The 71,793-nt window shown below is 46.5% G+C and overlaps 2 protein-coding genes across 13 annotated transcripts; one reads left to right on the plus strand and one right to left on the minus strand.

Moving 5' to 3' along the window:
• Positions 1-13,460: 13,460 nt before the first annotated feature.
• On the plus strand, positions 13,461-18,469 carry TAC4 (tachykinin precursor 4; the record flags this gene model as incomplete). The annotated part of the gene is made up of 4 exons (XM_079725602.1): positions 13,461-13,577; positions 15,130-15,223; positions 17,516-17,545; positions 18,402-18,469. 4 exons carry the CDS (start codon positions 13,461-13,463, stop codon positions 18,467-18,469), a joined length of 309 nt encoding a protein of 102 aa, XP_079581728.1.
• Positions 18,470-25,022: 6,553 nt separating this feature from the next.
• KAT7 (lysine acetyltransferase 7) lies at positions 25,023-54,939 on the minus strand (the record flags this gene model as incomplete). Of its 12 annotated transcripts, XM_079726115.1 has the most annotated exons (16): positions 25,023-25,066; positions 25,891-25,984; positions 26,620-26,726; positions 27,783-27,929; positions 30,420-30,513; positions 31,613-31,753; positions 32,049-32,138; positions 34,567-34,758; positions 36,380-36,490; positions 39,134-39,232; positions 40,654-40,743; positions 43,694-43,776; positions 48,443-48,682; positions 49,895-50,071; positions 52,315-52,462; positions 54,925-54,939. In XM_079726115.1, 16 exons carry the CDS (start codon positions 54,937-54,939, stop codon positions 25,023-25,025), a joined length of 1,872 nt encoding a protein of 623 aa, XP_079582241.1. The 12 variants fall into 12 exon arrangements, with proteins under 12 accessions (XP_079582241.1, XP_079582246.1, XP_079582245.1 ...); XM_079726120.1 differs by lacking the exon at positions 25,023-25,066 and having other exon boundaries at positions 25,883-25,984; positions 34,567-34,755; XM_079726119.1 differs by lacking the exon at positions 25,023-25,066 and having other exon boundaries at positions 25,883-25,984; positions 30,420-30,510.
• Positions 54,940-71,793: the final 16,854 nt, after the last annotated feature.

Raw genomic sequence — 71,793 nt, forward strand, 5'->3', positions numbered from 1 at the left:
GCCCCACCTGTTGAGAAAATCCACGGGAGTAAACGTGAGAGAACTTTGAAAATCACTTCTGGTTTTGCACAATACAAAGAAAAGGCTAGACTTAAAGCCCCAACGTCAGGACTTAAAGCCTCAACATCAGGAGGCACGACTAACAGACTAGTCACTCTCCCGATGGAGAAGCCACAGAAACACGAGACCCAATGTCATTCCCAAGTCTCCTGCATCAAGCTCCTTTGACCCCACACCGAAACAAACAGCTTCGCCTCGCTAGGGTGGGCCGAGCCCTCACCAGAGGGGCGCCTACTGCCTTCACGCTCTTGCTCTCAGCGCTCACTGGCCGGATCACGCCTTCCCCCAGGAATGCAAGGGGAAGGAATGGGAGGTCGGAGCAGCAGTCAACTGTGGGGGAGGGGTGCCAGGGCCAGGAATGAGAGGTTCAAAGACAGAGGGGTGCCGACACACATGTAGGCCTGCCCAGCACGTGCTGAGTGACAGAGAAGTAGAAACCCAGGGGAGACATGGCTCCGCCAGCAGTGTGTGTACCTCAGGACCCACTTCTCATGGGGGCACCAACGTGTGGGGGCAGGGGACACACACACACACACACACACACACACACACACACACCCTCCGGGGCTGGAGAGGCTGAGGTGAGGGCACCGCCCCTGGGCTCAGAGGTGTCGGTGCCAGCCGGGTGGGCTGGCATGAGGTGGGGAGAGGGCGGCGCGGGCAGCTAATCCCCCCAGCGTCTCCCAGACGCCCACAGAGACCAGGGTGAGCTCTTTGTCTGAATGCAGAGACGACAGAGGGGCGGCGGGCAGGCGGGCAGGCTCCTCTCTCTCCCCTGCCTCACGCCCGGGGGCAGGTAGGAGCCTGCCGTCTGTGGGGATGGTCGGAGGGAGTGGGGGTGAGAGGATTAGGGGAGAGACAGGCGCTTACGACTTGCAGGGTTCCCTCCCTCAGGCCCAGAGGGCCTGTGGCTTTGGGGTAGGGGTCCCCAGAAGGGCAGTGGGGCATGACCCTCAGTGGGAGCGGGACTCATCTGCAGTGGGAAGCTGGTGGGTGACTGACTGGTAGCCCTGCTGCACATTCACATACCCAGTCACACCCAGAATAACAGTACACACACACACACACACACACACACACACACACACACACAGAGCCTGAGTCCTAAACTCTGCATCCACACATGCGTTTACTCCCAGGCTCACACACGGAGACCAGCATCCATGGGGATAAGTACACAGCCCCACAGGGTCAGAGCTGGACAGTTTAAAACAGCCCCGGTCCCTCACCTACCTCCATGCTCCAGGCTGCCCCACAGAAACACCACGATGGGGTCACATGCTGTCCTAGCCACCTACAGCGGAGCACTGCCATAGCCACCGGTGGGCCATCTCACACCCGTGTGCCACCAGAGCCCAGCCATGCAGTCACCCACACCACACGGGTCCCAGCCCACCGGCCCCAGCACACAGTGAGTGCCCACCAGCCCGAAACCCGCGGCAATGAGGCAAACGCCTGTGTGCCTTCCGCACCCCCAGCACCCCCAGCACCCAGCACCCAGCACCACTCGGCACGAGGACGCTGCCTCTCTGTGTGCCTCTCCTTCCCTCTTGCACGGTATCCCTGCCCCCCCCCACCTTCTCCAAACACTGACGCCCAAACATGTCAGGCTCCTTAGAGAGGATGGAAAGGCCACCGCCTTCCTGCCTCTGGAACTCTGCCCCCTGCCCACCTCCCTCACTAAGAACAGGCCCCCAGACTCCCAGGCCCAGCTAAGCCCCGAGCCACAGACACGCTAGGCCTCGGCTGGGCCTGGGCTCACCGGGGCAGGCAGCAGGTCTTCCCCCAGGCCTGCCCTCCAGTGCCTGCAGGAGCCTTCAAACCTACAGACACATCCTGAGCGTGGCATTCAGAACTGAGTGGTCCTGACTGGCTTTGACACTCCCCCGACCCCAGCCCCAGAGATGGGCACGGCCACATTTGCCCCTTCTCCGCCCTGACCCCACTCCCTGCCCGAAGCCTGTCTGCCCTGCAGCCCAGGAGCCCAGCGTTGGCAAGCTGAGTCCGGCTGTGGCCAGTGCCTCCAACGATGAAAGACCTCTGGCTCCTCCAGAAACCAGGGCTAAATATACCCCTCGCCAGCTTTCTTGTGCCTAACTGGAACCAGCTGGGCAAGACCCACCCTTCCGCCTGCAGGACAGGCCATGGGCCATCAGACCAGGGACAGGCAGATTGACAGGCTGCTGCCCGGAGCCGTGCCGGATAGTGTTGGGATCCAAGGAGTGGAGCCTGGAAGTAGATGAAGAAGAAAGCCCTGTCTCTCGGCACCCCGCCCCCAAACCACCATCCAAAAAGATCAGGATGCTCCCTGAGCCTGGCACACGAAAAATGGGCTCCTTCCAAGCCTCAGCTTTTCTATTTGTCAAATAGGGATAAAATAGCACGGACCTCGTAGTGTCGCTGTTCACAGTAAATGAATTAATACAGGTAAAGTGCTGGGTCGGTACCTGGCACAGTAAGCACTTAATAAATGGTTATAAACACTCTGGGCACCCCTCTGGGACGACACTGTCCTGAAGGTGCTCTGGCCGCACCTTCTCGGACACACACGGATGCAGGCCCAGGGTTAACTGCCTCAAATCAGCAGCGCTACAGGGAGGGGTCAGATGAGCCAAGGACACGCCCCCACCGGGCCCTGCCCCAGGCCTGGCCACGTCCCGTTCCCCTCCCCCTGCCAGGACTCCGCCCCAGGCTGTGGTCTGTGCTGTGGCTGCAGCTCCCACGCTGAGGCCCAGTTTAGCGGCTCCAGCCCTCGGCCCCAGGACAGCCCACTCTCCGGCCCCGTCCAGAGGCCTGAAATAGGAAGGAAGAGGGGGCTAAAAATAGCCCTAATTACAGAGGGGCCCAAGGGGGTGGGGGGCGGCGGCTCCTCTCTGGCTCCTGGGCACTGCCACAGCCGGCCCAGGATCCTGCTCCGGCCCTGGGGAAGGGACCCCACCCTGGGCCTCCTGTCCCAGCCCACAGCAGGCCTCCCAGTGGGACAGGGGGTGAGGGGTGGGGCGGGGGGATGGGCCAGTCGGGGAGTTTAGCCCAAGTTAGGGCCAGCGTGCGCCCTTCCCCTGACTCCAGGGCTGTGGCAGACCACCCTCTGCTCCCCATACATGAGGATCACTCAGCAGCTGCCATGGAGGGCACTGCCCTCACTCAGCCTACCTTTCCCTAGTCCTGACCCCTGCCTCTTCCAGGAAGCCTCCCTTGAATACCTTCACCTGGCTCTGGCTCTATACCGGTAGGGGCTCCCAGAAAGCTACACCTCTGTGTCCCCCTTTCAATAGGCTTCTGGGGCAGGGTTGCGTTTCCCACTATCCTGGGGGCTCCCCAGAAGGCAGAGAGGGGCTGCCTCTTCTACATTTCAGCCTTATTAGAAAAGACAGAGCATGAATATACATAGAGAGACCAAAAGGAAAAGGAGAACCTGGTTAGTGTAAAGATGCCTCAATTCTGAGAAGACCCAGAGGCTAAGATAATAGCAGGCACTTCCCTGGGTAAGGATCATTCTGTGTCAGGTTTGAAAGAAACAAACCAAGAGACACCAAAGGGACAGTCACGGGCCTTAGCATGGGAGAAAGTGCTCAAGGGCCTCACCTGCTCTGGGGACCCTCGCACCATCCATTTCCACCCACTCCTGCCAGCCCAAGAGCCCCAAGTTTTGGGAACCTGCAAAGCTGGGGTTCAAGTTCCCACCCTGGGCGACTGACTTCATTCCTTTGGGTTTCACTCTCTTCATGTGCCCAGTGCACACTACCCAGGACCTCACGGGTTTGAGGTAGAAATGCTGTGATGTGTGCAAACACCCTTTGTGAGGTAGGTGTTACCCTGAGGGGCATTAGAGCCTCTCCAGCTCCGGGCCCCCACCCTGGCCCTGCCCATATTTTGTTGCATCTGTTTTCCTCCACGTTTAAAGTCCCAGGAAGGCGTTGGGCAGGGTGTGGATGTTGTGAAGGGTTAAGGGTGGTTAATCACCCTGGGCTGGGGGGAGGAGGGAGCGGTACGCTCATCTAGGATGGGACACATGGTGCACTGGTGCCATCTGGTGGCTACAAATAGCAATGCTAGTTACTGGGTTGAGAGAAGAGAGGGGGGAGGGACGGGAGGGCAGAAAAGTGGGTGTAAAAGGAAAGCGGGGAGACAGAGACAGGCATCAGGGAGACAGAGGGCAGGAGGGACTGAGATGAAACGAGGGAAGAGGCGGCCAGGGGCCCACAGCAAGAGGGGGGATGCCAAGGACTGTGCCTCTCAGATGCTGCCGCGGGCTCCGGCAGCCCAGAACAGCAGCCCAAGAAGATTTGCAGTCTCTCAGAGGCTCCCAGGGGCCATAGGGCCCCAGCTCCACCCCCAGCACCTGAGTCTGATCCATGAGACCTGAAAGTCAAGAGGCTGAGAACCAGCAGGTCAAACGAGGTGTTACTCCACAGGGACCCCCAGTTCTAAGGGCCAGCCTCATGAGCCTTCAGCTGTTGGCCCCAGACACCAGGGATGGGGTGAAAGGTCCCTTGCTCCGTGGCCAACTTGGTCCCTGGAAAAGGCTGGCCACAGCTCCCCCAAGGACGCATGTGAAAGCAAACACGCTTCTGTACATGTCGCCCACATGCAAGAGCCCAGCACACATCTTACAGGCCCCGTGGACACCCATGACACGCACCTGTGTTATGCAGATGGCCTGGGCCTGGGGGAGTGCTTGTGGGCCCCCACCTCACCCTCTTCCTTGCTTCCTCTCAGGGGTGGGAGGCAGAGGGCAAACTTGTTTACCACTTCTGCTCCGGGCAGTGGTGATGAGCTCAGACTGGCCCATTGCCCTCCAAGCGCAGGGCCAGGCCTGAGTCATGGGGGCCAGATGACTGCGGAGGCTAAACGGGTCCGATCCTGCAGCCCCCAGGAGCTGCTGGAAGCCCCACCCTACCCCCGGCGGTGGGCTGTCCTTCCAAAGCAATCAGGCACTCCCAGGCAAACAGGATCGGGGGGTGTGGTGGATCCTGAGGTTCAGGCCCCAACCGGCCCCTCCCCTGACCAGAGGACAACAGGGCAGATGGCCCTCTCCATCTCTGCCCAGCCAGGCCCAGTCCTCTGAGCACCCATCCAGGAGCAGTGCCTGCCCTCTGGGGCATCCTGGTTCAGGCCAACTCCCTCCCAGAAGGCCAAGCGCTCCCAAACACGTCTCAGAAATAAATGGAATGTTGCAAAATGGTGGCGCTGGAGGATATGGTACTTCGTCCTGGACCTCAGTCTGCTCCACTGTGGAAGGAGAGGGGGGAATCAGTGTCGCCCAGGGGCGCTTCCCAACGGACCTCAGCCTTGGCCTGCAGTGCGTGTTCCTGGGCCTCCAGCTAATGACAGAGCCCTCAGCTCTGTCCCCCAGCAGACCTGCAGGCCTTGGGATTATCTGCCAGTAGGAGGGACCCACAGCCTGACCCCCCTGGACAGCAGAGTAACCAAGGTCAGCTCCAGGTACTTAGCACTCACCTTCATGATGTATTTTTGTCTTGTAAAATCCTTTCTAGTACTGTGGGATATTTGAGTTCCATTGAAAATAAAGTCCTAATGGTTTTAAATACCTCCCTATTTTTTGGAGTTCCACCAAAACTACAATTTCCATGGAATTCCTCCCAAAGGTCCCAGCTCAAAGGAGGTGCGCTCCACTGTTGACCCAGAACATTTCCCCAGGGGCGCACATGGCCTTCCTCTGCTGCCTGGGTTTGGATGTGTTTGGCCTCATCTCCCCAAGGACCACCGGTCTCCTTGGTCAAGACTGGAGCCCTTCACTCTCGGCACCCCTCACCTTCCAGCTCCCCACCCTACACCACACAGGTGTGGCACAGACTTGGACACACAGGCAGGTTCTGTCCAGTTCATGTCTCTCGACTCACTGGGTAGTCCTAGAAAGGCCAGTGCCCCACTGTGGGCATCGCTGTCCCCATCTGTACAAAGAACGAATTGGAAAAGATGACCCCAGAGGCCCCTCTGAACCCTGAACTCTAGGGTTTATAACTCACCAGTAAAGGCCTCTGTTTTTATTGCAAGGGGAATGAGACCTGGGGAAAGAATAAGTTTGAGGGCTCCCTCCCCCTGCCCCCCAGCCCCAAGTTGGCACTGACTCTTTCCCATTGCTCCTTTGGCACTGCCCACTTCCTCCCAGTGACCCTCTGTCTTCACTGATCTCCACACTCCACCCACCACCACCCTGCCCCTGGCGGCCTCCTGCTTCAAGCCCTGACAGTGCCCCGGCCCTCCCCCATCCGCTCCTCTGATCTCCAACCCTGGCAGCCCCTAGCCCCAGCTTGGCATGGCATCTTTCAGCCTGCTGTCTGCCAAGCCTGGGCATCGCCCGCTCTCCATGCCTGGGCACCAGGATTTGGCTTTTGCCTCCCCAAACCTTCAGGCCTCAACACTATCCTCGCCCCCCCACCCCCTGGGCACCAGAGACATGCTGACTCCTGCCAAAGTCAGCATGGTCATCCCCCTGCCTCGGGGCCAACCTACACCTCCAGCAGCACTGCCTGGCCTGGCCACTGTCACCCCTTTGGGTCCTCAAACAAATCTCTCCCAGAGTGATGACTCCATTTACTCTTGGGTAAGAGACGAGGACAGCTTCACTGTATCGTCAGCAGCAACATCAAAGGCTCCTCGCGTGTCCCGGAGGCGGCAGGGCTGAGACCACAGTGGGAAGTCCCCAGGTGGACCACTGGCTGATGATGGGCTTCAGGGCCCTCTTGTCAGGACTCTTAACAGGAAAACCGAAAGCAGACCCTGAGCCTATGGGCCCAAAACACTGGTGGGAGCTCACCTACCTCAGGCCAGTCCAGGCTCTGCCCCCAACTCTTTCACTGCAGGACTTGCTCTGCATTTCATACTGTTGACCCTTCCCTCTTTCTTATAACCCCTCTCCCCATATTTTTATATTTCTCTTCTAATCTTCCTTTTTCAAAATGTGTTAATTATATCAGGAACATAAAAACGTATACATAATACTACAGCAAACCTGCGCTCATTACCTAGTTTTTTTGTTTGTTTGGCCGCGTGGCTTGTGGGATCTTAGTTCCCCGACCAGGGATTAAACCCGGCCCTCGGCAGTGAGAGCGCAGAGTCCTAACCACTGGACTACCAGGGAATTCCCTCACTACCTAGTTTAAGAGAGGAATCATTACAGAGAAAATTGAAGCCACCTGTGTTCTCTCCCGAACCTCCTCCCCATGTATATTTTCACTACATGTGTATATATCCATTTATAATATGGATATATGTTTTTCATGTTTTTCAATTCTACATAGATGGACTCATACTCTAGGAATCCTGCTGCAACTTGCTTTTATGAGCTCAACATTCCAGGAGTTTTATCCACGTTGATAGACACACTCTAATTCATTCGTTTTCACTGCTGTGTAGTATTCCACAGCCACAATGGGCTTACCCATTTTCCTGTTAATGGACATTTATATTATTTCTCATCTTGTTTTTGATTGTAAAGGTGTATTCTTATTGTAAAATATTCAAATCCTACAGGGTACTGAGTAGATGATGGACACCTCCCTTTACTTACTTGTCCATCTCAAAAGTTAGCACCACAACCACCTATGTGTATTCTGCCAGCCCTTTTTCTAGGTGTTAACATACACATGTTTGAGGGGAGGAGGATTTGGGAACCCTTGAAGGGAAAAAAACAGAACCCCACATAACATCTTTGTTCTAAAACCTTCAGTGACTCGCCAGTGTCTGCCAGATAAAAGCCACACTCCCTAGCCTGGCATTCAAGGCCTCATCTCTTTGTTCTCCAGTCCCCAGCCAGCCTGTACAGAATCTCACTGAACTCAGCAATCCTCTGAGAGCCCAGGTGTTCCAGACCACGGTCAGGGACAGCAGGACAGGAGTCAATGCTGAGTCTCGTGCCCCGCCCCCACCAGCCAAGTTACCCCACCCATGGGTACCATCTCCATCTCTGAGTGGCCGGCTCTGGCGTCCTCCCTGACTTGAGAAACAAACTATTCTTCAGACAGTGGAGTCTGGAGGCACCATTTGGTAGACAAAGGACAGTGCATTATAACTATATTTTCAATTAGTCGTTCACTTTTCTGCCACGCTCGCTAACCAAGATCCAGGAAGAAAAGGCTGATTGGAATCATGAGCTTCACCTCTCCCACTAATGGGGTCAGTCTCTGGCGGCCTTTATTGCACAGAGGCTCTGGGAGACACAGGCACACAGGCGAGACTTCACCACCGCACATGAGGCAAGGGCCGGGCAGAACCCACATCCCCTTAACAAGGGGGGCTCCACAGGCCTCCCTCAGCACCCAGGCCTGAAGGTTATGAACCCTAACTTTAAGCATGGGCTCATTGAACCTTGTCTGAGAGACCTGGCTGCAGGGAGCTCCTAGTCTGATGGGAGAGACTCAGTTCCTGTCCTTAGGAAACTCCACCTGATAACAAAATATCAGGGAACGCCAAAAATGGTTTTTCTTAATCTGGCTTTCCTATAAAATAGGGATGAGTGTTATTGTTTAATTATATTATTAATAGCAATAATAATTGCTACCATTTACTAAGACCTACAATGTGCCTGATGCCGCATGAAGTTCTTTTATGCATTATCTCATTTAAACGTCTCAACAACCTTTTTAAGAAAGTACATTATTGGGGCTTCCCTGGTGGCACAGTGGTTGAGAGTCTGCCTGCAGACGCAGGGGACACGGGTTCGTGCCCTGGTCCGGGAAGATCCCACATGCCGCGGAGCGGCTGGGCCCGTGAGCCATGGCCACTGAGCCTGAGTGTCCGGCCTGTGCTCCGCAACGGGAGAGGCCACAACAGTGAGAGGCCCGCGTACCGGGAAAAAAAAAAAAAAAAAAAAAAGAAAGTATATTATTATCCCTATCTTATGGTGAAAATCAGAAAGGTTAGGTGCCTGAGGTCACACACTGGTAAGTGGTGGGGTCAGAATTCAAACCCAGAGTCTTATCCTTAGACACTACACTTTGCTTCTACTCTTGACTTAAATCCTTCTTATGGACAAACAACCCCCCACCATGCACGTTTGTCTTTCCTTATAGAATCTAACTGCAAAAAGGAGGTAGGTAGGTGGGGGCCAGGGCCCTGGGAAAAAAGGTGATGGAGAAGGAAGGGAGATGGCGTGAGAACCTCCTAGGGCCATAGGCCTGGGCCAAGATGCACCTTTGGTGGGAGGAGAGGGGCCTGATGAAAAGGGCAAGGATAGGGACTGTTTGGAATCATCCTCAGGACTCTGAGAATTTCTGAAACTGGGCTACCTATATCTTCAGGCCCTCCCAGAGATACCTGGGATATTATTAAGAGGCTAGAAATGCTGAAAGCAAGGCAGCCTTGAGCCAAATTGTCTGCCATACCTACACGACCTGTGGGCACAGAGGATTATGGCTCCGTTTGCTCCATCTGCAATCTGTGTGTAGAGACCCACTTTTCCAACCCAAAGTCTTCTGTCTAGGACAAGTGTCTGAAGTGTACCCACACTGTAAATGTGGGTAAAGGGGGTCCAGGATTCTTCTTCTCTCCCCAGATACCCACGCCATGGCACTTTCCACACTGTTAAAAGTGTTATAATGCTTGTCTGTTTCTTTCACCTGTGTTCTGGGGCAACTCCCATGTTGTAAGGTCTCAGCAAATCCAGAATCAATGAATGAATGCATGAATGTAACCTCAAAGATTCGCAGTAGAATTAAGCCATTGCCACCGAAAGGGTCCTAGCACAGGGTGCAAAGACTATTGCCCCAGTTACACACTCCGAGCTACTTTTACCCACCACCCTGCCCCCTCCGTTGGAAGCACCGCGCTGCCCACCCGAAGGAGACTCATCTCCTCTGGGGGCCCAGCCTCCCCTTTACCTCCCGTCCTCTCTCCAAGGGGCAGCCCGTGAGACCGGACCCAGCTCTTCCCCTCCCGGGTCAGCCAACTCCGAGTTCTAGGAGGGGGCGCGCAGAGGAGAGGAGGGCGGGGTAGATCGGGCTTCAGAAGGAGCCTCCACACGGGGGCGCTGGAAGGGCGCGGGGAAGACGGACGCAGGGTCCCTGCGGCGTCACCTGGGGCGGGGAAACCCAGAAGGCCAGCGCCCCCGGCTCCCCTTCCCGCTCCGGCCCGCCCCGCCCTTCCCCCGCTCGCGTTTGCGTTCTCAGTCGTGGGGAAAGAGGCTGATCAGGCTCCCGACTCTGCTACTTCACAGCTGGACGCCTCGTCCGAGGCACCCAGCCTCCCCGAGCGGGCCGGTAAAGTGGGGCCAGTCATCCCACCTCCTTCGGACGCAGTCGGCGCTCAGGAAACGTCAGCTTCCCGCCCTCATCCCTCCCTCGGCTTGTGTATCCCTCTTCCCCGCTCTCCTCCCTCCTGCGCCCTTTCTCCTCTCGGCTCCGCAATCTTAGCCAAACCGCAGCCTTTAGCAATCGTGCGCGCCCACCCGGCGCCCGGGCAGCCTCGCCGCGGCCGCGACTCACCCTGCGGCCTGCCCGCCGCCCGCGCCCCAGCCCCGCGCGCCGTCCGCTCCCGCGGCCTTGTCACCGCTCGGCTGCGGTGTCCCGACCCCACGCCGGGCCTCGAGGACAGGGCGAGGCCGGACCCGCCGGCCAGGGCCGAGCCCGGGTGGCCGAGGGCACAGGGCGGGGCGGCGGGCTCGGCAGCCGGGCCCGCGAGCGCCGGCCCGACCTCAGCCCAAGGGCAAAGCTGCAAATAGCCGCGGTTTCCAGCCCGTGCCCGGCCTCCCTCCCGGCCTTCCGGGCCTTGGGGATTTTCTCTCCCTTCTTCCCGCCGCCCTCTCCTCTGCCCCGTGGCCCTGCCCCCTCCCCGCTGTGCGCCCCCAACACCTTGTCCCGCGCAGCTGGGGCCAGGAGACCAGCGCTGAGGTCCAGGGTTCCAGAGGTCGAATAATCACAAAACTTAAGTTCGGATTAATTGAGCACATACTATGTGCCAGGCACTCTGCTGAGCTCTTTAAGGGTGGGCATTTATGAAACCTTTACCACCACCAGATAAGGGGTGGCTCCAACTTCCAGATGGAGAAACTGAGGCTCAGAGAGGGTCCTTGGCTCCTAAGGTCACCTGGTTTGGATCTGCAGAATGGGAAGGCATCACCCCTATCCAGAGGGCCATGCTGTTACTCTGCCTCCACCCATGTGCTGCTTGCCCTTGTGGGAAGCAGCTGACTGGGGACCCGGGATGCTAGTCCGCCACAAATTCTCAGTGTAACCTAGAGCAAGCCCAGCCTGCTGGCTTGTGAAACCCAGTGCCAGTTTCCACATCTGTAAAGTGAAGGGGCCGTTCATCCCTGTAAGGAAGAACTTGTTAACAACAGTGGAAAAACAAAGTGGATTGTGAGCTATTAAGTGCCCTGCCCTTGGGAAAGTTCAGCCAGGGGCTGTGTAGATTCAGACCCACAGACTAGAGTTGGCTGTGTCAAAAAGGGCTGAGCTGGGGAACCTGCATTTTAGCAAATGCAGGGATTCTGAAACCATCGGTTCGGGATTCACCAAGAGATTCCTGGAAGCGGGTGGACGTGGTGTGTATGAAGCTGTCCTCCCCCAAACCTCCACACTTGTCCTTATTCATCTCTGCCTTCACTGGCCTGGACTCAAGAGTAATTGCACGTTTCTTAAGGACCCACTGTGTGCTAAGCACACATATATCACAGCCCCGCTCTCAGAGCATTCGTGACATAATACGGCAGCCTAGCAGGGCTGTCCTCAGCCCAGCTGGCCCCTCTGGGAGAAATGGAGCCAGGCACCTTCTTGCAGGGGGTGAAGCCTCTCGCCAGGCTGTGTGGCGCAGTGAGCAGAGCGAGGCCGGGTTTCCACCTTCACTCCCCCGTCGGCAGCCTCCTCTGTGCAGGACACAACCTGCACAGCCTCTGACCACAGCCTGTGCAGAGCTGCAGGAGATATGAGTAGGAGATATTGGGAAAGCCTAGGAAAGGAGCCAACTAATTCTTGCTGGAGTCGGAAAAGAGACAAACTCTACTGGGGGTGATCCTTAAGCAGACCTTTAAGGATGAGTGGGAGTTCACCAGGTAGAAAAGGAAGTCTAGGCAGAGGCAACAGCTGAGGACAAAGCATAGAAGCAGGGAAAGTTGTCCTGTCTGGGAGCAGGTGGTGAAGCTGTCTGGGGGCAGGAAATGGGCAGACTAGGAAGGGGGGTGGGGGCGCGGCCTTCTCCTGCCCCCACCTCTGTGCCAGCGCAGAGCAAACTGAACACAGTTTATCTGCCAACCAGAGGTGTCCTTTCCTAGCGACTGTGAGATGCTGTAGGACAGGGACAGGGACAGTGTCTTATTCATCTTCTGTGGCCCAGTGCCTCACCAAGTGTCAATAATAGTAACAGGAATGATAGTTAGTGGGTATTAAATATTTACCATCACGTACTGTGCTAAGTGCTCCACATGCGTTATCCCATTTCATCCTCAACTTTGGAAATAAGTGCTATTAATAATCTCATTTTACTGATGAGGATTCCAAGGTTTAGAAAGGTTAAGTAACATGCCCAAGGTCACAGAGCTATTCAGTGGGGGAGCTAGGAATGGAATTCAGGGCTCTGACCACAGAACACTTGTTCTACACTAACAGATGGACAGATGGATGGATGGGAGACAGGGAGGAACTAAGCGGAGAAGCGCCCTGAATGCCATGCCAAGGAGCTTGAACTTTACGCCACGGGCAGTGGGGAGACACTGGAAGGTTGTAAGCAGGGAGAGATAGGTCAGGTTAGGGCTTTGAAAAGATCCCAGCAGTGGGAAGATATTTTAGAGCTGATGACACTTGACCAGGAGGCCATTTTTCTGGCAAATCCCAATTCCTGCCTGAGAGGAGCCTTATTTCTTTACGTATTGCCTTACCTGTTAGGGCAAGACGTGTGCTACCGTGTTCACACGAGGACTGCTGATGGCGGGGAACGCCGAGGAAGGGGTGCAGTGACCGGAAGGGGAGACTAGTGGTGGAATACTGAGTTCTGGGGAGAGGCCTCTCTTACAGGGTGAGGGAGAAGCCAGGCAGTTCCCCCTTCCCATTTCCAAGATGACGCTGCCCGCTCGGGGCTTCCAGTCAGGAGGCCGGAAGCACCAGGCCCCACACACTGCTCCATTGTGCACCTGCCTCCCAAGGGGAATGCAGCCAACGGTGAGGCGGTGTTGCAACAGAGATCAACTGCTGGGGGGTGGCAGTGGAGGAGACCTGGTCCCTTCTCTGGGCAGCTCGTGGTATCATTGGCTTTTCCAGCTGTGGGGGGCATGGGGCAGTCACAGGAAATGGCTCCGGGGGTCAGATAAGCTGAAGGAAGAAGCCGAGTAGGAGTTTCCCCCACCTGCCGAGAGGAGCCAGAGAGAGAGGACCGAGCCTGCTAGTGGCGGTCTGTGGACTGAGCGGGGCTCCCCGAGGGTCCCAGGAGCACACAGAGCAGTGCTCACCATGCTGCGCTGCCTCCCCCTGCTTCTCCTGATGGGGCTGTCTGCTTGCACTGTGGCAGGTGACAAGGAACTGGCACTTGATGCTGAAGCTGGGTCCTGGGTGACCGTGACCCTGGAGGTGGTACCTTTGGGGAGAAGCAGGGGATGATACATGGTGGAGGAGGCAGAAGATGCCCTTTATGGCTGCCAGGAGAGCAGGTTGTACACTGCAAGGCAGGGTGTCTGCCTCCCCTCTCTGGGCAGGTTCAAGGTCATGGCCCCTGGCCTGGCAGACCTCCAAAGAGGCGCATGCATATGGAAGCAACTGTGTGTGTGTGTGTGTGCGTGTGCGCGTGTGTGCATGTGCGCATGCACTCACGCTTCATTTAACAAACACTTATTTAACATATAGTATGTTCCTGGCACTGTCCTAAATGCTTCATAAATATTAACCCATGTAATCCTCATATCAGCCGGTGGGGAAGGTACCATTACTATCCCCATTTCACAGATAAGGAAACTGAGGTACGGAAAGGTCAAGCAGTTTGTCCAAGGTTGTGCAGCTTCAAAAGCACAACTGTACAGGGACTTCCCTGGTGGCGCAGTGGTTAAGAATCTGCCTGCCAATGCAGGGGACACGGGTTCGAGCCCTGGTCCGGGAAGATCCCACATGCCGCGGAGCCACTAAGCCCATGCGCCGCAACATGCTGGGGATACAGAGATGTGAGGACGGTCTAATGAACGTCACCCACTGTCATTCTCTCCACTAGTGAGCATCTCTCCCTCTCAGCAGAGCTAAGCAGGGCCTTCATCAGAGGCTGCAGTTAAGGCCAGAGAAGGAGAGGACTTCGGCCAAGGTCACAAAGGTTAACGGAGGAATGAGAACCTAAGTCTATAGTCCTTGGTCCAGGACTTTCACCCCATCAGCTCAAGGATGAAAATGTCTTTGCCCAGGGGAGTGGCCTCCACCCCAGGCCACATGCCATTATCCTCACGGGAGGCCCAGGTTCTAGGGCAGGATAAATCCAGGACAATGGTGGTAGTGCCGGGGGAAGAGAGGAAAATAGGAGTCAGAGAGGGGGTTGGAGGGGAAGCAGTCTCACCTCGCCAACTGGGTGCCCACCCCAAGTTCATCAGCTGCCCCCTCCTTGTCTATATTGGAGACATTTCCCAAGATGGAGCAGGACCTGTGCTCTGGAGTCAGACTTCCTGAGTGGCTCTACTGGCTCGACCACCTCCTGTGTGACCTCGAACAAGTCACTTAACCTCCACACGTCTCAGTTTCCCTACCTGTAAAACAGGGATAAATCAGTCCCTACTTCATATGGTTTTGTGAAGAGTAAATGAGATTATGACCGAGTGTTTGAGCTTTAAGCCAGACGACGTGGGTTTGCATCCTGGCTTCATCTCACATCCTTGCTGGGAATTGCTCTGTGATTCAGGGTTTCCATCCGTAAAATGGTGACAGTAATAGTACTTCATGTGGTTTTGGTGAGGATTAAGTGAATTAATATATGCAAGTGCTTAGGAACAGGGTAAAATGTTAGCTATTAATTATTATTATTATTATTTACAGTATTGTGTAAAATGTGCCAAAGAGCTCAGTGCCAGCACAGAGCTCGTGTTATTGAGATTGTTATTGCTCAGGCTGTCTCCTTGCCCCAACTCTAAGGAACTCTCTGCTTCTTCAGGAAGATGTTGTGCCCAGCATTCAGCTCCAGCTCTGGGAAGTGAAGAGGGGCAAAGCGAGCCAGTTCTTTGGACTGATGGGGAAGCAGGTGGGAGGTGAGTGACAGAAGTGGGCGGGTGCCCAGCGAGGAGGGCTTCTGGGTGGGTTCTGTTACACCAAGCAGAGACCCTAGCTTACAGCAGCTCTTACTCCAGTCCAGTAGGGGTCGCTCATGTGATGGGATGGGATAGAGTGTCCATGTCAATTATCACCCAAACCAGGATACTTCAGAGAGTGGTAATTATGCCAGGCAACAGGTGCAAACCAGGGCTGTCTCCAGCATCCGGGGAGTGCAGTCACCCCAAGGGTGGGGACAAATGCATTGCATCCTGCTGGTGCCCTTCCTTCAATACAATGGATGACTGTGGAGAGAGGTGGTGGTTCTCAAGAGCCTCTAGATGTGAGGAAAGGCATGGGCTAAGCTTTCTAGTTGATTCTGTTTGGCTCAAATAGAATTATTAAAATGAACCTATGTTCCCTGAGGGCACGCTTGACACGTGATTCACGTCCTGGGGGGACAAGGAGAAAACAGTCCGAACAGAGAGCCGTTTCCTTTTTCTTATTGCCAATATTGTTTTTTTTTTTTTTTTTTTTTTTTTGTCCGGTACGCGGGCCTCTCACTGTTGCGACCTCTCCCGTTGCGGAGCACAGGCTCCGGACGCGCAGGCTCAGCGGCCATGGCTCACGGGCCCAGCCGCTCCGCGGCATGTGGGATCTTCCCAGACCGGGGCACGAACCCGTGTCCCCTGCATCTGCAGGCGGACTCTCAACCACTGCTCCACCAGGGAAGCCCTGTATATTTTTTAAAGTAGTGTTGGTGAGGATATGAAAGAACTGGCACTTTGGGCTTCCCTGGTGGCACAGTGGTAAAGAATCCACCTGCCAATGCAGGGGACATGGGTTCGAGCCCTGGCCCAGGAAGATCCCACATGCCACGGAGCAGCTAAGTCCGTGTGCCACAACTACTGAGCCTGTGCTCTAGAGCCCGAGTGCCACAACTACTGAAGCCCGCACGCCTAGAGCCCGTGCTCCGCAACAAGAGAAGCCACCGCAATGAGAAGCCCACACACTGCAACGAAGAGTAGCCCCTGCTCACAAGTACAGAAAGCCTGCGCACAGCAACAAAGACCCAACGCAGCCAAAAGTAAATAAATAAATTTATATTTAAAAAAATATGTATATATATTGGGCACATCCATACCCTTTATGGCCATTAAAATGGATGAGGCAGATTTGTGGAAAGATAGAGAAAGATCTCCAAGATACTGGTTAAGTGGGAAAAGCAAGTTATATAACAATACGTAAGATAGGAGTTTACCTGTTTAAAAGAAACACTACATACTTACACAGATATATATGTGAAAACATAGGGAGAGTTCCAGAAGGATAAATATCAAACTGTCTACAGTGTTTACGCCTAGGATAGGAGGTGGAGGTGAGGGAGAGAGTTAGGAGGGACTTTTCCTACACTCTCCTCTACGTTACCATTTTATAGTGGGCATTTATTCGGAGACTGCTTTTTTATTCTTTTCTTTTTTTGTGGGGGGGCGTGCCGCATGGCATGGGATCGGCCAGGGATCGAAACTGTGCCCACTGCAGTGGAAGCACAAGAGTCTTAACTACTGGACCGCCAGGGAAGTCCCCAGAGACTGCTTTTGTAATTTAAAAAATGCGTATAACAATAGAGAAAACCTTTCCAGTACCTCCACAAAAAAAAAAAAAAAAAAAAAAAAAGAGGAAATCAACTTGTGAGCAAATACTTTTGGCCTCAGTTTCCTCCTCTACAAAATAAGTTTTGGACTGGGCCATTTCAGAGCTCTCTTCCAAATCCAGCAACCCATGAGGAAGCAGGGGAAGGGATTATAAGAGAAATATTTACTGAGGAATTCCCTGGAAGTCCAGTAGTTAGGACCCCGTGCTTCCACTGCGGGGGGCAAAGATTTGATCCCTGGTCAGGGAACTAAGATCCCGCGTGCTGCGTGGCACAGCCAAAAAAAAAAAAAAAAAATTTATTGAACACTGTGCTCACACGTGATTAAATCTCACAATATCCCCTTTACCACCAGCAGGGAAACTAAAGCTCAGATAGGCTAAATACTTTCCCAAGGATGCCCAGCTGGTGCCAGGCGCAATGACTCCAAAGTATGCGCACTTCCTACTACCCCACACTGCCTCCTACCCAGAGTGTACCCTGTGCGGCCCAGCCACACCAGGACAACAGGGAGCGACTGGAGTTCCATTGAAGACCCACCAACGGTGCGGGATCGCAAAGAGCCATGAGCCCTTTCACCTCACTGGGCCCCCAGGGAAGCGGTGCAGCCCTCATTCCTTCTCTCTCTTTCCCCCAGGAATACCTCCCATCCATCCAGAGAGAAGAGGTAAGTGTTGTCCAGACCTTCCCCCAGCATGCTCCCTGGGGAGAACCGAGCTGTCCAGGGAGGCGGGAGAGGTGCTCTGGCCAGGGCGCACCAGGCTGGCCTTGTGGAGGACCGGGGCAGCATGGTTTGGCCGCATGCTAGGCTCCCTGGTTGTTTCCTTAGAGAGGCGGTCTGTGCATACCTGGGGAGTAGCTGCGGGGATATGGAAAAGACGGGATGAATCTAGTTCTGCCAAAGGTCCAAAATTACCTTGGGTCTAAAGCCTGGAGTTGGAGGAACTAATCAATCCAGAAGGACCTTAAAAGTGAAAAGCTGTCCTTTCGGTGAAAAGGGAAAAACAATATCAAAAGAAAACCAACCAAACTTTACCCACCACCCTTCAGCGCTCTCAGGAGCAAACCTAACGCCCTAAGACTCACCACATCCTCCCGGGCACCCTCACTGACGGGACTCCTAGCTCCTGCCTGCCTTACCCAGAGCTTGTCTCCATAGCCTGGGCATGGTGCCCTCCTTGGCACACTGCCTTGTACTCTTCTGCTGGGTCACATGGCTGGTGTCCCCAGAGCAGGAACTACCCCACAGGCAGGTAGAGGTCTGCCATCTCCTCTGTCCCCACAGTTTCTATTAGAGGTGCCCACGAGGTGTTAGTGGAAGGGCAGAAGGGAGGGAGAATGGAGGAGAAAGAGGAAGGAATCAGTGAATGCATCAGTGAATGAATGAACCTCAGCTCCTAGGTTGATTGAGAGATGACTCCATTCATGAGGCCCCAGCTCTGGCCCTGTCTTTCTTGGTTCCCAAGACAGCCTTCCTCTACTGCACTCTCTTTTTCTTCTCTATCTCCTCTCTTCACCACCAGGGTATCGGCGAGGACCACCAGTCCAGGGCCACCTGGGCAGGGGAGGACCATCTACAGAAGGTAGATGAGAGCTTCTACTGGATTGCAAGGGCATAATGGGAAAGCAACCAGACACTTTGCTGCCAGTCTCCGCGGTGGGGGCCAGGCAGCTGGCCAGACAGAACAGGCTCCCCACAAGCTATTAGGCAGAGGCCCCATGGAAGAGAGCAGTCGAGGTGCAGGGAGATCATGATCCCTTTGATGATCCAGGCCTGTAACAGCCGTAGCCCTGAAGCTGCACCCTCTCCACCCCCAACACACCCAGGCACACTCTGCTCCCCCCTCTCAGGGCCAGCTGAAGCTACAGAGTAGTGTGTGGTTTTTCAGACCCTGGAACATCCCCCTTATTCCCTTACTAATCGTTGTTAGAAAGTCTTAAGGTATTTTCTATCCTCAACAATTATAAATAAAGGCAAATGGCCCTGGGAGGGGTAACACCCTAAGTAGTTATCAGCTAACGCCTTCTGGCAGGGGCCACAACCCCAAAGGGGTTCAAGGGGACGCTCAATAAATGAACAGGCATGAAAGTAGATAAGTGAATCGAGCTGGGGAAGGATCCATAGCTCAAGCCAGTCAGCTCAAGAGGAAGGGCAGGGGGTGTCGCAGCTGATCAAAGACACCAAGCTCAAGCCTGCTTTCCTAATCCTGACCTCTCCCCCCCAGAGCCGCAGACCTGTGGACCCCTCTCTAGCTTCCCTGATACCTGCTCCTTCCAACATAGGCTCTTGCGAATAAAGACGGGAAAGTCCTCTATATTCCCCCAAGAGTTTCTCCTAAGTGTCTGAGCCATTCCACTTGAAGGGCCATGGAAGTCAACCCAGTGCCAATGTGGAAATGAATGTCCCTCCATGCAGACTGTCGGCAGGAGCCTTAGAAATCATTTTCAGGGATGGAAACCATTTGCCCAAAGTCACACACTGAACTGATAACAGAGCCAGGGCACTTCCCGTGGCCCCAGGAGGGCCTTTGGAATTTTGAGTGGTGGATTACCACTCCCTTTCTTTAGAGAGGATTAGTGAGGGTTGGCTCGTCCATGCTCTGGAGGTGTTTATGGTTGAACAACGGAAGCTGTGCCAGATGAACCTGTAATTTGCCTTAGATATCTGCAGCCAGAGAAACTCGAGTTAGGGACGCGGAGGGCCTTGGGTGGATGACTATGGAAGGGCTCCGAGGGTGGAGGAGGCAGACCAGTCTCCCCTAACCGCCGGCCACGTGCAGCACTCTTCCCAGGCCGAGAGGATGAGGACCACTGGTCAGAGTGAGAGCCCCCGCCACGTGCTTCCCAGAGGACGAAACCTCTTTCTCCCTACCTGGACGTGACAGCCAACCAGCCAGCCTCCGTGTCTCCTGTGCTCATCGCCAGCATGTCCCCACCACCAGGCCCTCACTGAACTCACTGGGGCTCCTCCCAGGACTCTCGGTCTCAAGCAGCAGTTGTGCAAAAGTGCGCTGTTGTCACCACTGTGAGCTAGTGACCCTGCCCGCACCCCCCCACACACTTGGACCTCACTGCACAGCACGATGAGTCTCCCCCGCTCCTCTAATCTCCTGTGCCCAGAACACAGCAGGGGCTCAATAAGCCAATGAACAGTGGATGGTTTCTTCTCCGGTGCAGGGCAGAGGCCCAGGGATGGCCTGGGCTCTGCGCCCTGCCCAGTGGCCTGGCATGTCAGCAGTTGGGAGACTTTGCAGAGTTGTAAAGGGAAATACTAAACAGTCGTGCTCCCCACCCGAGGTGGGAAAACAGGCTTGGGACACAGGTAAAGGTGACACCCCCTCCCTACCCACCATCATAACCTCAAGGAGCAGAAGTGGGTCCCAGGTCCTTCATCAATTCTTGTGTATGAGGCGGCCCATCAACTGACTGCTTTGCTTTGGGGACACAGGCAGCTAGTCATGCTCCCAGCACTGGGAAGAGCTCTAGAGGAAAGAAACAGGTCCCACTTCAGGGAGCCGCCACCGCCACCCCCGCCCCACCCCCCCGCCCTCTGACGGGGAGACCATTGTCCTGCCCCAGTGGCTCATAGGCAGGCGGGACACAAAGGACCCCAGGATGCTTAGAAAGAGCTAGAATGAAATCCTAGGGGCCAAACCTAGGTAATAAGCATAAGGGTGAACAAAGGACTGAGCTGGGAGTTGTGTGGGTTCGGCGGTAAAGGGAGATTAATTCTCTGGGCTGCGTAACATTCAGCTTCTCTGTGTCCCTCTTTCCAAAAAAGAAAATGGGTTAGGGGCTTGGGGGGGGCGCCTGACTCTTTGGGGGTGGGGTCGTTAGGCTGTTTAAAAGGTGGGGAAGAAGGCATTGGTGGAGAGGCCAGGCCCTTCATCTCGGTGCCAGGGAAGGTTTTAGTGACAGCAGAGGCCCTGAGAGGCCAGACGGTGTCTGCACAACCAGTTAAGATTCTTCTGTTTGACCTGTAGTGAAAGTCTCCATCTCAAGACTGACTGTTCATCATCATTCTTCCTCATTCTCACACCTTACCCGTGTCCAGGGAGAAATATGCGAGTAGGGGGCAGTGCAAGCCTCCTCCTGACTGCAGGCCTCCCAGGGTCCAGCACGCCCTCCAAAAAAGTCCAGCTCACACTCCAAAGGAAAATTGGCTCTTACTGGAAGGACTGGCACACACATGCAGAGATGGGAGAAGTTGTTGGTGGCCATCTCTGGAGGTGATCTACCGCACCTCTTTTGTGAGATAAGGGTATAGGTTCCTAAAAACTTTGGAACTGACTAAACATAAGGTGAGTGGTTTCCAGAAACAAATACCCAGTTGAGAAAGACTGAATGGACATGACTTATCAAGGATAAGGGTGTTTCCATCTCACACAGAACGTCTGGGAGGAGCAATGGAGCCAAAGTTGTGCAACAGCACAGGTTATTTTCTCCACTCTTGGGCACAAATAAACAAACTCCCAAACCCCAGAATGGCAGCAGCATGACCTGCATCTACACGTATTGCACAAGACAGAAGAGACAAACTGATATTGCAGCAAGGGGCATTTTTCACCACTGGGCAGCCTTTTTTTTTTTCTCCTTAGTGATATTCATTGGCATTTTGTTGAAGATACCACAAAGGAAGTGGGCAATTACACTGCCCCCGTCGGCAGGAGACCGTCTGGAACAGACAGTCATGCAAGTTTACAGCAGAAAGCGCTGGAGCCAACCCAGAGGAGGTCCACTTCTACAGTTCCATGATATCAACGAATAGCAAAAAGTAGCTTCTAGAATTCCTAGCATACATCATATATATTTAGCAAAAGAGTTTTCACCTTATTCTCTGAACACGCAAAACCCTGTATAGCGCCGTGTATATGTGCGCACCTGTGAGGATCCTAACGTCGAGCCGGTGAGCCAGGCCTTCTCCCTGTCATCACTGTACCTCACTTAGCGGGACCTGTCATCTTACACAAAGAACTAGCCGTGGGCTGTGAGTGAAGGCAGGTGGGTGGGGTTCCTGCCTTTCCACTGGAGCTTTCTCAAACCAGGGTTTCTTATTTATTAACCCCAGCTCAGAAATGGACTTCAAAGGCTCAATTTCCTAAACTGTAGACAAATGTGTGCATATTTGCATTTATGTACATTTAAAAAAAAAGACCTAATGCTTTGATTAGATTCTCAAAAGGTCAGAAGGAAAGTAAAAAGGGGAAGGACCACTGAGAGCTACACTGCTTGATCCCAGCACCTTTCATACAAACCACACTTCTTCAATGTTTGGCATATCAATTGCTCTTCAAAGGAGGAAAAGGCAGCCATGTTTATGACTACAGTTACTAATATACATTCAAAAAGCTGCTTTTCATTGGTTTCATATTCCAGAAGGAATGTGTGCTGTAAGCAAGCTGTGGTATTTTTCTATACTGGCTTCACATGAACTCCATTAGAGGCCATTCCTAACCCCAGCGAGGCAACCTGCCCAGAACTACAGGGACAAACGAAAGCTGAGGACGTGTCAAAAGCATCATCTTCCCTATGAAGGGCACACCATAGTCTTAAAAGTTACTTAATATGACTCACTGTTAACCCTGTGAGAAATGGGAAAGCAGGCACAGAGGCATCAGATGACTCACAATAGCGTTGTCAGAAGCATGGGATTTGGAATCAGAGGAGCAAGGCTCTCATTCTGTTTCTATAACCCAGCAGCAAGACCTCTGAGCCTCAAATTTTCTCACGTGGAAAAGGGCTACAATACTCACCTTACAGTGGTGGCGTTGTAAGGACTGAAGGAAACCATGTAAGTAAAGGGACAGACAGTGCTTGCTAAACAGTTTATTCCTAAGTCGGAAGCAGAGCCAGAATGAAGCACATCTTTGTTTCCTGGTTTAGGTCTCTGGCCTCCAAATGCTGCCTATAGGAACAACTAAAATCAATTCTTTCATCTTAAAGTTTTCACCAGTGTTGTCATCTTTCTGGCAGTGGAAGCCACTAGAAGCACGGGAGTCTACAGTTGAAGCAAGGAAATCTAACTAGAAGGGAGATGATAATTCATTAAGGAATCAAAAAAGCCAAGAAAGCAAATGATATAGGTTCTCAAGCTGGACAGACCAAAATATTTGTCTTTGACGCTTCCTGCGTCACCCTGTGATCTAGGTTTCCTTCTGCAAAACCGGTGTGAATTTCCACTGCACTGAGCTAACGTGAGGGTCAAACAAGGCAGTGTGAAGGTACCCAGCACAGTGCTGAGCAGATAGGAAGCAACCAGCTCGTGCTAGGGCTCTCTCCCTCCCTCCAGAAATAGAGTAGGTGCTTCCACTTAGAGAGTTTCAGGAGCTAGATCCAGGAATGACTCCAGACTTTTGCTCTTCTAATGAAGGAGCCCAAGCAGCTGAGCTTCTTTTGTGTAGGTAAAAAGGAGTCAGAGGGGACAGGCTGACTCAAAGTAGCCAAGGAAGTGAACGGTCTCTTCCCGTACCTGTAAGGATTTAAACCAGAGAAATCTTCCTTTGATTTCTAGGTGAGGAAAAGGGGGGTGCCATCAGTGGAGGCTGGGGATCCGCACTGTGCACAAAACTTCAAGTGCCTTGACCTCTCAGCATCCATTCTCATGGTCCACATCAACTACCTAAATGTTTTCAAAATGTGAGAGAGAGCAGAATTTCCCTTTGATGCAAATACCCAGAACAGGGAGATGTGGGCACACATCTTTCTAAGATGTGTAAGAAGGGTCTTTTTATAAGCTTGAGCTTCTCTCCATCCCATCTCCCACCCCCAGTCAAGTGACACACTGGACTCTAAGCTTACCAAGGAGGACCCTCAGTTTGTCTGCCAGGAGAAGCTCTCACCATGCTGGCCGCAGTGGGCAAAACCACCCTCCTCCTCTCCACCATATAGCGAAGTGCCCGGCCACCCTTTTCCTGCTCTAGGTAAATGCTACAGGAAAATGCAGCTACTTTCAGAAATCATCTCAACCCGAGAGAGACAATGATTAGAGGTGGCACTGCTCACTACTGGCAAATAAGCCTGGAGACAAGAAGGGACCCACCTTTTCCCACTTCCCACAGCTACCGACTGTACCCCATGTGTCCTAACTTCCTGCTGGGTTTTCTGTCCTTGAACTTAATGAACTTAATGAAAGAATGGATCATACAGACTACGTATTGCTATGCATACCTATTATCTGGAACCAGAGTGTGGCAGGGAGAGTTTATCCCATCAAGTAAACAAGCTCAGAGTAAGCACTGCCTCCACAGATACCCTGCATCACAGAGGAAGAAACAACCTTCCCCAGCCACAAACCACATCCCTCAACAGTCAGTTTACTGCTAGGAAAATAAATCCCAAGTGCATTACCTATTAGCAGCAGGTCAGGGGCACCATTTTGTACTCAAAATGAGAGCTCCTAGGTGAAACAAGACTTGAGCAGAGAACATGCTTTATTGAGGAGCAGATATAGAACAGCACATTCTACCACATGTGGGGAAGGATTAGCTTCTGTAAAAGGCCTTTACCCCTTAAGAAAACCCCCAGTGAAGTTGCTTTTGGATAAATTTTAACAGTGACACTGAAACTGGCAGGGAGCTGCCACTGAACATGCTTAAAATTAGCTCCCCCCAACCCACAGTGAATATAAGTAGTGTACAAAGATGACAAGAGAAAGGCACAAATGACCAGAGTTGGGATTGTGGTGAGGGTTCCACATGAAGACAGCGGTGTTGTAGAGACCAAGTTGGAAAGGGTGACATGTCATACATCAAAAGCTGCCCCAAGATAGCAGGTTATAATGGGCTAGAGAGAAATTAGAGGGAGCATCTCTTCCTTCACTTAAACAACACCAAAAATAGGAGACCAGAGAATGGGGGGATGGTGGTAAATCCCAAAAAGGAAATGGAGGAGGAGTTCTTGGAAGGGCATAAGCACTTCAGTCTTAGAGGGAGGGGGAGGCACTGTTGAAGAGGGAAGCGAACCTTGGCAGGGGCGGCCATTCTGCCTCGCTGAGTCATGGGCTGAGACACGGAAGTCATTTTCAATCACTTCTCCAAGGATGTTCGGACAAAAGCAGTGTAACTTCAGTGTAACTTATGTGGAAGCATAGGGATGCTATATCAGACTGGTACTGGTGAAAAGGTTTCTGCAGTATAATTAACCAGTTAACATGCAGCATGAGAGGGAGAACTGGAAATTACTTTGGCACCTGCAAACGTAAAGACGGGCAGGGAGTGAAGAGAAGAAAACATTTACTACTGGGCACTTTCTGGTGAGGCAAAAAGTAGTATTCCATTCCCTTCCACCAAGACGTTGCCCACTGCCCACAGGTGAACTCAAATCCAAATACAGAATCACCACTTCTCAATTCTTTTCTCCATCTCATTCAGATAATGTGCTGTAACCAAGACTAATCCCTGCGAGGCTTCAAAAGTATTTGGCTCTGGTCAGCCTGATACTGATCAAAAACAGGTCTTTCAGGAAAAATGGAGGAAAAAACTTAAAGTGAGATGAAATCCGAAGGGAAGGGACCCCTCCCAGCACACACACATACACTCAGAAGTGTTACCTCTTCCCCGCCCCTCCAAGAACACAGGTAAGGAGTAACTGGGAATGTCCTGGTGGCAGTAACCGTGGTTGGTGGTCTGGTGACTGGGGCGGCAAGAAGAAGCACTATTACAAAGTTTAGAGACACGACACAACCTCATGGGGCCAGAGGAGAGAACCAGTGACTGGACAGGTACAGTACCAAAACAGAACACCTTGGGTCAGTGCTACGAGGGACCCGCACTCGAGTCTAGTGCAGGATCCCATCCGGGCAACCTCACTGAGGCCGAGCAACAGTTCCTCAGAACCAGCGTCTGCAGTGTGCACGGAGGGCGGAGCCAGGACAGCCCTGAGGGGGGCGGGGCCTTCCCAGAGGATACTGCACTTGCCAATCACAAGAGCAACAGAAATGACAGACAGATCCCTAGGGTACGGATTCCTACTGCTGGGGTTCGCTGGCTCGGAGTAACCGGGCACTTTAAGTGCCCTTGGGAGGGGTCCATTTTAAACAGCTTGGATCCATGGTTTTATTGGAGTTGGATCTTTTGGCCTCTTTGGCTATCCACTCATCAATCAGGTCCTGAGGGAGAACAATGGGGAAAAAGTATTATATACATTCAACTAAAACATGTTTATAAGTGGATTTCAAAAGGATTATCAGCAAAGAAGAAATGGCCATTATATAGTTAATAATATACTAAGGTGTGAGGCAGGTATATCTAAAAAAATTCTCTTTTGATTTACCCAGTGCTCTCCTACCTAATCCATTTCTTCCTACTATGCCTTCAGTAAGACCTGAAAATCATTATTCATCTTCCATCATCAAACGTTATAAGTCAACTTAGAAAAATTTTAAATTGGCATGAGTTGAGACGGCATTTGTTAAAGGAATCTAAAACCACTTCCACAGGCCCTGGAGTTTATGAAGATTCTCCTCCACAGATGGGTACTCTTCATCCGATCTAAGAAAATCATCAAAGGATAGAAGCACGACTGTGCAACATAAAGCTGCTTAACTGGAGCTGCTTACACGTCTGTCATTCAAATCTGAGACAGGAGCTTAAGATAAGCCCAACAATGAGACCAAGTAAAGGATGCGTAGAGTCAGACTCCTTTAAGAAGGGAAGGTTACCTATAAGGTGTGAAGGCCCCACTTTGCTCTGCTAGGTCTCAAGGGACATTAAGCAAGGAGCAAGAGGCTGATAGTAACTTTACCTGTCTCTTCAAAACTAGGTGTTTTCCTTTCCAATATTTGAGCATCTGAAGGGCTTGCAGAGTGCTGACAATGTCCACAGGATTCACAGCTGTCTCCTGGCTAATTTCTGAAACAGAAGAGCTACTGAGAACTTGGCCAAAATGCAGACACCACCCCCGCCCCGCCAAGGCCCCCTTTCCTTTGGCGGAAATCCAGACGCAGACTCCAAATGTTTGGAATCTTCACTACTTGACCCAAGCTGTTCAGAAGAAACTTACAAAGCATTCATTTGACCAGTTAAAATAACTACAGAAGAGGGATATGACAGCAGGAAACCATTTGGCCCCTATAAAAATCAAGGTCAAAGACAGACCAAACTAAATTCTTCCATCCTCACATAAATATTCAGGGATGTTAAAATTTCCTGTGTGTGCCAAGACTTGAAGTTTTTCTTCTTTCTTGACTTTTGTTTAGAATTAAAGTGTCAGCAACCTGAGATTTGAGACGCAATAATGAATGCCTGAATAAAACCTATCTATAAAACACATTTTTAGACTTCCCTGGTGGCGCAGTGGTTAGGAATCAGCCTGCCAAGGCAGGGGACACGGGTTCGAGCCCTGGTCCGGGAAGATCCCACATGCCGCGGAGCAACTAAGCCCGTGCGCCACAACTACTGAGCCTGCACTCTGGGGCCCGCGAGCCACAACTACCGAAGCCTGCGCTGTGCTCCGCAACGGGAGAAGCCACTGCAATTAGAGGCCGCGCACCACAACGAAGAGTAGCCCCCGCTCACCTCAACTAGAGGGAGCCTGCGTGCAGCAACGAAGACCCAACGCAGCCAAAAATAAGTAAATAAATAAAGTTCAAAACTCAAAAAAAAAAAAAAAAAAATTTAAAAACAAAAAAACCCACATTTTCTCTGTAAGAAACCAAATCATATAACCAGTTCCAAGAAACCAAATCGTATAACCAGTCCCAAGGGCCAAACACTCTGGAATCCTTAGGCACCTTTAGTGAGTGGTCCACGTTAGTGGGCCTTCTGCTCTCATATTCAGATGAAACACAGAATGGGGCATTTTCTTTGCAGGTTACAAAGCATGAACAGGGCCAAAAAGAAAAGTCAGAACATTCAGTGGAACTAACATCTTGAGTAACAACCATTTTCTAAGAGTCAAAAACCAACCTTTGATAGAAATCTCTTTGCCTTGGAAATTATGCAGGTAACGAAGAAGCACTTCTTTCCAGTAACTGCGGTAGCTTATGAGCCCCAGATCTGAGAGTGGACGCTCTGGGGAGCCAACTTTTTCTTCCACTTTGGAAAGCAAATAACCTGCCAGGGAACAATACAGACACTGTGTCTCACCCTAGTAAGAACAATGTACCAACATGGAAAAAGATTTAAAGAGCAGAGTCTGCTTTGCAATATCAATTAGGGTTCAGTCATTTAATGCAATACTATGTTGGCTGCCTTTGTACAAACAAAAGGGGACGAATGTGTATTTACATTTACTTATAACAGACATTAAAAAAACTCTGAAAGGCTTCACTAGAAACTTATCAATGGTTATCTGTACGTATGTGTTAAGAACAGAGTAGATGAGGAATTCCCTGGCAGTCCAGTGGTTAGGACTCAGCATTTTCACTGCCTGGGGCCTGGGTTTGATCCCTGGTCGGGGACTAAGATCCCACAAGCCAAGTGGTGCAGCCAGAAAAAAAAAAAAAAGCCGAAAAGCAAAAACAAAAACAAAGAACAGGGTAGATGGGAACAGAGATTGGGAAGGCATTTCACTATATAGCTATGAATCTTTTTCAAATTTTTGAACTTTAAGAATGGGTTATCTCAGTACTGCCTATGAAATACTGGTGGGGGGCGGGGATGGATACTATCTGAATTTCACTAAGTCACTAGTTTTAACATCTAAATGTCTAACTTTCAACACCAAGGGGATGTAGTCAGCAAGATTCATACCCCAGGAAACTACTGGATAATTAACCTGCTTTCTTCAACACATAAATAGCGAAGAAAAAAAAGAAAGAGATGGAGTGGGAACTTTCATACTAAAAGTGATTTATAAGCTACATCTATCAATCCCAATATCAGTTCTATCTGGATTTGAGTAAAAATAAATTTTTTTTAAAAGAATAAAATCACAAAATAAGGAAAATTTGAATAGTATAATTTATGACATTAAGGAATTTTTTGGTTTTTCGGTATTTTTTAAGTATAACAGACCTTATTCTTTTAGAGATACCAAAATAGTTGAGGGTGGGACTATAGGTAAAACAAGATTGGCCATAAAATGGTAATCATTACAGGGGAGTTTATTATACTGTTATGCTACTTTTGTATATGTTTGAAAATTTCCACAAAGTTTATAAAATAGGTGTTACCTATTCAAAGATATACAATCCCCTCACACCCTTAGTGGACTGTGCCATTTCCTGATTCATCTCTTACCAGATGGCTTAAAAAAAAAAAGGATCACAAAACCGTTTCTAAGAATTCTAATTTGACTAAAATATGTCATGTTACAGTGAATATCGAATAAAACGCAGTTGAATCTCATTATTCACAGTAGTTATATTCTACAAAGTCACAGTGAACACTGAATTAGCGACTATTGAACCACTGCTCTTAGGGGAGATACAGGGTTAGGTTCCTGTGGGCTGCTGGTCATATTTTTGTCAACCAATCAATACATAACCTCGTTTTATGTGCTTCTGTTTAAAAACACCTATTTAATACATATCGATGATTCATTAACCGTAAACTAACAGCCAACAGCACAATAATGCATGCCTGAATAAAACCTATCTATAAAACACACTTTCTCTGTAAGGCACATCACAGCCTTCCGAGACAGTACTTCAGCACTATGCTTAGGGACCATTTAAAATCAGCCAACAGTGAATTCCCTGGTGGTCCAGTAGTTGGGACTCCACGCTTTCACTGCCAAGGGCCCAGGTTCAATCCCTTGTTGGGGAACTAACATCCCACAAGTTGTGCAGCATGGCCAAAAAAAAAAAAGAAAATCAATAACAAAAAGCACAAAAATACGGGGATTTCCCTGGTGGTCCAGTGGTTAAGACTCTGCACTCCCAATGCAGGGGGCCCAGGTTTGATTTCTGGTTAGGGAACTAGATCCCGCATGCATGCTGCAACTAAAGGTCCCGCACACCACAACGAAGATCCCAGGAAACTAGGACCTGGTGCAGCCACATAAATAAAGATTAAAAAAAGGCACAAAAATATGAATGACATGGCACTAATAGACCGTGAAAAGGACACTGGCTTAAACACAGAGAGCTGAAACGAGGCACCTTGTTTAACCTCATCTGGGAATGCATGGTGACTTTTTTGTTGTTGTTGCCATGGGCATGCTGATTGATTTTGGGCTTATGAATACATTTTAATGAGTAGGCAAATTCCCCAATACAGAATCCATGATTAATAAGACTGCCTCTAGACAAAAGCTTACAAAACTAAAATTCTTAACACCCAAGAACAAATTTGAAGTCTTATGCATGTATGTGCTGTTGGTAAGTCTCAAACTGGGGTAATCCTAAAGAGCTTACTTTACTATCCTCTATATCTCCCACCGTTAGGTACCAACTCAGGGTCCTGTATTCATTTGAGTGTTCAATGTGTATCAGGCCAACTGACAATGTTCAGGTTTCTTCCACTTACTCATTCACTTAATACCAGTGTAATTCCACTACGTGCCAGGAACTGTATAGATAGATCACAGAACAAAAAGACAAACAACAATATTCACATGGTCCCTGCTTGTGGAACTTATGACTTTCCTGTTTCACTTACTGAAATCAATGAGCATCTTGCCATAGCCCTGTCTCATGTACTGAGGCATGGTAAGGATACAGGATACATTGTAGTTGAGGAATGAATTCTTTTCCTAAAATCAAGAGCAAACAGATGAGCGGGTCATGAGAATTTGGAACCAAAGGTGTCAGCAGTCCCACAGATACAAAACAAGGTTGCTTGCAAAATATATGCTAACTAGTCCTGAGGAGTGGCCGTCAGGCTCATAGCTGGTACATCCACACCCTTTATGATGATCCCAGGGTTTCCCTAGCTCTAAGATTTCCAGTCTCATCTTAAGGGGGCTGACTCTGGGTTCCTTACAGGCACAGAGCAAGGCAAGAAGGTTTAGAACGTGAGTCAGTCTAGAGCAGCCCTCTTTAAAAGCAGTATTTCAAAAGAGTGTTGCCTACTGGAGAAGGGAGGGAATCCAAACAGTAAGTCCCCATTCTGGAAGGGGGTCAAAACACAATTAAATCACATACTGCATGATTCCATTTATGTGAAATGTCCAGAACAGGCAAACTTACAGAGACAGTCGGGCTGGGAGGGAATGAGTGGAAATGAGGAGTGACTACTTATGGGTACGGGGTTTCTTACTGGGGTAACAAAAACTGATTGTGGTGACTGCCAGGTGGTGGCACAACTCTGTGAATATGCTAAAAACCACTACACCATACACTTTAAATGAGTGGATTGTATGGTAGGGGAATTATATTTCAATAAAGTTGTTATATTAAAAAGTCATAAGCAAAATTTGGCCTTGAGTCTTTAAAGGCACAGTGGCATTATCAACTGAAGGAGCCCAGCTAGAAAACCAGGCAAAAGGAACATATTCCTGGTTTTAAGCTAATAACACGAAGGAGGGCAAAAGCCAGGAGAGTTGGTTGGCTTGACTACAAGATGTGGGCTTGTGGGTTAGTGGGCAGGGCCCTGGCCAGTAATTAATGGGCAGCTTCAATCCACAAGTCCAGAAATGAATAAATCAGAAGCTTTTAATAAAGAATTGCACATTTTCATTAGATAATCTTTGATCTGTGGATTTCCACCCCACCCCCTGCCAGCCTTTAAGAGCAGGGCTGTCCTCGCTGCCCAGGGAACTGCCCCTTTCCATCAGTGATCTGAGCCACCATATGCCAACATCAATCACCCTGCTCTGGTCATCAGCTTCTTAATCTCCAGATCCTGCTGACCTTGGAAAAATATCCAATCAGGTGACAACCAGTGTTGTCTGCTTCTGTCATAACATAGAACAGGAAGGGTTCCACATCATAATATAATGTCTTGTGGTCCAGAAAAAGCTTGGCCAACAGGCACAGGTTTTGGCAGTAGATCTGGAAGTAGAGAAACAACATTTATGTGTGGGCCAGTGATTCTTATACTTATCAGATAAAGGCCTAAAATTTAAAGGTCATACCATTATTGTTAATGAAGCAGAAATTGTGTATTTTGGCCAATAGAAGAGTTCTATCTTCTTTACAAGGTGAGATGGAGATAAAACAAATTTCTGAAACCTGTGAATGTACAACACTTTCACCCCCTTTTCTGATGTCAGCACATAAAACAAATTTCTGAAACCTGTGAATGTACAACACTTTCACCCCCTTTTCTGATGTCAGCACTTTTTACCTTGTTTTTCTTGCCATCCACTTCAAACACAGAGATTGAACCTTTGCGATATATCTCATCTCCGGGTGGGTGTTTCCACACACACTTAGCCTGCAAGAGAATGGAATTCACATCAGAGAAACAAACCTTCCCAGTAAGACTGCTGCCCAAAAGGGAAAAGGAATCACAGGTCAAATTTAGTTAGCTGAGATGGACAGCTGGACAAACCTGAGAACATATAGCAAAACAGATTTTCTTTTTAGTGAAACAAATAAAGGCTTCTAAAGTCACTGCAATATATTTATGGTATTTTTATAGCAGTTTGGAACAGGTTTTCTGGATTATATTCTGGCACTGTTCCAACCCAGGAGATTAAAATCATCTACCACGTAAAAGCAAAATAAATAAAAAAAAATACCCCTAGCTTATTATAAAATGCCTTGTGCCAACAGGAAATTCTTAAGCAGCTTATTTCCAGCAGCTGAGAGTTGCTAAGTAAAGGTACTCTCACCTTTACCAGAAACTTCTCATTACCACCTAAACCATTATGGTCTTTTTTTTTCAGATGAGAAAACAGACCCAGTGATAAAAACCATGCCCCCCCTCTCCAAGTGTTCCGTTTGTTATACTATAATGAAATAGGAGCATGTCCTTCTGTGGCTTAAAAAAAGGCAAGGAAGCCTGGTTGAGCAGCAGGAAGCAGGGGGAGTGGAGGAGGGAGGAAGACAGGACAACGGACACTGACTTGGCCACAAGGGGGCACAAGGTTCTCCTTTCCTCGCCCTCAATTGCTAACAGATTTAATGCAGCCAGGAAGCCACTGCTGTAAATGGGTGAATTTTTAAAAGGTTTTATGTAAAATACTTTCTAAAATATCATTTAGAAGGCATATGTATATGGAATATTTTTTATTAAATTTTATTGTGACTCTTTTGGTCAACTCAAGAACCATGCCTCGATTTGTCACATGTAAGGCCACATATGCAGTAACTCTGGTCTTGTTTCAAGAAAGCTCCACCTGTAGTTTGTTCCTATCTCCACCCCTTTACTCATGTTGGCTTTTCCCAACAATAAGCAAACGAACAACAATTATCTGTTCAGAAACAGAAGCCAAACTGTTGGCCAAATGGCCAAAGAAAGCCCATTTCTGTGATTATGCCTAAAGCAATAGGAGTCTTCAGAGGTGTGAATTAAAATAGGTTTTTAGTTCATGAAATTCAATTTTTGTAACTCATATAATACAGTAGAGAACCTCAAATATTCAGAATGTTTACTTGATCCTCAGATGTATCCAGGCCCTTTGTTCTCTCCCCCTACTACTATTTCTTGCCTTTTTGCTACCTCATTGGTTAGTGCCACTAAATAAACAGAAACAAAAAGAAAAAGGGCATAAATAGTAAGCAGTTCCTATCAATAACAATACCAGTCTCTCACATAGCAAACCCTAAATTAGGTTATCTCCATGGTCTTCAATCATGGAGTCCAGTCCTCCCTCACCCACCTGCCCTCCCTCCCCTCCCCCTCCCCTCCCCCCCTCCCCCAATCCTTCCCCACCCAGTCTAGTGGGAGCCTAGTGGGCTGGAGTCTAGAGGGCTTAATTAGCAGTGGCAGTTCTGGGCCACTACGTACTCCAGAGTTGGGAACACAAAAAAGCAGTTATCACCAAACTGGGGAGAAGAGTGTTATGACAGAAATCACAGGAAGTCTGGGTTATAGATTCTCAGCATGTGGAAATCCTGGGAAATAAAGACGGAAGGGGAAGGGAAAAGAGACACCCTAAAAGGCCTTAGAGCCCCAATTACGTTGTGACTATGGAAATAAGAAAACAATAGGTTTCCCCGCCTGACAGACTAATCTCCACCCCCGACCCTTCCCCATCCCTGCTCCATGGCAGAAATTCCCTTTAAGACAAAACTTTTCATTCCATAACTAGGGAAAGAAAAATGGCTTAAAACGGCAAAATACCTAGTGAGCACATCTGTCAACAATAAAATCAGATTCAAGTGTTTATTCCTATTTTCACAGGAATAAGACCGTTCAGAAACCAGAAGACACTAAGCAACTCAAGGGAGAGGCTGACCTAAGGACCCATTCTGTTAATTTCGTAATTTGTCTTTCTTAAGCAAGTGTTCATTTAACACACATTTATGGGGCATTAACTGCCCATGCTAGCTGCTAGGGACACAAAAGGTGAGTCAAGTCCCATTTCTGTCTAATGAAGGTCTATCTAATGAAGTCCATTTATTTTCATCTAGTTGAGACGCAGAAAAACTGTGGGCAGAGGTAATTCACATCCCAAGGGAGAAACAGATAAGAGCAGGCAGCAAGAAAAAAGACAGGGAGATGAGTATGACAGGATGTGGTTAAGGGCCACCCAGGCTTGCCACAGGCTGTATATCCCGACTCTGAAATGTGGCTTTCAATTTCCTGTGCCTTCGTCCCGTTTCTGTGGACCACTTAGAGGTGCTTAGATAGATGTCTAAATCTAGAGATCCCATAGCTTATCACCACCACGGTCATGGACCCCCAAACAACTTACCATGTGTCGGCGGAGTATTGTTTGGCTCTTCATGTATTTTAAACAGAATTCACACATGTAAAGACGTCCCAGTCGTGCATATTCCTCAGGATAGGGAGAATGGTACCACGTATCAAGCTCATAGCGACCAAAAGCAATTGTTTTAATCATGTTGCTCCCCTCTGTGATTTGGCCTTGCAGCCTTAACTTCTCCTATTGTCGACAAGAAATTAAGTCAAAGGAGGATTAGAATTGATCATTTCTGTTGTTGTTAAGCTGTGTGCATGCCACCATGCTAGGCTATGAGAAAAAAAAAAAAATCAGATTTGGCTTCTATCTCATGAGAAACTTGCACTGAAGAGAACTACAGGAGCATAGATAACCAGAACCAGGAAGCTTACAGAAAATGCACTTACTATCTGCACTGCCCAGAGCACAGATCTCAATAGTGGCTTTTCTCTGCTCCCTACCACACTTTGGGCCTCATCTCCTGAACATCAGAACAAGTCCTTGGTAAAATTTTATTTTTACCAGCCAGAACCAAACTGAATTATAAAAGGCAATCTATCACAAATACTCCCTACACCTTTACGAAACATTCTAAAACGGAACAAAAGATTCTTTAGAATGTGCTTTACATATCTGCAGCTTTTATAAAGCTGCGAGGATCTGCATGACATACACCCATGGCAGCCATCCTCTCAACTGAGGTCCTTTAAAAAATATTTTTGAAAGAGGGATGATGCTTTAATTCTGGAATCTAAAGCTAGAAAGTAGAAGGTATTTTTGGATGGCTGTCCCCACTCAGCGGCTATGAGTTGGCTACAGAAATAATTTTGAATAACCAGGTAAAGAGTTGTGAAAAGCTGGCCTAGGAAATCCTCTGTTCCAGGGTAGGATAGAGAAAACCAGCAGCAGCAACCCAGCCTAGCCAAGGGCAGTTATCAAACCCTGCCTCCCACAAAACTTTCAACAAGTCTATTCAAGAATTTTTAAATAAAGTATTCAATATAATTTTTTTAAAGAGGAAGATGAAATTCACTTTACAAGCTAAATTTCCTTGAAGACATTCAGTTCCTTAAATCCGAGGTAAACTCAATCACAATTCTTTTTTTTGGCCGCACCGTGCATCATGCGGGATCTTAGTTCCCAGACCAGGGATCAAATCCATGCCCCCTGCAGTGGAAGCACAGAGTCTTAACCACTGGACCACCAGGGAAGACCCCTCAATCACAATTTTCTTAAAGCGAAATTGTTGAAAATTCTGCCTAGGGATTCAAAACTAAATGGTAACTATAAATAAAAATCAGAAGAGGAAACCATCTTGATACATGAAACCAGGCTGTGTCAAAGAACAATTCTAAAATATCTGACAACAACTGTGTCCATTATTCCTCTTCACCGTTCTTTTTATTCTTTTATAGCTGTAATGAAGGGCTGAGGCAACCCTGCAAAGGGGAGTTCCTGTTTCGGTTAAGAGGACAACAGAGAGGGGTTATCTCCCAGTCTAGAGGTTCTCGGAATTGCAAATGACCCACCTGGCACAAAGGGATACCTGTTGTTTTACCCAGCTAACCACCTCCACAAAACAGGTCCTTCCAGGAGTTGAGGTGGGGAGGAAAAACTTTAAGGGACAAGGGAAGGGAGGAGGGGTGTTTAATTTTAAATATGAATGGGAAGGAAGAAAGTCTCAAATTAGGATGGCTGGGGGAAGGGGAAAGAGTCAACCAGCAAGGTATATCTAATCCCCATCAAACTGACTGCTAATCATTTTTCTTGGTAGTTCCAAGTGCCCCTCACAAGTGGTCCTCAGCTTGGACGTTTTACTACTCACCAGATCCTCTGAAGCCCGGGCTTGTGCTCTTCGGAAAAGATCCAAGTCATACTCGCTAGTCAGGTTTTCCAAAAGAGGTTCCCGAGTGTTCCCATAGGTCTGCCTGTGTTCCTAGGAAAATAACCAGAGCGTGATACTCTCTGCTTCTAAGAACTTAATCTATTGCATTTCAATGGATGCCAACCAGAGGGCCAAGAACAACCATAAGCTATTTATTTAGTGCCTGCTATTTGCTAGGCATTATACTAGGCACTAGGGATTGAGTACAAAATAAACTATTTATCAGACAGGTTAATTCCAGACAGGTTAAATCCACTACCCACCCTAGTGAACCTGGAAAGGAAATGCTCTTATAATCCTCCAAAAGCGAGTTTCATTCTTTGGAACTCTATGCTTCCATTCCTTTCTCTGAAAATGTGCGTGACAATACAAAGAAACAAAATATAACAAACCCAAAGGCACTACCAATTCCTAGAATCCTGAGATCTGGAAGGAACCTTGGTGGATACTCCCCATTTAAAAACAAAACCAAATAAAAACTAGAATCTCTAAGCCTTCGAGTCTAAGCTTTTAGACTGAATAAAATCTGCAGGTAGGAAGGGGCAGTTGGACTGAGCAGTCTTCTGTAAACTCTTTCACTTGAACTGCTGCAGCACCCACCACTACACGATCCACCGAAGGTACCGTCATGTTCCTACTTTAGAAGTCCAGCCCAAGTGCACTGGGAAAAAGGCTGGCCTCTGAGAAGTGTTGTATTCAATATTAAGCAAGAACAAGGGACACAACAGACATAGAAAATTAGAATCACAGAAATAATCCAGTTTTAAATAAGTAACAAATCTTACCATGGCAGTCACTACACAAGTATCCTTTCACAAGAAAGAAATTCCACAGGGGAAACTTCGCTTTTAACCCTTGATTCTAGCCCATCCCACTCCGTCCTAGACTCCACCTCCCACCCAGAGAACAGAAGATAATGGTTGTTAAGAGGAGGAGACGGCTCATCCCAGGAAGCACTCAGCAGACTTTGCTCATATATTATCATATGAAGAAACCACTCACCAGCATCTTCACCCCTATTAAAATTTCTTCTGCTTAATCTGGGCCCATCTGATGGGTATCTTTTTAAATTTGGGCTGTTATCTAATACTTGGGTTTTAAGTATAAGTTATTTCTTCTAGTTTCATGAATTTTTTTAAAAAGCTTTAAAAAATCCTACCCAGCATTTTTACCAGGAAGGTTCAGTCCAAATAACCTAGCCCAAACTAGTGGAAAGCAAATGTAAGGTAAATTTCGGGAGCTTTTACTTCAGACACTCTCTCTACCTGTATGATTCTGGGAAAATTACCCCTCTAAATCTCAGTTTCCCATCTATAAAACAGGTCAAATACCATCCATCTTTGTAACAAAGATTATGGGAGCAACATAACCACAGTGCCTACCTAGCACACAAGCACTCAATAAATGGTATTATCGTATTATTACACCTCTACCCAACGTGTAGATAAAAACACTGAACAAGACAGAGGGGAAGCATACAACTTCCCCCCCACAGCCCATTTCTAGAGCCTTCCCTCTCTACAAACCCAGCACAGTCTGGAGCAGGTGTTGAGCTACAAACTCACCCCACAGCCTCCACACATCTCAAACTGGACCATCTCCATTTACCCGTAAGGGTATCATTTTTAAGACAGTGATGACTACCACACTGTCTTAAAAATGATACCCTTACGGGTAAATGGAGATGGTAGGAAATGGTAGTAAATTTGCTACCACAAAAGCAAATACATAGTTGGGCATGTTTCCGTCTTAATGAAGCCATGCTAAGTATTCACAAACCATACTTTTAATAATCTATTCTAATGACTAAATAAACAAAGAGTCCAACTCCATGAAAAAATAAAGATACACATCAGAAGAAGATGCCAAAACGTTAACAGTGGTTTATAGCTGGGAGGGTGATTTTTTTTTTAATTTTTCTTTTCTATAGTTGGTATTTTCAAAGTAAATGCTATGAAGAGATTTATAATAAATCTTTACTTAAAAATTAACATTTTGTGCAAAAAATTTTTGGAAGAATTTTTAATCAAACGGGGAAATCAGCTTAAGATAGGTAAATGAAAACACAGAATTAAAAGCTGTACTTATAGTAATATCCAAACTATGTAAATAAGGCATTGTAAAAAGCTAGAAAGTTTTATCCCAAAATGCTAGCTGTGGTTATTTTTAGGTAGTAGGATTAGTGTTTATTTTGGAATACTTGCCTTAATTGTTCTATATGTTTTATTACAAACGTGCACTACTTTTAAAACTAGAAAAATAAATTAAAATACTACAAAAAGACCTATTATACAATGTATCACCCAATTAATACCTTTTATCATGTAGGTATTTTATTCTTCCATTAAAGGAAATGCACTACTGCTTAGCTTGAATACTCTTCCTTACACAGACATCTCCAACATCATGATATTTGTTCGAGCGGGTAAATTTAACCCTTTAAAAAGTGAGGTTTACAAACTAAAGGATTCCACTTTTTTTCATCTAAATTCTAACAGTATTTTGTTTTTCGAGGACTCCCAGTTCCACTCTTATTGGGGAATTATATATGGTGAACTCTAACTGCCAGAGAAGAGTCCTGTTACTTACAGAGCATACCAAATGGCAAATGTGAAAAGCAGAATCTTAGTAACCAAAAGGAATCAAATGTTATAGCAAGAGTTCATGGTAATTAAATATTTAACTTTTTCTCACCATATATTTCTCTTTCTGTTCTTTGCTCAGCCCAGAATTTCTTTTCTTCCTGAGTTCAGCAACCTTTTCCTTATATCGCAACTGCCTCTCTGTTGGTGCCTAAAAAAAAGGAGAAAGTTGAGAAGTTAGCTAGAAAACTCATTATGTAATTAAGTTTCTAAATGAAAGTAACATACACCAAAGAAGGGGGCGGGGGCGGGGGTGGGACGCCAGATGCATTACAGGCACCCTGTGGATACTGCGGTAATTTTAAAACTCCAAATGGGGTTCCCTCATCACCTAGAACACTATCCTGTCAGTTAATACGAGCTCAGGAAATGTATAATACTTTAAAATTAATCCAAACAGCATATAAACTAAGGATGGAAGCAACGGGAATAAAAGATTATTTCAATTCAATAGGCATTTACTGAATGCTTACGGTTTTCCAAGTACTGATACGAAAATGAATAAAAATTTAAAAACTGATTTAGAACCCAAGATAGACAATGAAGACAAGTGTAGAGTGCTTTTACCTGCCAAGCACTGGGAACAGGTACTTTACATGCATAATTTAGCTGACTACACTGCCAGGTAGGTATTATTCAAGGAAATAAAGTTTAGGGAGGTTAGCTGACCTGCCCAAGACCACACAGCTAAAGTAACAGAATCGCCGTATTCAAATCCAGATCTGTTTGTCTCCAAAGTCAAACTTCTCCCTCATCACCGTGCCTCCTCTGCTATCCACTTATAATCTAACCACAGAAACAGACATCCATATGATGAGCTATGTGTATATAATATGTGCCAAAGGCTAAACTAACAATCTGAGAACACTGCAAATAGGAATACATGAGGAAGAAATTCATTAATGGTAGAAGATTTGGGAAGAATTCCTACAACAGCTAAGAATTGCACAAGGCCTTGAAGGAGAAACACAATCTCTTCTTGGTATAAGTATAGAGTTCTAGAGAGAAAAATAGCAAGAGAAAGACCAAAGGCATTCATGGGGGAACAAGGAATTAAATGTAATCAATGGGCATGAATGTTCACAGAGGCAGAAAGATTAGAGCGAAGCACCACCTTGGAATCCAACAGAAAAGAGAAGTAGAAGAAAAGTGACATAAACAACAAGCGTCAAATGCTAAGGAAGTTACTGGTGACATTGGAAACATACCACCAGAGCAGAGGGGCCTGAAAGTAAATTATAATGGGTTAGAAAGTGGATGCAAATAAGGAAATAGAGCAGCAAGTATAATCTTTCAAATAATCAAGATTACCTATTAATACTAATATTATTATTACCATTATTATTATTATTCTAGGTAGCACGATTCCTTCTTTTATGAGGTAGAAGTTTTTTTTCTTGAAAATTCACTATTTGGAAAAAGTACGATTCTAAATTTATGACCGAAGACCAGTTATCCAGACACAGCATAGAAAACGAGGCATGGATACACCTAAAGACCATTACAGGGCAGAGGAGATCCAAGACTTGGCTCTCAAACTGTAAATGGCCAGAGCTTTAACAAGGCCCGTACCTGGTGCCTGGTTGCATGCCTGTTGTTGTCATCTTGCCTGTGGGACAGCATCCTTTCTTCTATCTGCTTATCCCGGCTCTGTGCTCTCACCTGCAACCATCAACAACGTCAATCAATCCACCTGCCTCTAAGACTATGTTTAAAGTGCAAGAATACAATAGTAATCCCTTGAATTTACACTGTACTTTTACTTTCAAAGGGTCTTCACATTTAGTATCACAATCTCTATAAGAAACAGATAAGGCAAGCTTCACATTCTGTTTTCTCAGCCATTATCCGAGAATCAGAGAAGTGAAATAATTAGAGCTAGGTGGTGGTAAAGCTAAGATTTTAAGTAAGTCTGATGACTCTGAGCCTCTGTACTCTCTCCATTGTGCAACAGTATGTGTGAGGAAGTACAAGAACAGAGTAAAGAAGTACAAAGAAAAGGTTAGACACTTGGGTTCAAGTCTATAGAGAAACTTAACTCTGTAGTTATGACCTTAGACAAATCACATTAGCTCTCCAAGTCTCAAATTCATCTTCTGGGCAGTGAGGACTCATATCCAACTCCCTATTCTGCATCAACACTAAACCTCAGCATGGTCAAAACAGAGGGACTGACACTCTCCCACAGATCTGCTCCACCCCAAATCGTCCCTGTAGCAATAAACAGCAACACTTTCTAAAGAACCGATCAGGTCAAAAACTTGAACGTCATGCTTGATTGTTCTCTGTCTCTCCCACCTCACAATGAATTCATCAGCAACTCTATCAGGCTGCCCCCCTCCAGAACATATCCTGAGTCCAACCAATTCTGACCATCTCCACTGACAATGACACTAGACCAGGCCACCATCTACTGCCTAAGCCGCAGACACAGCCTATCTACCCTGTGTCAACTCCTGCCCCCTCCAGTCCACTCTCCACATACCAGCAAGCTGTGATTTTTAAACAGTGTTTATGGTATTACACCACGCCTCTGTTAAAGCCCCCCGAACGCCTCCCACGGCCGTCAGAACAAGAGCATACTCCTTTTGCCAAGGTCTACAGGTCCTTCATGATATGGATCCTGCTTCTTCACTTCCCATCACGTTCCAGCCACACTGGCTGACTTTCCACCCTTCAAATGCAACCGTTTATCCCTGTCTCATGGCCTTTGTGTTTGCCCATCCTTCTACTCAGGACCTAGACACAACTAACTGCCTCTTTGCCATCACCCATGACTCAGATAAAATGTCTTTCTCCACAACCCAAGCAAAAGCAGTGCCATACCCTGCCACCCCCAGAACAGTCACTCTCTGTTTAACCTTTTCATTTCTCACAACATTACCACTACATGAAATTCTTAATTGCTTACTAATTTTATATGTTGATTTTGCCTTCCCCCGTGAAAATGTAAACTCACTGAATTCAGTCTTTTGACTGAATAAAAATGGTAATATCACTGATTGCAATCATTTACTGGAAAACTCAGAGTAATTCTGTACATGCAAGTACTTTAAAAACTCTGGGGTTTTTAGTAAATGTGAGGAATTAGCCCAATCTTTCCATTTGGGATTCTAAATGTAATAAAAATATGTATCTTTCAGAAATTCTCCTGATCCTCACAAGCACATGGTCCAGTAGTAAAGATGGATTATGCTGAGCCTGATTCCCCTTGTGAAAAAGAGCACAGAAGAGGAAAGTTCAGGAAATGCGTTCCTTTTTTCAGAATTTTCTTTCCCACACTGAAAATTTTCTTTTCTTTTTTAAAAAATAAATTGCTTAAGGCAACATGTTCATACTGCTATTAGCCAACAATTTAAAAAGTTATACCTTAAGAAGACTTTTATGTAAAACCATCCATAGTATCAGATCGTTATATTTTAAGACAAGTGGGAACGGACAACTCTCAAAAACCAGAGATCACAGTTATTTTCAGAGAAAGAAGCACCTAATGCCTTGTCAGCTTCTGATGCAGATGTTGGAAGAGCTGTTCCTGTTTTGATCTGGTCTCACACTAATGGGAAGATAATGGGAAGACCTACCACTTCTACAGAGAGCAGAAGAAACTGCCTTGCTTATATTAGAGATCTGGGATGAAGGAAGATAAGAGTAAGTATCCACAGCCTCAAAATCTATGTAAGCATTGAAAGTATACTACTTTGCTGAAAGACTAAACACCACACAGAATGAAACTTTCCCTCCTGTGGTCTACTTGTAAATAAGAGAACACATTCCTGAATCAGGGAGAATTAATGTTAGCTGGGGAATCTCAGGAGGAAACTGGCCCAAACAGGAATAAACCTGTTATCCTGGCCTTCATAGCAAAATAACAACCACAAAAACGACAATTAATACTTTGGTCTAACCAAATTGGGTAACCTGTCCAAGTACTACCTGAGCAATGCATTTAATTAGTAACATTTTCAACTCCTGCTTGCCCATAATTAGTTTCTTGGTTCCTCCTTGGTAGCAACAACCCAAACAGAAACATACAAAATAGGATCTGAGGCTTTACTCCTAAATCCATTATTCCAAATCCCAAAGGTTATTTAGAGCTATATTTTTCAAGAATGTAAGACAAGAATTAGCCAAGAGTACGTGTGATTGAGAGTAACAAAAAGAAAAGTATTTCACAGAAACAGACAAAGAAAGAGGAAAAAAATTTTGAAAAACTTTTAAAAAGCAGAATGTCCGCATAGATTTATAAGAAGGGAAACTAATGCATAAATATTGAGATCACGTATTTATGCAAATTATTCCTTAGTGGAAAAGGTCCCTAGCAATCTTTGAAGGTAATTTTCAACAGAAAATATCAAAGCACTTAGAGGATGACGTTCCAAATATTCCATAGATAATCTCATTGTTAATTTCTCTCAAAACACTCATTATGTAGAATAATTCATCTGTTTTTTTTTTTAAAACACAGTTGTTTTTTATAATGTTTCCTCCACTAGAATGTAAGAACATGGGCCTTGCCCATTTTATTCACACTGTATCCCCATTGTTTAGCAAAGTGCCTGGCAAATGGTAAGCACTCAATAAGTATATGTTGAATAAATGACAATATAGTTACCTTGCATTCATCAGCTGAGAGGTTATGATAGAGAGGGCATCCTGATATAGAGAAATGTCTCTCGTGTTTTCCTGTAAGGTGTCCTGTTAAAGGAGGAAAAAACTTAATCTCAAGATGAAAGATTTAAGCTTGTAAAGTCGTATTTTTCTCTAACCTTCCTCTACCTTTTTTTACAGTATCACTTTATCACGTACTTGTCTGATTACAGATTAAATCCATCAAAGGTAAGTGCTGTCAGGGTCATAACTTGCACCCACAATAAATTCTTTTCTTCCACAGGTTGGATCTAGCAATCTTTGAAGACACCTGCATATATTCAGTATAAATTATAGTTCCTTCTTTTCTTATAATTGTTTCTCAAATTCCAAAATGTCACTAAGCCCATAAACTTATTTAAAAGGCACAAAGTTGGGCTTCCCTGGTGGCGCAGTGGTTAAGAATCTGCCTGCCAATGCAGAGGACGTGGGTTCGAGCCCTGGTCCGGGAAGATTCCACATGCCGCAGAGCAACTGAGCCCGTGTGCCACAACTGAGTGTGTGCTCTAGAGCCGGCGAGCCACAACTACTGAAGCCCGCACGCCTAGAGCCTGTGCTCCGCAACAAGAGAAGCCACTGCAATGAGAAGCTCGCATACCACAACGAAGAGTAGCCCCTGCTCACCGCAACTAGAGAAAGCCCGTGCACAGCAACGAAGACCCAATGCAGCCAAAAATAAATAAATAATCGAATTTAAATAAATAAATAAAAATAAAAGGCACAAAGTTACAAGCAAGAATATTTTCTTTTGTTGGAATTTAACTTTCCTATGCTAAATTGATCAAGTCATATGTATAGTACTTTCCTTTCTGTTATGCAGTGTTATCCAATCTGAATTGAACTTTTTTTTTTTTGGCTGTGTTGGGTCTTCGTTGCTGTGCGTGGGCTTTCTCTACTTGTGGTGAGCAGGAGCTACTCTTCATTGCGGTGCACGGGCTTCTCATTGCGGTGGCTTCTCTTGCTGTGGAAAATGGGCTCTAGGCACGCAGGCTTCAGTAGTTGTGGCATGTGGGCTCAGTAGCTGTGGCTCTCAGGCTCTAGAGCGCAGGCTCAGCAGTTGTGGCACCCGGGCTTAGATGCTCCGTGGCATGTGGGATACTCCTGGACCAGGGCTCGAACCTGTGTCCCTTGCATTGGCAGGTGGATTCTTAACCACTGTGCCATCAGGGAAGTCCTTTTCTTAAAAATAAATTTATTTATTTATTTATTTTTGGCTGCGTTGGGTCTTCATTGCTGCGCACGGGCTTTCTATAGTTGTGGCAAGTGGGGGCTATTCTACGTTGCAGTGCATGGGCTTCTCATCGCGGGTGGCTTCTCGTTGCGGGGCACAGGCTCTAGGTGCACGGGCTTCAACAGTTGTGGCACACAGGCTCAGTAGTTGTGACTCGCGGGCTCTAGAGCGCAGGCTCAGTAGATGTGGCGCACGGGCTTAGTTGCTCCGCGGCATGTGGGATCTTCCTGGACCAGGGCTCGAACCTGTGTCCCCTGCACTGGCAGGCGGATTCTTAACCACTGCGCCACCAGGGAAGCCCCTGAACTTCTTTCAAAAATCAAAAGAAACTTATGAAAAATGGAGAAGGAAGTGGCCTTTTCTATCATATAAGGAAACATACCTTGATAATTTTGGACCAGATTAAATATATTCATTCTTTTGGAGGGGTGGCTGGTTTTGTTTAAAGATTTAGCCTTCTTCTATAATCAAACTTTTATATTATTCATTCATTCATTTATTTATAAAATACATAATCAAACGTTTAAACAGGCAGTTTGCACAAGGCCCTCTTAAGAAGGGAAGATGAAGATATTAGGAAAAACAATACAGAAAGCTCATTTTATCTAAAGGGTTATCTCTTCATTTTTCTATTTCTCGTGTGGTTTGTGAAAACACACAGAGAATTGATTATTTCATTTTCATATGTCCCTTCAATCAAAAGGTTTATCAAACACCTAAGATTGAGAGGGATGGTGAGCCAAGGCTAATGAGGTAAAAAGATGAATTAGCTAAATTGTAAATCTACAAAAAACTTCATCTTTCTTGGGGTAAAGGAGACATTTAAAAGGGACTTAAAAATTATACAAGATTTACAGAGTAAGCTTTAAAGGGTGGCCCAGTGGTCAGGGCTCCGTGCTCTCACTGCCAAGGGCCTGGGTTTGATCCCTGGTCGGGGAACTAAGATCCCACAAGCCTTGCAGCGCAGCCAAAAATAAATAAATGAAGGGTAAAAACAGTCCAAGTACTGGGGGAGGGGAGTTAATACATGACATGCAGGCTGCCGTTTCTCCAGGACTGTATTATTTAAAACGTAATCTTAGAGATCCACACATTTATCTTAGACACAAAAAACTACCCTCACTGATCAAACACTATGTACAAAACGTAAAGTATCACTGCTATAGCAAGCTTTTTAGATACTATGCATCTGTAACTTCTGAATAAATTATTCAAGTTTGTTTTATTTTATAATATATTAACTACAACCAATATGTCTATATTAAAAGTTTAAAAATGATAACTGTTCTATTGACCTAGCAATTCCACTGCTATGAATTTATCCAACAGATTTTCTAGAAAGACACCAAAATACATACATACGAGGCTGTCCATTACAGTACTGTTCAAAACAGCTTTAAGAAAAAAATAGTTTAAAAATGAGAAACAATATAAATGTCAATCAATACAGGGCAATTTAAATAATTTCTGAACTTTCAATATAATGGAATTCTCTATATGCTTTAAACAGATGGACCTCTGAGTGCCAGTAAATATCTAAGATGTCAAACCATTGTATATTTTCCTTTTTCTAAATAACAAAAAAAGAAATACATGTACATATACACGTGTGCTATATATGTATAGAAACTTATCAGCATTCATAAAAAACTACCAATAGTAGTTTTATATCTAGGGCATGGTTCTGGGGATATGAGTGAAGGAGAACTTTTACTTAGCACTCAATACCTCCTGTAGGGTTTTAACTTTTCAAAAGGACATCCTACTTTCATACCAAAATTACCAAAAAAAAAAAAATTAACGACATTGTTTTGCCTAAGATGAAGAGTGGAACAGGATCCAGAATAATTTTGGAAGCTCCGGTTCATACTTTTCAAACTTCGCCAATACATTAAAACCAAAAGTCAAGTAAACTTTCCTGTGATGCAACAGATTTGTATTTACCCTCTGGTCTACCACATTAAGGGTGCTGAGTCCAGGACTTAAATAACACAGAATCAGTCCCCCACTCTAACCTCATTCTGGAGACCGTCTCCTCCTCCCCATTCTGTTCTATCTGCTCCAAGCATATTGGCCCCTAAAGTATTCCTCAAAGGGACTTCCTTGGAGGTCCAGTGGTTAAGACTCCGTGCTCCCAGTGCAGAGGGCACGGGTTGATCCCTGGTCAGGGAACTAAGACCCTGCATGCCGCATGGCGCAGCACCCCCCACCCTCCCAGAAAAATACTCCTCAAAGTGGTTAAGCATTCTCCTGCCCCAGACCCTGTGCACTTGCTGTTCCCTCTACCCATAATGCTTATCCCCCAGATACTCAAATGGTTCACTCTCTCACTTATCTCAGGTTTCTGCTCAAATATCAGCGTATCAGAGTGGCTTTCCCAACTCACACATGCTTGTGTGTATGTGCGGTATCCTACCCTTCACAGCATACATCTCCAGTTGATGTATATTACACATCTGTTTTGCCTTCCCCAGTTAGACTATAAGCTACATGAAGGTAGGGAATTTGACATGTTCACAACCCCACTCCCAGAATTTAAAACAGTCAATAAGTATTGAATGACTGATTACACATAGTACATAAAATAAAAGTAACAATCTAAGGATGCATGGATAGCAGCGAGCAGAGATGAGGAAAATTCCTTCTCCTGCTGTGTGGCAACGAGATCCTCTTACCGTCTGAAAGCACATTAGCTATCTCTTGTACTAGTGTTTATATACTGTCTATTCTTAGCTTTTCATTATTTATCTCAAGGAAATTGATTTAGGCCTGAAACAACTACCTTGAGTAACAACTGGTATAGTGCTCAGGGGAACTTTTGCTTTATTTATGCACTTTGATGGCTTGAAATTACCTAAGAAACTGCTGCTAAGACCAGGAAAGGATCCAAATAAATAAAATACTAGGGAAAATGTACTGGTGGTCTGGCAAGCAGCAACTTACTCTATTCTACTTTTTTTCTGAACCTGGTGGCCACATTCAAAGGCTAAATCTTTTTTTTTAATTTATTTATTTTTGGCTGCGATGGGTCTTCATTGCTTCGCGTGGGCTTTCTCTAGATGCAGGGAGCGGGGGCTACTCTTCCTTGTGGTGTGCGGGCTTCTCATTGCGATGGCTTCTCTTGCTGCGGAGCACGGGCTCTATGCATGCAGGCTTCGGCAGTTGCGGCTCGCGGGCTCTAGAGCGCAGGCTCAGTGGCCACGGCTCACGGGCCCAGCCGCTCCGCAGCACGTGGGATCTTCCCAGACCAGGGCTGCAACCCATGTCCCCTGCAATGGCGGGCGGATTCTTAACCACTGCGCCACTAGGGAGTCCCAGAGATGCTTTTATTCAAGCAGGCAATTCAGTTATTCTGAGGAGTGATCACTGAAGAGCCTAAGAAGCTAAGTCGCAATGGAACCCTAAACATTTCTGGGTGATCGTAATTCCAGAGGGAGAGAGAACCACATATCACAGGGTGTCATGAGGCTTGGGCACACTTACCTAGGGAGTTACAGCCTGGTGTAGGACACTTCATATTGAAATTGTAGCTTTCATGGAAGCGGCGGCGCTTGGGGCGATGAGAGAGATCACTGCCTGAGTCCTTCAAGGACATGTCCTTGGCAATGCTCTCATCGTGAGAAACGTTGGGGCTGGAGATGTCTATGTCAGACTCAGAAGAAGGGGCATTTCCAGTTGGCGTTCGAGGTGGAGACTCATCGTGATCAGCTGTATTTTTAGTTTCTAAAGTAAAAGCAATTGGTAGAACTCATGAATGGGGTTTATTTTATTTAGAGGGTTATTATATTCAGAAGAGCTTATGGGCTTTCCAAGATCCTCTTTCTATGATTTAACCAGTAACTTTTAGCCACTTATCTGCCATAAAACTAAATAGAAAATGAAGAGAAACTAATAACATCATTCCTCTTTTGCAACTTTAAATCCTGACTAAAATTCCATTTGGAGTTTACCATTTTACTTATCTGTGTTTCTCCCAAGCCCCAAATCATGGGTAATCAAAACTGGATGGGAATAAATCTTTAAGAAACATTACCACCCCACTCTCCTTCCAGGAGATATACAGGATGGAAGATAAATGAAAATGATTCTTTCTGGATGACACTGAACAGACTTGATGTGAGACTGTGAATGGACCTGACTAACTCTGAATCAGGGGTTGCAAACCAAATGCCTACCAGGCTGAGCAAGGCCAAATCAAGAGCTGATGGTCCCTCTCAAGGGACAACTTCTACTCAGCTCCAGCCAATTATTACTGTGGTGAATGGCCACCTAATGTTCCCAGAGCTTTCCATTTTTTAAAAGAAACTAGTAACTCAGGTTTTTACATGAAATCTTTGTTTTTTCAAATACTGGCAACAAAACTTTTTTTGAAAAGTAAATACAGTTCCAACAAACCAGCTGACCAGACTTCCCTGGTGGTCTAGTGGTTAAGACTCTGCGCTTCCACTGCAGGGGCCGCCAGTTCCATCCCTGGTTGGGGAAGTTACACATGCCGTGGGGTGTTGGCAGGCTAAAAGCCTAAAGCCTTTCATCTAAGGCCTCTGATTTGGGCTGCTGAATCACAACCTCAATACCTTACCATTGCCCATTACTGATGGGTCACTCCTCTTCAGAAACTCAGAGATAAATGGACTGACAAGCATGGCTGTAAGAAAATGTGCTTTAAGCCTTCTTCATCTGTGGGTAAGAGGTACCCAGTCCCTTCTGCCTACTGCAGGTCCAATCAAATACACTCCAGCTACTCTGGACCTCAAGAGTACTAGAGTACCAAACTTGACCTCAGCAAGACACAAAAAAGGAATCAGACACACAGCATTCACCTAGCTGAATTTTGTATTGGGCATCTATCGATCTGCAGTGGCTCCAAGCCTCCCTTAAGAGGAAACCGACTAGAACCTCTCTGTAATGGGTCCAAATCATACCATACTCACTCACCTCTATCTGAAAAGTCAACCACTTGCTCAGTTTCTGAGCCAGATGAACGAGTCTGCCGAAGAGGGTATTTTTTCGGAGTCACTGGGGTAGGCTGCTGCTGACTACGGGTCACTCTTCTGGTAGAATAAGCAGGCTCCTCAGTGCCAAAAGACTGCAAATTTCGAACAGGACTGGAATCTGATCCCGATTTTTAAAAACAATAAAACAATTAAAGAAAAAAGAAGGAAATCTGTTTTATTTCCCAGCGGTATGACTTATTAGCACGTAGGCCCTCCTCTTCATATTTCAAAAACTCCAACAAATCCTCAAAATATCCATTTTATCGAACTAAATATAAGCAAAATAGATCAGGTATAGAGATGCAATACAGCAAGGAATTAATAGTTTAGGTTCTGGAATCAAGACTGAACGTGATTCAATTCCACTTCATCATACTAACTAGCTGTGGCATCTTGGGCAAGTTAATCTCTCCAAGCCTGATCTATAAAAAATGGGGAAAAACTAGGAGCATATTCCTCATACATTTTGTGTGAGAATAAGTGGAATAATTCATGTAAGGCACCTAACATGATCCCTAGGTAGCTAAATCTAGTGCTTTATAAATATTAGCTACGTCCTCTCTTTCTTCCCTTACTCTAACCCACCAGAAAACAGATGCTCTACTACTAAAGGTATATCAATATACGAATATCTCCTTTCCTTAAGGATCTCTTTTTTTTCTTCCCGATTACCCTATCTGATACCCTAAAGCAAAATAATATTAGATTCGTAAAGGGCAAGGCAAGACTACAACTTTTAAAATTCTTTTGGATAGAGGAATCTATTCTGAAGCACCCAGTAGCCTTTTCTCATCTCCGCTCTGATGACACTCAAAAAAGGGATAAAAGAAATTCAGAGCTAAAATTAAAGCATATTTTAATCAACAAAAAATCCTAACATGTATATCTTACAGATTCTTCAAAGAAGAAAACTGAAATTCTCCAGCTCTTGTGTAAAAGTTAGCACACAGCTAGGTTTTCAGTTTGCATACCTCCAGGGGGCTCCATTCACAATGTATTGATAGTCTACATTTTGCTTTAGAGAGGGTCATCTTACATGGACCACACTGCGAACGGTGCCCCATGGAGTTGTGCGACTCAGTGGTTATAAAGTATAACTAGAAAGAGACCCAGAGCTCATGTAATTCCTAGCTATTTTGAATATTTACAACTTTCAGGTGTCCAGGGCATGACCAATTACACTTTCTAAGAAGACTTATGCCCATTCCTTTGCATATACTGTACTCTCTGCCTATAATAACACTTTCCCATCTTTCAACTTGTAAATTCCTACTAGATCCCGTAAGATTTCCATATCTGGGCTTCCACGGTACTCTATGCAAACCTCTCTCAGAGCCCGTTCCACAATGCATTACCATACCAGTTTACATCCCGAACTAAACTGTGAGCTCCTTGAGGGCAGGAAGTATGATTTTTCTATCACGGTATTCCAGTACCTAGCATAGTACCTGAATTATAGTAGCCATTTATCAATATTCCCATTATGGCAAAAGATAAAAACTTAAAAGTTGAGAAATCAAGAGACAACATCTATACTTCAGCTCAAATATTAGATTCAAAAATAAAGTAAGGAACAGTTGCTGAGAATGTTCCCACTTTCTTGCTTGAAAAAAGAGATGTTTTTCTCTCATTTTGCAACATGCTTATACAAAGCACTAACCAAATCAACACTGTTTAAGCGCTCTAAGTATATTATATTTTCCCTCTTAATTTATTATCGCCTGTTGATCATCAGCTTTCTGTATTCATTACAACTTTCTTTCTTACCCAGGGAATCCCAGAGCAGAGCCAGGAGGGTTTAGGGGTACCCTCCAAATCTAAGCCCAGATAGCTAACTGCACTAGAGAACCTTCCGACACCAAGATTCTCTGTTCTTTACTACCAAAGCAAAATTCTGGGTATTTACAATTGACAGTTAGGTCAACTATTTATATTTATTACCTGTACCTGACTATATTACAGAATTAAACGTGGTTTTAAAAGTATTGGGCCTCCTATAATAACAAGTTCAAGAGACTATTTTAAGCCCCTAGGCCTAAACCATTCTAACGAAAGTGAAAAGATAGCATTCTCATTTTACTGATAGGGAAGCTGTAATGTATAAAAAATTAAATGACTCAGGACATACATGTGTCACACACCTATTAAACCAGACATAGTTCCTTTGGGTCTACAAATTGGACAGTACCCCCAACAGAACCATTTTTTAAAACCTGATACTTTGCATTCATTTACTCTGCATTTTACCAGATTCTGTCATCAACATCAAGACATGGGACCAGTTTCCACAGTAACTAGCACCATAATGTGATGTCCCGTCAGCTGTGAGGTGTGGTCAGGAAGAAGGAAGCCGCCCGTTACCTTGGGAACTCTGGCTCAGTCGGGCTGAGGAGCGGGTGACGCGGGCAGATGGCCGGGACGTGCCGTCACTCTCTGAACTGTCTGTGTGCTCGAGATCTGTAGAAAAATCGGAATCTTCGGTTCCATCTGAACTACTGCCTGCATTCCTCTGTAACACCACAGATCCAAACATTAGCACAGAAACATTTACTCTGTGGGTTTGACTTAACACTGGAAAAAAAATGAACTGTGATACTGAAAACACCAAGTTCAGACCTAAGAAAGGATTCCACAGCCAACTTTCCTTTATTTAGAGCATTTAAATGAAACAACCTACAAATAATGCACCCTTATTAAATAAACACAGAAAGAGAATTCTTACTGTATTGTCGTTAATTCTGAAACAAGTCCACCTGGAGGTCACTACCACAAACTGGAAAGTAGTCTACTCAAAACAGCCTGGTTGACATAACCATGTACTTACAGAAAGTCCAGGGTAATGAAAAAATGTTAGTACTAGACCCCATTGAAATTCAGAGTAGCTTTTGTACAGAGTCTCCATGAATAGCTATTACATTTTTTAAAACTACACACTAATTCAAAATGTCATGGTCCACAACTCTGATCCCAAAAGAACTTAAGGAGAAAAAGAGTAACATTCTTCTTTCTTATCTACTTTTGAAGTTTCTCCACATGAATGGCAAAAGGCTTTAAGAAAGGGGGGAGGGAGCGGCTTGCACATGAAGACTCATAGGTATGCAAAAACAAAAGGTTTTTAAAAATCATCTTTTATATTAGTAATTATTTGTCAATTGTTAGCCTCCTGAGGCATGATTAACCATAAAGATAACTTTTATCAACTGAGCATTAACACTAGACCTTTTACTAAACCAGAAAGAGAAATGTATTTGCTAAAAAAATAAAAAACAAAAAAACACCAAAGTTTCAAATTACAAGTCCCCAATTCTTTATTCAAAACCCTTAGGAGCAGCTGTGTTCAGAATTCATAACTTTTTAGATTTTTGGAAAGGGAATAATTTGCGTATATGCTGCAAATAACACCCTTTCTGCAGCAAAATATGTAAACAATCACACTAAATGAGATACACGAAAACTCAGGACAGTTTAGGACAGGTTTTGTCACCAAATAAGTTACTAAAAAATTTACATTTTCAAGAGCTTTTTGTGTTTGGGAATTGAAGAAAGGGGACTGTGGGTCTATTCCAAGGCACCAGTACTATTCCGGCATTTGGTAAGCCTTAACATAAATACTACCTATCAATCAATGTACGTCATTTTAGGAGACATTAAAAAGTGTAAATATTTGAAAGCCTCTGTGAAGAGAAACATTTCTGCAGAAGTGAACAATACCACCCAACCTTCCAAATATTTCAAGTCTAATCTGCCCAGATAATGAGTGGAGTCCCCAGAGAGGGTCACAGAAAATTGATAGGATAAAAGGGGACTCTTAAAGGTCATCTAGTCCAATTACCCAGATATTTGAATTCCTGATCATCTCTGACCATCCCTTCCTGGCTTGACCATAGAACTCAGTTCTTCTCTCTGGCTTTCACCAATCTACTTCCCATCTTATTCCAGAACAGACTTAATTGCTCTCCCACTTCCCTGACATTAAGCTTTGTATATTACTGCCAAGGAGAGAATTTACTAGATCCTTCTACAGTTATTTATATGTCTGTTTTCCCCATCAGACTCTGATTTCCTTAAGCCAGGGATCACGTCTAATTAATTTCTGAATCCCCAGCAACCAGCACGTAGCAAGTAGTCAATAAACATTTGTTGAACTGAATCGGATTTGTTCTGTAGTCCTGGCTCTGCCACTGCCTAATTGAGTAGCTTGGGGCACTCCAATAAGCCTCTGTTTAGATGAGAAAAGAAGGGATGGGAGTGTCCTTAGGTGATCTCATAAGTCCCATCTAATTCTACAAAGTTTCTGATTTTACGAACTGCATTTTCTAGGCGCTGTCCAACTAAGGAAACAGTAATAATTACAGCTTAGGAGCAACAGGCCAGAGTGAGATCCCTTGGGAGTGGGCGCTGGTTCTCCACCACCCAGTCCTCTGCTTTGTTGTGTCCCCCGCGGGGAAAGGAAGGATGCTCCAAAACCCCGCCTCTCCTCCTATGAGCATCTCCAGACGGAAGGGAGGGGGATTCGTGCCACCCAATCGCGGCCCCGCTAAACCGCGCCCCCATAGGACAGATTGCCAAGCCCAGCCAATCAAGAGAAAAGGGATCGTCCTCTACCGCCAGTCGGAGAGCGGTGGGGCCGGGCCCAGACACCGCCCCCACACGCGGGGAGGTGACCGTTGAGCCCAAATGGGCGGTGTCACCAGCCAATCAATATGCTTCTAGACGTTTCAGCGACCAATTAACGAGAAGAACGCCTCCGAGCCAGGCAAGCAGAGGGCGGGAATAGTTGCAAGCATAGGCCGAGGCCAGGGTCGGGCCCACATTTTTCTGTTGGGTATGGACAGAGGAGAGGGTTGCTGAGCTAGGTTCGGGGGAGCGGGAAGTTGGAACCCAACCACTGTGAGGCGTGGCCAACTGCGTCACGTTGCTCAAAAGACTGTCCTTAGAAACCCGCCATCCCTCCTGTCCCGTTCCTCTCACCTTCCTTCGCGGCATTGCCGGCGGCTGCGGCCCGACGGTTCCGATTCGGGCAGCGGCGGCAGCAGCAGTAGGAACGGTGGCTCCGGCGGGCTCCGTGGCGGCCTCTGTAGCAGTCCCAATCCTGCGTACGATCCCAAGTGCCTCCTGCTTCACAGCGTCTACAGCCTTGTGCGCAGGCGCCGCGGGCTGAGGCGCTTTTTCCTCTACTTCCGGCTGGGGTTCGCGTCACGTGACGTTATGGGTCAGAGAGGATGCTGGGAGGTTCGTTCCTCCGCTGAGGCTACTGAGCGCCATTTTGGACTTGGTCAGGAAGTGACACCGATGGTGGAAACCGGGGTGAGCCGGGTTTAGTTAGGGGAATGGCACCCTTTGTAGGCGTGGGTAGCCATTCCTGTTTGGGGCAGAAGCCTGACAGTTGAAGTTAACAGTTCTCATCTTTACCTTGGGCAACATTTCCCTTCCCGGTCGTTTTAATTTCCGAAGTCGGGGAAGGAAAGCCCCAGAATCCATCAGGTTGCTGAGGTTTAACCCCTTCGTCGCCGAATCGGCTAAAGGACGTTTCCGTTTATGACATAAACTCAAAGTTGGGAAGGGATATTTTGCAGAAGAAACTATTTTTTAACAGCCATCCTGTGTGTCAAAGTGGTGAGAATGGGAGCTTGTGAAAGGAACGAAGGGGTAGCGTCTATTATCGGGAAGTTTCTTGTCTGGTAGAGGAGACATTGTCCTTGCCCTTAGCGAACAGCAAGTAAGTTAATCCGTTCACTCGGGAAAGGAGACAGAACCATTCTCCAGAAGCTGTAGCTCCAAAGAATTACCAATTTAGTTCTGTGGTGAGCACATTCTGTATGGGTTTGAGAGCCTTGGGTGGCCCGCAGGGTGAGAGTGTGTGTGTGTGTGTGTGCGCGCGCCGTATCAGAGCCGGAGAAGCATTGAACCCGTTAGCCCAAGTGACCTCTCGAAATACAGATGCTTGAGCCAGGAGTTGGGGGAAGAGGAAGGAATATTTTTGGTAAAGCTGGAGCTCAGAAAGGCGTTGATTTTTAAATAATAGTGAGAGCGCCTTGAAAGGAGAAGTTGTGGAAGATGTAAGGCTGGGAGAGTCATAAGAAAAGGCTGGGAAGTGGACAGCAGGCATTGAGGATTTAGCCTCGCTGGAGGAAAAGCCTTGAGAAGACCAAGGCTTGGCCCAGAGCGCATGGGTGGAATCCAGCCCAGCTCAGTCATTTAGTTAGGATCCTGGACCCCAGTTTCACCTGAGGCTAGCTAAGATGGAGATTTCCCCCTGGAGCTGAGCTAAGGAACAAAGCAGCAGAAGGTAAACATCTGATTAATGTGCTGAACAGAGGACTCTGAAGAATTGAAGTTCCAGACCCTTGGTTAGTACTCTCCTTGGAGATATCCTGGGCTGGTGTTAACACAGGCAGCTTTTAGTATTTAGTGTTTAGCTTTTAGTGTTTACTATAAATACCTCTGAATAATTTACTTAGGTTGAATTGCACATTAGAGCTTATTTGGAAAGAACTCCTGTTTCTTCTTCTTTTGTACCCCCTCAGGGCTTAAGCATTTAATTTCACACTATTACTGTTATTTTGCACTTAACTGGAGTGTTCCTGAGGTTACTCTTGGATGTTGTGGCTCCCCGACTGTTGGTAAGGAACTCTAATGTTAAGAGCATATATCATTTCTTTTATACCATCCTTAATATTACCCAGAGCTGGGCTTCCCTGGTGGCACAGTGGTTAAGAATCCACCTGCCAATGCAGGGGACACAGGTTCGAGCCCTGTTCCAGGAAGATCCCACATGCCGCGGAGCAACTAAGCCCGTGCGCCACAACTACTGAGCCTGTGCTCTAGAGCCCGCAAGCCACAAGTACTGAGCCCACGCACCATAACTACTGAAACCCGGGTGCCTAGAGCCTGTGCTCCACAACAAGGGAAGACACCGCAATGAGAGGCCTGTGCACCGCAGCGAAGAGTAGCCGCAGCTTCCTGCAACTAGAGAAAAGCCCGCACGCAGCAAGGAAGACCCAACGCATCCAAAAATAATAAATAAATAAGTAGTACCCAGACCATGCTCTACATACAGTAAATTCTTGCTAGTCAATCAGAATATGTTTACTGTTTCACAGTCTCTGAGTGTATAGCACTCAAAGATGGTGAAGTATCCCTCCCTAGAAATTAGTGTTTTAGAATAAAATCCTGACTTAGCCATTCAAAATACAAACACCAGCATTACAGATGTTCAACATTAGTTAATCCCTTACACCAAATTTTCAAACACTGCAGGTAGCATTAAAAGAGTTTACAGTTTCCTTTAGACATGGTTCTTGTCCTGGGAAGGTGTACCCTCTGGCAGAAAGATGAAAAAACTAACACCAAGAAGGTAGAAATGTGATCGTAAGAAAGGTGTGTACTAAAGATGAAAGTCAAACAGCTAGGTGTGTATATATATATATATATATATATATACACATATATATATATTTTGGCTGCATTGGGTCTTCGTTGCGGTGCGTGGGCTTCTCATTGTGGTGGCTTCTCTTGTTGCAGAGCACAGCCTCTAGGTGCATGGGCTTCAGTAGTTGCAGCACGTGGGCTCAGTAGCTCCTTGGCATGTGGGATCTTCCTGGACCAGGGATCGAACCTGTGTCCCCTGCATTGGCAGGCGGATTCTTAACCACTGCGCCACCAGGGAAGTCCCTTTTTTTTTTTTAGCTAGGTATATTTAGAATGGGGAAGGGGAAATCCTGAAAGCTTTTTGCTCTCTTCCTTTCTTTTTTTGAACCAAACATAATCTTTACTTTGAGTTTTATTTTCGTCATGATACAGTTATTGCTCAAAGCAGGAACTGATGTTCGTTTCAAAGCCTTTTACCAGTTGCCCCCTGCCCATACTCGTACGCCAGACTTCACATGGGTAGCTCCACTGCTTGCTCTTCCTGCTTTTATGCTTTCACACGGGCTTTTCTTCCTGCCTTGATGCATCTCGCAACCTTCTTTAATATTTACTTTCTTCAGAAGGTCTTTCCTGATTTATTCTTCCTAAGGTATTAGGGCATAGTGATTTATGTTATTTTGCACTTACTGCTTTATGTGTACTTTTCCTTATACAGTTTGGTAGATGTTCCGTTTCCCTCTCTCCTTCCCTAAAAAGTAAGAGGAACATAACTCCTATTTGTTTTACTCATCAGCTCTTCTAGCGTCCAGTACAGGGTTTGATGTCAGATCTGGATTTGAATTTTAGCTCTGTTGCTTTCTGTCTGCATTGCTCTTGGACAAGTTATAAAATTTACCCGTGCCTGAGTTTTCTCATCTGTGAAGTGGAGATGCGAACAGCCACTTCACAGGGTTGTTATCAGGATTAAAGGAAATGATTGCTATAGAGAGCTAAGCACAGTTCCTGACAGAGTAAGTGCTCTTACTCTGGCAATAAATGGCTGTTGTTACTGATATTTATTATTCCAGTTACCCTAGCTATGGCAGTAACATCTTAATGTTTGTGAATATAGCTTTATATGGTCTCGATGTTTGTTTGCTTTTGTCTATTGAGCAAGATTACCCAGGCATTATATGTCAGGCATTGAGTCAAAGCAAGATGGATAAAACATCGTGTATCCCCAGGCCAGTAAGCTTGTTGTTCCAAAACACTATAAGAGTATTAATGGAAAAATAGAAAGATGAGCAAGGTTCAGAAGTGCTACAGAGGAGGAAGTGGACAGTTTTATCAGGAGGGTTTAGGAAAGGATGCATAGAGGAGGTGAAACGACTAGAACTCCATAGGACGAATAAGTTTGCCAGCGGACAAGGAGAGTAAGGGCTTTCTATGCAGCGGGAACAGCATGTGCAGAAGCACAGAGGTGTGGAGCAGCACGGTGTGTGGGTGACCAAGGGCATGACTGGATTTGGAGTGGTTGACATAAGAAGAGGCATGAATGGTTTTGGGAACCAGCTCGTGCAGAGCCTTGAACGCCCTGCTGAGGAGCCTGGGCTGGAGGTGAGGGGGAATCTCTGAAGGACTTTAATCAGAAGAGTCCCACGATTAGACTTGAACTTTAGAGATCTCTTTCTGAAAGCTGTGAGGGGGACTGATCAGAGTGGCAGGGAGACCAGTCAGAACGCTTCCATAATAATACCCTTACCCAGAGCTGAGGAGGAACCAAACAGGGCAGTGGTAGCAGGGGTAATCTTTTGTGTATGTTCTTGTGACGTTTCTTTCTCATAACTGTATCTTGTCTCCTCAGTTACATTTGAAGCTCCCTAAAAGATCCCTCAATTTCCTTTCAAATGCTCCCCTTGCCAGTAAATGGTGGGTACCATATTTCAAATACAAAGTGTAGTTGTCCATTGTTTGCTTCAAAGGCCTGGGAGTTCCTGGAGGTTGGGAGCCTTGCCTGGCTGGCCACATCGTCTCCAGCTTCTCCCTTGCTGGCATCTAAAAGGGCTCAGTAAACGGGGTGGCCACTGCCAGGTGTTGGCTCAGTTAGGAAAGACTTGCACAAAACCAGCCACCCTCTCACCTCTAAGCCTCTTTTTGACCAGGAGGGGTTAGGGATAGCAGTTTCCTCTGTGTGCAGATAACTGTCCTGTAAGGTGGGGAAGCGTGCCTTGACCTTTCAAAGACAATGGTAGTGTAGCCAGGCCAATCTCGCAACTTCTGAGTAAAAGTATTGGCCTAGTCTGTGTCCCTCTGCAAGCATCTCAGAATTTGCTGATGTGACCATAATTCATATTAAAATCTTTTCACTCACAGCTGCCTTAAAAATAGTCAGCAGAAATAAATAAATAAATAAACAAACAAATAAGTAAATTTTTTTTAATTGAAAAAAAATAGAGTCCCGTGAGGTCATTAGTGGTCCCTCTTTCTTACTCTTGCTGGAGATGGCCTGGAACTTCTCTTACCTTCTTGGTCACTTGTTAATTTGGTTCTTGGGTCACCTTATCCACCACCCACCCCAGCCCCGCCCTGGGGGAAGGTATTGGACAGATGCCAGCAGGCTCAGGCACTGTTGCCCACCTCTGTAGCTGGGGCTGTAAATAACGACCAAAACTAAACAGTCAAATAACTGCATTTTGAAAATTGCTAAAAGTAAAAAAAAAAGTCACTCTGATCCTGATTCAGTAGCAGTTCTTCTCCCACTCCTGCCCTTCATCTCCCCCTTTCTTCCACTTATCTACCTCCCTTTCCCCATCCAAGCTCCCTAGGGAAGCCAATCTGAGCACAAAGCCCTCATACAATGAAGACATCCTTTTCCTTATTTGACAGGGCCAAAGCCTCCAGGGCTGTAGTTATAGTTACGCAAGCAATGTTGTTATGGCAGCAGAGGCCTCAGGGCAACATATGTTCCTGGGTGGTAATTGGGTTTGCTTTAACAGACTGTCTCTCCCTGGGTTCTCCATGCCCAAATTCACTTATCAAGAAACCCAGGGAATTGCTGTTATGGATGGGCCTTCTTTTTTTATTTTTAATTCTAGCAAAACCAGATTCTTTATTCCCCAGGATGGAATGTGCTCAGTGATCATGGGTTGAGACTTTTTAGACTGCAGGCATTTTCATTTATTCATTCAACTTATGTTTATTGAGCATCTGATAAGTGCTAGGCATTGGGTAGGAGCTGAGTGCACGCTGTGAATAAACACACATGGTCTTTTCCTCCTCCAGCTGATGATTTAGGACAAGTGTGTATAGGAGGGGGCTGGGGGAGTATGATGTTCACCGGCACCAACCCCCTCCACCTTTTCAAAAGTTACTAATGCAGTATAATAACACTAAATAAGTGTCTGAAAAAATAAAAGACATCCTTAATCTCACTGGTGCCATAGGGCTATTTTTATTTTTTGCATATTGCCTTCCAATTTTTCTCCACATGTGTACATTTTATTACATGTACACGTTTTTTTTGTATAAATGCACTCATTGTTTACATGAAATTTCATAGTTTTTTACACATTCTCAGTATTTCCCATGTTTCTCTGTAGTCCTCATAATTGTAATTGTAATTGCCGTGTGACATTGCAATGTGGCTCTGTGACATAATGTGCTGTTACTCCCCTATTTGGGATTATTGAGCGTCTTTTAAGTCAAATAATGCTGCGGTGAGAGTCTGCATGCATCTGTAGCTCTCCTGTTTTTATTTCTGCCTCTTATACATTGCTTTATTTCTTTCCCCAAAGACTTGCCCAAATTTAAAGTGTCACCATCATTGTGGGAGGATACCAATTTTAAGATGTTCCCAGAACTGAGTGTTACCACTTAGTAAAATCTTGCAAGTTTAGTAAAAAAATGAAAACTGCACCTCAAATGTGCTTTTCATTTTATTTCTAGTTAGGATAGACTTCAGTCTTCCATGTGTTTCTTTACTAGTCCTGTTTCCTCGTCCATGAAATCCTATGTGTCACTCATTTCTCTACTGAGGTCTTGATGATTTTCTTTTAAGTTTGTATGAAAGATGCTTTGTCTGAGCCACATTCAGCTATGGAATCAGTGTTACTAAGAAAGCAGAAGATTTGCTTCATAATGATTTCTCTAGTAGTTTCTCCTCACTTTCTCTCTGGCTTCCTTGTTACCTCTAGTGGTAAACTCTTTGTCAAGTATGCATGCTATTAAGAAGGAGAATGATATTATGAACAGAATGTGTAGGTGACATGGATGAGAGCAGTGGGGAGGCAGGTTATGTCTTTCCTCAGCAAGAACCGAGGGGCCGCTTTAAAAGCTGCAGTCACTCTTGCCCACTATAGAAACTTTGAAGATGGTCGTGTTGACACTATTTTCCTGATGACCTAGGAGAAACTGAGTACTAGGAAAAAAATTCGCAAACCAGTCAACTTCAGGAGGATGAAAAATGACCCTGCCTTCTGCCGTTTGTAAACTGAGGGTCATTTCATTTGTTGGGAGATGCTTTCCCAGGAACTGGGGCCAGGAATGGTTCTCTCTGAGTCACTTACACATGCTCAGTCTCCCTTGTGACTAACTGTACCCAAATGTGAATCAACTGCCAGGGTGAGGGATGCGAGCTACAGCTAGGAAAATAATTTCTCTATTTAAGGTAAATCAGCACATAACATGGTCCAAACTCACAACCCTGCTCTTAGTCTTGCTGTAACCAACTGAGGTTACTGACCCAACCCAATCTCAGGGGTTAAGGATGATTTTCTTACTAGTCTGGAAATTACTTGAGGATGAGTGGGCATCTGGTCCTTTTTTTTACCTGCCTAGCCTTGCCAGTAGATGTCACTACACCAGACCACATCCTCCAAAGATAGGCCTGGAAGGAAAGAGAGGGCTTCAGAAAGGCCAAGTCCAGCCATCATGACCCTATTCTCCCATGGCTTCCATTAATAACTCCAAACTATCAGGGATATGTGTATACATGGTTCCAGACAGTACTAAGGCCTGAACTAAGAAGGCCAAGACCTCAGGTTCTGGGCAGAGTCAGAGTTCTTATCCAGAGGCCTTCCCCAGATTGGGTGGGGCACACAGCTGCTGTAGGAAGGGTGGCAGGGTGAGAAGACCATTTAAACGGGGGGGCGGTACACATGATAGACTTATCAAGGAACAAGAGCCATAGGCTTGGGGCTGTTCCAAATGCCACTGTGGGGCTGATACCTCAGGCAAAGCACTCCACCCACCCTCCACCCCTGCCCCTCTGTCCATACTGACTGTGTCCATCCCTTGCCTGAGGGCTGCCAAGCTGGGGCCGGTTCATCAGCTTTGGGCCTCCCCAGGGCCAGCCAGACATAGCCACACCATGCCAGGAAACTGGGAAAGTTCCTAATAGTTCAGACTATCATTACTGTTCCCCTTCAAGACAAGTATAAGCAGCATTAATAACCTGGCACAAAAAGCTCTTCTGTAAAGACTTTGGTTCCATGATCTTCTGTAGGATAAAGACTGAAATTCTTACCTGGCCTGCAGTGACCTGCATGATCTGCCCTTTGGTTAATTCTCCAGCCCATCCCACACAACCTCATTCTCTGTGCTTTAACCTCATTGACCTTCCTGCAATTCTCAGGCGTCCCCTGGTTCCTTCCACCTCAGGATCTTTGCACATACTCTTTACTCTGTCTGGAATGTTCTTTCCTCATTCTCTTCTTCACCTCTTTCCACTAATCCTTCAGATCTAAGGTCAAATGTCATTTCCTCAGGAAACTATTTCCCAAAGCTTCCAGACTAGACCAAAGCCCTTATTTCTATACTGTTACAGCACCCGGCGTTTTTCTTCATGACATTTGTCTCAGTTTATAATTATATATCTATTTGTGAGACTGTTTGGATTCTTCGCTTCTGTCCTCCCAACACATACCCAGACTAGGTGTCATGAGAGCAGTGTCCATTTTACCATTGCATTCTCAGCACCCAGCACAGTACATAGTGCTTAATAGATGCTCAGTAACTATTGGATGTATGAAAGAATGGCAATAATGATAAATGAACGAAGTTAGACAACATAGCATTACTCTTGTACACACATTCATATAGCATTTGTATATGAAATATGGTGTCTAATTCTGGTCACTCGACGCCTAAGAAGACATATCAGAGTCCAAAGAAATTTATCTAAATTGGTCAAGGGGAAAATGGAGGTTACCATATGAGGCAAAATTTTAAAGATTGTGGCCTGGGACTGAGATCCATGCGTATGAAAATATAAAGGGCTGGGCTTCCCTGGTGGCACAGTGGTTGAGAGTCCGCCTGCCGATGCAGGGGACACGGGTTCGTGCCCCGGTCCGGGAGGATCCCACATGCTGCGGAGCGGCTGGGCCTGTGAGCCATGGTCGCTGAGCCTGTGTGTCCGGAGCCTGTGCTCCGCAGCGGGAGAGGCCACAGCAGTGAGAGGCCCGTGTACCGCAAAAAATAAAAATAAAAAAAATAGGGCTTCCCTGGTGGCGCAGTGGTTGAGAGTCCGCCTGCCGATGCAGGAGACACGGGTTCGTGCCCCGGTCCGGGAAGATCCCACATGCCGTGGAGCGGCTGGGCCCGTGAGCCATGGCCGCTGAGCCTGCGCGCCCGGAGCCTGTGCTCCACAACGGGAGAGGCCACAACAGTGAGAGGCCCGCGCACCAAAAAAAATAAATAAATAAATAAAAAAATAAATAAATAAATAAATAAATAAATAAAGGGGATAGATGCAGATTTATTTACCAAATCCGAAAAGTCAGTGCAAAGGAAAATCTTTCAAAAACTAGACTGTGGACTCCCCAGAGAAGAGACTGTGTGTTATTTATCTCTATATTCCCAGCACCTAGCACGATGCCTGGCACATAGTAGGAGCTCAAGAAATGTATGTTGAACTATTTTGTTGTTGAAGCTTAAAAGAGGTAGACTTGGGTCTGGGGATAAAGTAGAATATGATTTTCACTTGGGAAATCTGCCCAAGAGGCAGAAGAGTATGAATAGGGTCAAGAAGGGTTCCTTTACATGTATGGACAATAGCTATACAATAGACTATTTCAGGGACATTAGGGCTATTCAAGGCCCATCCCTTGACCTTTTGAGATCATCCTTATGGAGGGCAATTACCATATACTCTCACAAAATGCATCTTCTCTCCACCAGCAGGGACCAAACTCTAAGCTATAAAAAGCATTGATCTCACCCTGCCTCACATTGTTATCTCCAGTGCCCTCCAGACTCTTGGGCACATGCCCCATTGGTTCACTGGGCATATTCTACTCAGGTTTTCACCAAAGAAGGGAAAATCCCAGAAGGTGGTGCCCTTCAATCAGAAGTAAAAATGGCTGCATCTCTCAGGGCAACCAGAGCCTGGAGCTGGTATTCCTGAGCCCACAGCAGGGAGGCCAATAGCCCTGGTTCCAAGAATCCCTGCAACCAGCCTCCCTGGCATTTAGCCTTCAATCCCTGGCCCTTACCCGCCCCCCACCCCGGCCCCTTAAGCAGGGACATTTCAAATAGTTTTTCTTAGAGCCATGGAGGGTTCATTAAAAAAATAAATCCTCCAAAAGCAACTATTGAGCTGCTCATCCTCACTTATTTCTTCCCTCTCCCAGCAGTGTGTGGCTTAAAGGTTGAGGATTTGGTTGTGTGTTCATTTCCCAGCCAGCTCTGCTGGTCTCATCCTACCTGGTACCAGAGGGGTAAGGGCTGTATCTTCTCTCAAAGATGGGCCTGAAGGCACAGGCATCAGGAAAATACTTAGACTCTTGTCAATGGTGTGCTGATGCATCATGGAAACTAGTCCCAGGGGCTTCCCCTGTCTGACATCACCCCCCCCTCCCCTTCCAGCAGCCTATAAATCACTAAGGATTAAATACTGTCTGGAGGACCCTTCTCTCCCACCCCTATTCTGGGGCTCCCTGCCAGGCAGAAGGCTGCAAACTAAGCAGGGAGAAAAAAAGAGAATGGGCAGCAGGCAGGGGTGCCCATCATTTATCAACCAAATGCAGCGGTCAGTGGCTCTTTCCAGCAGCTCTCTGGCAGGCTAGGCAGGCAGTGCAGCCAGTGTTTTGTGTCAAAATGGAGAGCACAGTCCGGCAAGAGTTCCCCTTATTTGGCTGTCCCACCCCGGACGTGGGGAGTCAAGGGGTGAGCCCCTTTCTTTTTTTTTGGTTTTGGTGGGTTCAGAGTTAAACCACACTTTTGGTCCTGGATAGAGTCTGACTTCCTTCCCACCCTTTTCTGCCAAGTCTTCCCTAGGGCCTCCTCTTGTAGCTCCTCTTTTGACCCCAAGAAGAGCTTTCTCACTTTACTTGGCACCTTACAGAAGTTTCTTGAGAGTCCAAGTTCCAGAGCTCTGGCAGCCTTTCTTAAAGGGCAGCACCACCGTCCTACCTCCTTTGATCGTCTCTGGTTTCTCCTAAATGGAAATCTCCCAGCTTCCCCATCTCTCTCCTTCCCCAAGGTAGGAAGCTTGGAGAAAAGAAGTGCATTTAGTCCATGCTTTTTTCAAGGAGGAGTTCCAAAAACTGTTCAACTCCCTCACCAAGAACAGCTGGAACCTGCCAGACTAACCTCCATAATTTCTGAGCACTGCTTCTCTGCACTATAAACAAAATCAGAGTTCTAGAGAGTTTAGGGCCAGGGGAGGTGATGGGGAGGCAGGGAAGTGGGTTATAGGGTCTGGTCTGTATTCCTAACTCTGACCTTCAACTTCTGGGTAAGGGTGGACCTCTAGGTCTGCATCCCTCTGACCTAGTCCACTGAACCCCCCAGTAGTGGTTATACACAGTCTTTGAAAGCAGATGAACCTGTCTTCTCTAGCTAGATAATCTCCAATACATTTCCTAACCTTTCTGAGCCTCAGTTTTCTCACCTGTGAATTGGGGATAGTTACACCAACTGGATAGGATATAATAACTAAGACTGAGGGTTAAATAATATTATGTGTGCAAATTACTTAGCCTATAGGAAGCTCCCAGTAAGCAGAAGTATTCTTCTATGCTGTGTCGTTGGGGCACATGGTCTATAGCATCCTAACTATATTACCTTCTTTCCGAGGCCCTGATGTTAGTGTCTCCACGGGTGGCACAAGCTTCTTGGGCATTCTGAGGAATGCAGACCCACCACAGATCCAGAGATCCCAGGAAGAATTTTGGGGGAAGAATTCAAAATTGTGTGTATATGGCCAAAAAATTAACAGGGTTGAGATCTAGACCCTGACTTGACATTCTGGGTAAACACCCAGTAGGTCAGAGAATTGGATGGAGCTTCTGGGTGGGACTTCCAATGAAGGTGCCAACTTGTATGATACTATCAGAGTGACATGGAAGAAGTAAGACCAAGCTGCTTCCTACCCCAGCAGAATACACGCTACTTTGTAGATTACCAGGCCTTTGCCCAAGTTGAATAGAAGCAGGGGTCACAGAGGCCACTGGTGGAATGTACTGGAACATTCCAGGCCCTTCTGCTGCATAACAACACAACTCCTCGAGGCTTTGAGCCATCAGGGTCTTCCAGGAAGAATTGGATACAAGGTCCTCACCCTCCACCATGCATAGCAAGAAATCACCTGCTCTGAAAGGAGCATTATTCTAAGTGCCCCAAGTTACTAAGTGGGAGGAGTGTTAATCCAGCCCTTTGGGACTTGAGAGACTTGGCTGCCAAGGCCATTTTGTTGAGCCAGAACCTTCTTGTGGAATAGATGTGCTGGGTACAGGGTATCCACAGGAAAAGCCAGGAATAGGCTCCTGATCATTCAGGGCTGAAAAGTTGGATGGGATGTAACCAGGCTTCATGTTTTTTCAGTCAGAAACAGATTTACAATGAAGCTAATGAAACGTAAGAGTCAGAGCCCCTCACTTGCACAGAACCCTTCCAAGTCTTTCTCCCTAATTCTATAATTATTTTACTATTTAAGTTAAAGAGGAACCCCCAAATTATATAAGTATTAGACCTCACAGAACCTGGAGCCTTCCCTACTTTTAGTCTGCAGGGCTTTTATTTATTTTTTTTACAGTGTTGCTTTATTTATTATTTATTTATGTATTTGGCTGCGCTGGGTCTTAGTTGTGGCACGTGGGATCTTTTAGGTGTGGCATGCGGGATCTAGTTCCCTGACCAGGGATCGAACCCGGGCCCTGTGCATTGGGAGCGTGGAGTCTTAACCACTGGACCACCAGGGAAGTTCCTGCAGGGCTTTTAGCCTCAGCCTTCAGGAGTGATCAGAAACATTAGTTGGAAAAACAACCAACATTGCCTCAACATCGCCGGACGCAGTGGCTTGCACTAGTAGCTGACAAGAAATAACAGAGCAAATGGGTCCCTTTGCTCAGAATTGGGGAGAAAGGACAGACATATATAAAATGACTGAAGAGGAATTATGAAGCTACCCATAAGGGAGCACAAAATAATGGGCTAAAAACCAAACACTTAAGTCCTGGGGGCATCACTAGTGCCTCACAGGGTCAGTTGAGGAATGCTAGAAGGACCTGAGGTCTGATTGGAAGTTGAAGCTGGTGATGAAGATGGTGGAATTGCAGGGAGGGAGGGGGAATATCACATCCAAGTTTCAGAAGATAAAACTGAGCATGCATCTGTGGTGATATTTTGCAGTTGTCTATTACAAAAGCCCTTTAGATAATATTCTTGGCTCTGAAAACAAGTTCTGAACCTATGCCCTAGGACTGAAGGAAATTAAACTACAGACCAACTTTCATATCACTTGTCCCTTCTGTTATACTTATAATATATTTGAACTGGATTTCATGGTACTTGATTCCTGATTTGGCGCCTGGTGTGAGGGGAAGGGAAAAGGATTAGGTGTGGAATTAGATGAAGAATGTTTAGGGTATTGTAGCTTATTTGCTCCAGGGGTCATTGTATTTTTTTTTTTTTTTTTTTTTTTTTTTTGCGGTACGAGGGCCTCTCACTGTTGTGGCCTCTCCCGTTGTGGAGCACAGTCTCCGGACGCGCAGGCTCAGCGGCCACGGCTCACGGGCCCAGTCGCTCCGCGGCATGTGGGATCTTCCCAGACCAGGGCACGAACCCGTGTCCCCTGCATCGGCAGGCGGACTCCCAACCACTGCGCCACCAGGGAAGCCCAATCCTTTTTTTTTTGTTTTAACAGATTGATTGAGGCATAAATTATATACCATAAAATTCACTTATTATACATATATAATTCTATGATTTTTATTAAGTTTATAGAGTTGTGCAACCATCACCACATTCCAGTTTTAGATCATTTCCATAACCCCAAAAAGTTCCATTGTGCCTGTTTGCAGGTCATCCCTGCTTCTACTCCTAGCCCTAGGCAACCACTGATCTGCTTTCTGTCTCTATAAATTTGCCTTTTCCGGATAGTTCACATAAATGGAATCATACAATATGTAGTCTTTTGCATCTGGCTTCTTTTACTTAGCATAATGTTTTTTAAGGTCCATCCACATTGTAGCATATATCAGTAGTTTATTCCTTTTTATTGCTGAATAGTATGCCATATAAATTGTTTTGGAAGTTATTTATTTATGTTTTGAGGCAACACTGACCAGGATTCAGGAGCCCTGGTCTCCTGTCCTGCCTCTGATTTGCCAAGTGGCCTCTGGCAATTCATTCCCTTGTCTCGGCGCCCACTTCTCCATTTGTAAAATGAAGGGACTGGATCATATACAGTCTCTAATGTCTCTTCCAGTTCTTCCAAAAAGATCTACTTTGTATTTTTCATGGAGCGCCACTAGGTCCTGTATTCCAAAATTTTGATGTCTCTGATCCCACATTTAGCCTTTACCTATTTTAAAACATCCAACAAATCCTTTATTGTTAAACACGAGGAAGTTTCAGTTTTAAAAGGCTGCAGTTTAACGGGAAAATTTGATTCCCACCGAGAGGAAAAGAAGAGTTAAGGGGTGAGCATCACCCAGTCTGAAAGAAGGAGAATGAACCAGTGAGATAACTAAGCAGAGGATAGAAAGTGGTGGGCCGCAGCAAGGGACAAAGTGTGTCAGGGTACTGAAGGTCAAAATCCAGGTCACGGTTACCTTGGGAGTACTGGGGCAGGGATGTAGGGAGAGGGAGGCCACCGGAGTGGGAGAGAGGTTGAGGGCGAGGCCCCCTCCCCACTCTGTTCCCATAACCTCGTTCACTCCCTCAACACTCCTTCCCGATCCCTCTCAGGCTCCGTTAGCTCTGACCCCATTTCCTCAGGATCTCGTTCCCTGAGGAGCCGGGCCTGACATTTCAGACAGAGGCTGAGGGAAGGAGGTAGGTCAGAAAGAGACACTGTGTGTCTGTGTCATTTTATGTTTCATTTTTATCATTTTGGAACCCAGGGGCCAAAGACGTAAGTACTTAGACATTTACCAGGAAGTTCAGAGACAGTCCCCCAGGTCCCAAGGAATGTCAAGACTTCTCTAGTCCCTGCTGAACAAGTGCTACTGAGTATCAGATTCTGAAGGGTAAAAATGGTGATTTAGAATTTCCATTCTTGTTGGTTATTATGGCATAAATGCACAGGGTGAGGGTCAAGGTGCCCTGGAAGTAGGGCCGGACAGCGCCTTCGGAACTGGAAAGCTTCTCTTGGCTGTGACAACCCCAGCCTTCTCTTAATTCAGTAGCCAGCAGGATAAGGCCTCCCTGTGGATCCTCTGATCCTCCAGAATTCTCCACAGCCTTTCATCCTTGGTAGTCCCTCAGACTTCTGCAGCTTTGAAGGACCCCAGGCCTTATAGGGACTGTTTGGGGAGGGGCTGTATCTCTGACTCACACTTGTAGGAAAAATAACTCCAATTCCTTGAGTCCTCATTTATTTGTGACAGCTGTGGACATCCCAAGATCAGTCTGGGATCAAGGGACTAAGCATTTGCTGTTGGAACCCTCTAAGGCAAGTAATTCTCCCATAGATGAAAAACAATTTATTGATATACTTGGTGTAGGTAATCCTCCACTTCTGATGTTTTTGAGTGCCTGCCTCTGACCTCCCTGAAAGCAGGACCCAGCTCATGTTTCAATCAGAACAGCATCTAGACCACTTCTGCTTACAGGCTTCAAGACCTGCTGGGCTGTGAACTCCAGAATAGGAAGTATGTCTCCGAACATTATTGTCATTCCTTAGTGCCTAGCTCTATGTCTGGCACATTGTGGTCATTTCAATAAATTTGTGACAAGTGAATTAATTAGTGACAATTATGTTGATAAAGATGATAGGGGGACAGTGACAAAGGTTTTCTTGCAAGCTAGAAGATGCTTTGTAAGGCAAGACATCTCCCCTTAGCAGCATGCAGCTTCCTCAAAGCCATGGCTTTTTTAATTGGAGGAAACAGACAGGGGTTTATCTTCAGATGAGGACTTTATCCTCCCATCATGCCCATGCCAGGAGAAGCTATCAGTGATAGAGAAGGGAATAAGAGACAGCTGGTTGGGCATGATACCTGGGTAAGGAGAGGACAGGGATCTTCTCTACATGCCTGCCTTTGCATTCCTCCAGCTAGGTCAATTTAGTGTCTTTTGCCAGCTTATCAAGAAGGACCACGACTCTCTGGATTCAGAAGATCCAATTCTTCAGCTGTGCCACCTCCACTAACTCTTCTTCCACTGTCCAGGCTCTCTACTCCTGGTACTTCTGCTTTAGAATAAAATTTAAACTCCATATCCTTGAGACTACCCACATTACCCTTCTCTCCAAGGGAAGAATGCCTCTGTCCAATAATATGCCATTTTATCTTTTTTTAAAAAATAAAATTATTTATTTATTTATATTTGGCTGCATTGGGTCTTCGTTGCCGCGTGCTGGCTTTTTCTATTTGCGGAGAGCAGGGGCTACTCTTCACTGCAGTGTGCAGGCTTTTCATTGCGGTGGCTTCTCTTGTGGAGCATGGGTTCTAGGCGCGTGGGCTTCAATAGTTGTGGCACTCAGGCTCAGTAGTTGTGGCTCGTGGGCTCTAGAGCACAGGCTCAGTAGTTGTGGTGCACGGGCTTAGTTGCTCTGTGGCATGTGCGATCTTCCTGGACCGGGGCTCGAACCCATGTCCCCTGCGTTGGCAGGTGGACTCTTTTTTTTTTTTTTAACTTATTTATTTATTTATTTATTTGTTTATTTATTTATTTATTTTTGGCTGAGTTGGGTCTTTGTTGCTGCGCGTGGGCTTTCTCTAGTTGTGGCGAGTGGGGGCTACTCTTCGTTGCAGTGCGCGGGCTTCTCATTGCAGTGGCTTCTCTTGTTGCGGAGCACGGGCTCTAGGCGTGCAGGCTTCAGTAGTTGTGGCTCAGGGGCTCAGTAGTTGTGGCTCGCAGGCTCTAGAGTGCAGGCTCAGTAGTCGTGGCACACAGGCTTAGTTGCTCCGCGGCATTTGGGATCTTCCTGGACCAGGGCTCGAACCCGTGTCCCCTGCATTGGCAGGCGGATTCTTAACCACTGTGCCACCAGGGAAGCCCAGCAGGTGGATTCTTAATCACTGTGCCACCAGGGAAGTCCCGCCA

Source organism: Hyperoodon ampullatus (assembly GCF_949752795.1).
Source record: "Hyperoodon ampullatus genome assembly, chromosome: 19".
Taxonomy (NCBI): domain Eukaryota; kingdom Metazoa; phylum Chordata; class Mammalia; order Artiodactyla; family Ziphiidae; genus Hyperoodon; species Hyperoodon ampullatus.